At 49.8% G+C, this 60948-nt stretch overlaps 3 non-coding genes across 3 annotated transcripts; 1 reads left to right on the forward strand and 2 right to left on the reverse strand.

Annotated features, from left to right (window-relative positions):
- Positions 1 to 30806: 30806 nt before the first annotated feature.
- On the reverse strand, positions 30807 to 30878 carry TRNAA-UGC. The gene has a single exon. It is a non-coding gene; the product is annotated as a tRNA-Ala (tRNA).
- Positions 30879 to 58672: 27794 nt separating this feature from the next.
- TRNAE-UUC lies at positions 58673 to 58744 on the forward strand. The gene has a single exon. It is a non-coding gene; the product is annotated as a tRNA-Glu (tRNA).
- Positions 58745 to 60152: 1408 nt separating this feature from the next.
- Positions 60153 to 60225, reverse strand: TRNAV-AAC. The gene has a single exon. It is a non-coding gene; the product is annotated as a tRNA-Val (tRNA).
- Between the last annotated feature and the right edge of the window lie 723 nt (positions 60226 to 60948).

Below are 60948 nucleotides of genomic sequence, written 5' to 3' on the forward strand. Positions count from 1 at the left end.
TGCCCTGTCACTAGCAAATAATGGTCACCATGGAGCCACCCCAGAGGTGGCTACATCACAGAGACCATTTGTCATGGGGTTAGGATACTTCTGGACCACACTGCACTCAGAGTGACCTCCTCATCCCATGCCAGCTGGAGAAAAGAAAAGGGTCCAGCCAACTATCCCATTACCAGCTGGGAACCACTGATCCCCAAACAGGGGGAGGCCTCTGGCTTTGATGGGTATTAAATATCTGGCTGGTCTCTTTCTTCAGCAAACATTTTAACAGAGGTAAAGGAGGGAATAAATGATTCTCAAAGGAGACGGGAAAGATGATCTCTGGGCAATTTAACTCCCTACAACATCCAGGATGGAGAAGAACTCAGGGCAACAGGTTCCCTCGAAGGAAGAAGTTGGTGGGATTTAGAAACACGGGGAACAGCCCCAAACCCGAGAGGATTTTTAACTAACATTTGATAATGACATAGAAAGAGGCAAAACCTGAGCTTTGAGAGCAACGTTCAGAAATGAAAGAGAAAGGGTGGAACTCTGAGAGATTTTGGATCCATTTTGCAAATTATAGAGAGGAAAGTGGAAAATCAGAGGGATTTTATATCAGTTGTTGATAGGAGGCAAAATCTGAGTGTTTCACATCAATATTTGATAAATGAATAAAGAGGAAGTGGGCAACATTTGCAAACATTTTATATCCATGTTCAAGAATCTGAGGAAAGGTGTCAATCTGAGATTTTCTTTGTATTTTATCATGAGAGAGACAAGGAAAAAAATCTCAGGGGATATTCACTTAGAATTAGACAACTAAAGAAAAGTGGGGCAAATGTTTAGAGTATTTTATATCAGTCTTTGAGATTTGCAGAGAAAAGAAGCCACAAGCTAAGCAATTGATAACATGAGAGAAAAATACTAAGATCTGAGGGGGATTTTATGTTGCTATTAAATAACTAGAGGGAAAAGGGAGACTGTTTGACTGCATTTTATGAGACTGTCCAATACATAAACACAAAGTGATGGTTCCCCCCCACTGCCACCATTCACATGAGCAGCAGGGAGCCCTGTGAGGAGCTGATTTAAGGGGGGAGGGGAGGGCTGGAAGGCTCCCTGGATAAAGAAAGGGGGCGGAAGTGGGGGACGGGCAGGTGACTGGCAACTGAGGGCTCGGGGAAACTGTGTTGGTAGTTTGGGGTCAGTGGGTGGGATTGGGAAACTCGGGTCTGGGCAGTCTCCATGGGGGACACGTGCTCTTCCCGTCCCCGCCCTGGCAGAGAACAGGGCATCTCCTCCCACCCCCACTCCAGGGCAGCCATGTGCTGGGGAATGACTCAGGGCAACAATTTCCCAACGAAATGAGAACAAATCGCTGCAGATAAAATGGGTGGGAAAAGCTGCCCCATGGGAGAGATTTTAAATTGACACTTGAGAAGTAGAGAGAGACCAGGGGGAAATCATGGGTGGTTAGAGAGCTGATCGGGTGGGGGGCGGGGGGGGATCTCCCTAGATTTTATAGCCACGTGTGATAATGGGAGAAAAGGGGAAAAGCTGGAGAGACTTTGTAGGTGGGAGGACGGGGCACAAACAGGGCAGGATTCAGTGAACTCACCTCCCCCCCCCGCGGGAATTTCCTGGCTACTCAAAACAGTTCAAATGTCCCGCCCCAATGACCTTCCCCCCCCCCGCAACCCCGGCTCCCCCCTGCGCCCCCCCGCTCAACTCCTGCTCCCCCCCCGCCCGGATCTTCCCTTTAGCCCCCCCAGCCCCGCCCCCACCTGCCTGACCCCCCCCCCCATCAATTCCCTGCTCAGCCCCCGGCCCCGCCCCCTCCCAGCGGAACGTTCCGGCTGATACGGGCGGGGGGAAGGGCAGTGGCTTCAGCCGCTGCTACTGAGCATGCGCAGTGCCCGGGAGCAGCACAGGGCTATCGGGAGCGATTTAATGCACCGCCCCCCGCCGGGGCCCGGGCTCCCCCCATCCCAGCGGGGGGGGCGGATCCTGCTGCGGCTCCGCTGGGGCCGAGGCGGCTCCGAGGCTTCTCCCGGGTTCCCCGGGGCAGAGTCACGTGCCCGCCCCCCCAGCGCCCCCCCCCGGGGTCTCTCACTCCCCGGGGGCTCCGGGCGGGGCTGGGGCGGGCAGAGCCCGGGGCTGCCCGGGGGGCGGGGCCCAGCTGGAGAAACCCCCCGGCCGGGCCCCCCCGCACAGACCCCCCCCCCGGGGAGCAGCAGCGGCTCAGCCCGGGCCCGGCTCACGCGGAGGCGGCAGCAGCAGCTTTGTTCAAGCGGGGCTCATAAGGAGCATGCGCAGTAACAGCTACTGAAACCCTCCCTTCTCTGGGCTACGGAAGCGCCTACGGTGCAGGCTGGGAGATGTAGTTCCTGACTCTCCCGGAAGCGGAAGCGACGTCGGCAGAGGGGCCGGAGGCGGAGCCGGGCTGTGCAAGAGCGTTGGGCGCTGCGGCTCTGCCTGGCTCGCGCGGGGCCGTTGGAGCCTCTCCCGGGCCGGAGAAGGGTTGGTGCCGTTGGGGCTCTGGGCATGCGCAGATCGCGGCGGGAGAGCCCTTCATTAACCCCCCCCCCCCCCCCGTGCCCGGCCCGGGCCCTGCCCCGCTGGAGCCGCCCTGGGGCCGCCCCGGGCTCCGCCCGCCCCGCTGCGGAGCTGCAGCCTCCAGGCCCCGGAGCGAGCCCCGGGGGCGGGGCGGGGCGGGGCCGGGCGGTGACTCTGCCCCAGTGCCCGGGGGGGGGGGACCCGGCATCTCGCAGCGCCGGGATCTGCTCCCTGGGGGGGGGGCAGCGCCCGCGGGGGGCTCGGAGCTGCTGCCCCCGCAGGAGCCCAGCGCCCCCCGGGCCCGGCCAGGCTCTGCCCTGGGGCCCCGCGGGGGGTGCTGGGGGGAGGGGCCCGGCCCCACTGGGGTCCCTGCGTGGGGCTGGGGGGGGGAGAGACCGGGCTGGGGGGGGAGGGGCGGGCGGGAAATGTCGGTGCAGCCCGGACATGGCCGGGGGGGGGCAGGTGACCCCCGAGGAGCGGGGAGAGAAAGGGGGGGGCTGAGATCCCCTCGGATTTACCGCTGCCCCCTCCCGTGGGGACCCCCCTCCTCCCCCGTCCTGCCCCCTTTCTCCCTAGAGAGCCACGAGCAGCGCCCAGGGTGACCCCCCCTCCCCCAACCCCTGAGAAGTTCCCTGCCCCCCCCCGACTGTGCCCCATTTTCTCTCCCCTTCGCCAGTGGCCAGTTCAGAGCTCGGGTTTGGGGGGTTTCCCCCATTTCCACCTGCAGGGATTTGTCCTTGTGCGGGTGGGAAATGGTTCCCCCCAGTGATTCCTGAGCTGGGCAGAGGGTGAATGGGCAGAGGCTGGGGGGGCCCTGAGACAGGGACACCTCTGGGCTGGGCTGGGGGGGCCACTCTCTGCTGGCAACGGGGCCTGGGAAGGGCCAGGAAGGGGAGGGAGGAACAAGTGTCCCCATGGAGACGGCCCAGCCCCAGGTTTCCCAGTCCCAGCTACTTCCCCTCCCCCACCTGCCCAACCCAGCAGCCCCCCCCCCCCCCAACTGCTAGTCCAGGGGTAGCCAACCTATGGCACATGAGCTGATTTTCAGTGGCACTCACACTGCCTGGTCCTGGCCACCGGTCCGAGGGAGGCTCTGCATTTTAATTTAATTTTAAATGAAGTTTCTTAAACATTTAAAAAACCTTATTTACTTTACATGCAACAGTAATTTAGTTCTATATTATAGACTTACAGAAAGAGACAGTCTAAAAACATTAAAATGTGTTACTGGTACGCAAAACCTTAAATTAGAGTGAATAAATGAAGACTTGGCACAGCACTTCTGAAAGGTTGCTGACCCCTGTACTAGTCACATTCCCAGACCCCACTGCCAGCCCCTCCCCATAGCCAGTGACCTCACTCCAGCCCCACTCCTCTTCCTTGTGAAAGCCACATCACCCAGGGATCCCTGTCGGCCATGTGAATGTGAGGCAAGAAGAATCCATCCCCTTCTGTTGTTGATTTAATATCGCTGTATAATCCCCTCAAATTTCCCCTCTTTCCTCTTGAGTGGTTGAATGGTGACATAAAATCTCCCCACATGATGCTTGTCCCTTATATTGGCAAATATTTAGTTTGTGCCCCATTTTCTCCTCAGTTCTGAAATACTGATATCTAATGCTCAAAAATCTTCCCTCTTTTCTCTCCTGGTGTGTGACTGAGATCAGGGCTCTTATCGTACTGAGCGTGGCCCTGTTCTGACAGCTGCTGCAGAGATCCCAGGTGAGATCTGGGCCCTGTTCTGCCAGGCACTGAAGAGACCCCAGGTGAGATCAGACCTCACTGTTGTGCCAGGTAAAACTGAGACCTGGACCGAGATCACGGCCCCCCTTGTGCCAGGCAGCGCATGACTGTGACCCAAACTGCTGCGTCCATTGTGCTGGGCACTTCAGAGACCTCGACTGAGATCTGTGTCCCTGTTGGGTCTGGCACTGCACTGACCCCGACCCAGATCACGCCCCACCACTGTACTGGGCACTGCACAGACCCTGACAGAGATCCTGCCCCCACAATTTGCCAGATGCTGCAGGGAACCCGAACAAAATCAGAGATCCTGCAATGCTGGGAGTTGCAGAGCCCCCGACTGAGGTCAGGCCCCTGTTGTGCAGGGCTCTGCACAGACACTGACCAAGATCAGGGTCCCCATTGTGACAGGTGCTGAACAGACACCAAGGGTATCTCTACCCTGCCACTAAAACCCCCCAGCTGGCCCATGCCAGGTGACTGAGGCTCACGGGCTCAGGCGAAGGGGCTGTTTAATTGCAGTGTAGATGTCTGGGCTTGGGCTGGAGCCAGGCTGTAGGACCCTGCGAGGTGGGAGGGGGCCAGACCTTGGGCTGCAGCCCCAGCCGGAACATGGACACCACAATTAAACAGCCCCACAGCCTGAGCCGTGTGAGCCCAAGTCAGCGGGCACGGGCCAGCCGCCGGTGTCTGACTGCAGTGTGGACATGCCCACAGGGACAGAGGCCTTGCCACAAAAAGCTCAAAGGCTAAATAGGCCAATGGTGGGAGGCGATGGGGAAACTGAAGCTCAAAGAGCTGAAGTAATTTGCTCAAGTTTGCATGGAGAATTTGGGGCAAAACTGGGAACTGAACCCAGATTGTTTGAATTCTTGCCTCTCCCCTTAACCCCAGGCCCAGCTTGTGTGTGTACAGCGTTGTTTTGGTCAGTGTTTGCCTTGCATTGGCTTCCAAGGTAGGCTGTGGAATTTCCTTCATTGGAGGTCTTTAAGACCAGGTTAGAGAGACACCAGTCTGGGAATGTCTAGGGATACTTGGTCCTGACTCGTCACAGGAGGCTTGAGGAGACAACGTCTCAAGATCCCTTCCAGGCCTACAATGAAATAATTCTCTTTTGTGCTGTGTCCTGTTCTATGCTGAGCTGTTTTGCATGGTGCCATTTGGAACTGTGATCGCACCATGTTGTGTAGCAGTTTTATGGTTCATTGTTTTGCCTCAGCATGTTTGGTGCCTGTGTTGTGCTGGTTTGAGATGAGCTCTTTTTTTTTTCTTTCATTGTGTAATATTGTCCTAGGTGTGTTAGTTTGCATCGTGTTTTCTTTTCCTCTGTATTGTCATTTTATGCTGTGGCTTTTGTTGTTTCTTTTTTCCTTTTTTTTTCTGAGTTTCCTGACATTATGTTGTGGTGGGTTTTACTCTGGATGTTGTGTTTTATACGTATATATTTCATGGCATCCTAGACATGTAGGGCTAGATAGGACCTCAAGATGTCATCAAGTCCAGCTCTCTGCTGAGGCAGGACCAAGTATCTGTAGATTGTCTCTGACAGAGCTTTGTCCTACTTGTTCTTAAAAACTTCAAGGGAAAGAGACTCCCCAGCCCCCCTTGTAAGACTATTCCCGAGCTGACCTGCCTTAGCTCTGGGGACACCCACACAGAGTTTAGTGGTGAGCAGCTCTGGAGAGAGAGGAGACCCCAGTGAGTGGCAGCAGAGTAAAGAGACTGAAGTTGGGAGGAGAAACATTGACGTGTCCAAGGTCACCCAGGCTGTCTGTGACCGAGCTAGAAATAGGTTCTAGTGCCACCGTACTGCTGTTTCTGAAGGTCTCTGCCACCCTGGTGTTTTAGGCACTGGTGCAAACCCTTAGTGTAGACAGAATTTACACTAGTGCACTCTGATTGGCACTGGTGCGCCATGTCCCAGTTTGAAGGCTTGCAGGAGATGGGGGATGGGGGGCAGTGACCTCACAGAGGCCTGGGGCTGGCTGACCAGTGCAGCTGGTAAGGGAGGGGCAGCAGTGAGTGCTGGAGGTATGAGCCAGGAGCACAGCCCCACAGGGCTGGACACTGACTTCTCCTGACCCAGGGGACACACCCAGAGGCGTTGCCAGCAAAATGCCACTGAATTTCGGTTCACCGGCCAGTATGCTGGCGCACTTAGACGCCCTGGTGGGCGCTGTGGCATCCGCAGGCACCACGTTGGGGACCCCTGTTCTAAGCTGTCAACCCTCTCTGCCTGAGGCCGCGGGGCCCTTTCTTCCTCTCTCGGGGCACCAGGTGAAACAGCACAAGAGTCGACTGTCAGCAAACAAGGGTAAATAAAGGAATGAAAGAAAAGAAGTGGGGGGGACTTTGGACAGATCCCAACAGGATATGGGGCCCTGGGAGACTCTCAGTCCCCTTCAGAGTTTACTGGGTCTCCAGCATTGCCTTTGAGGGTGCTGCTCCCACGCCCTCCCCTCCCCCTTTCCTGCCACCACAGGGCCTGTCACTGTCACTTCCTGAGGGGTGACCCCAGAGGGTGTGTTTTGTTATCCCTCTCCCTCCCCGAACCGGACCCCTTGTGCACCCTCCGTCACTCACCTCTGAGGAGACAAGGCGGGTGATGGGGCGCGGGCGCTGCTGTGCTGGAGATGGGTGGCAGCCTGGACCCTCCTAGAAGGTTGCTGGGATGCTGACGTGCAGTGGAGGAGAACGGGGGCTTGGTGGAGACCACAGACCCTTTGGCCCACACTGTGTCCCTGTGAAGCCTGCTCTGCAGTGCTGCCAATTGCTGCTGGTGGCGTTGTGCCCGTTAGTCTCTGTAGCGCTGTCCCCAGTGACTGGAGAGCACGAGCACCGGCCTCAGGCAGACTGGTGAGAAGCAGGGAACAAACCCCAAATTGGGTGTGAGGTCTGTATGGAGATTTCACCAACCAAGTATCCAGTGTAAACGCTTCAGGCTCTGTAACAGCATTAACATGGAATCACAGCCAGTCCCCGTGGGTGATCCCATATATCTCACCACGCAGGTGAGCTCACCTCTGTGACAGATGGTCCCTTACTCCAGGGGTTCTCAACCTTTTTCTTTCGGGGCCCCCTCCACCCCCCAACATGCTATAAAAGCTCCACGGCCCACGTGGGCCACAGTAACCAGAGCTGGCGTTAGGGGGGATGCCACAGGGGCCCCCACAAAGCTGCATCGCTCAGGCCAGGGGTCTCAAACACCCGGGCTGCATGCGGCCTGCGGGGTTCTTGGGTGTGGCTGCCAAGCTCCCCTCTGCCTACCCGCGGGATTCCCCCGTGGCGCTGCGAGCCCCGTGGTGCTGTCTGGAGCAGCTGGCAGCTCGCCCCTCCCGTCCGGGGGAGGGGGAAAGAGGCAGAGGGCTCCTGCATTGCCTCCTTCCAGGCACCGCCCCCCACAGCTCCCATTGGCCGGGAACAGGGAACCGCGGCCAATGGGAGCATCGCGGGAGGTACCTAGAGGAGCGGCAAGAGAGCGCACGCCCGGAGCCCTGACCCCCCCCGCCCCCGAGGCTGCAGGGACATGGAGCAGCGCGGGGCCGGGGGCCAGGGCAGGCAGGCAGGGAGCCTTCCTTGGCCCCGGTGCCCACTGCTGCCACCCCGGAGCTGCTCTAGGTAACTGGCGCCAGGCTGGAGCCTGCACCCCAACCCCCTGCCCTGAGCCCCCTGCCATATCCCACACCCCTCTTGCACCCCAGCTCCCTTCCCTGAGCTCCCTGCCACATCCCACACCCCTCCTGCACCCCAGCTCCCTTCCCTGAGCCCCCTGCCTCATCCCACACCCCTCCTGCACCCCAGCTCCCTGCCCTGAGCCCCCTGCCACATCCCACACCCCTCCTGCACCCCAGCTCCCTTCCCTGAGCCCCCTGCCTCATCCCACACCCCTCCTGCACCCCAGCTCCCTGCCCTGAGCCCCCTGCCACATCCCACACCCCTCCTGCACCCCAGCTCCCTGCCCTGAGCCTCCTGCCGCATCCCACACCCCTCCTTCACCCGAGCTCCCTTCCCTGAGCACCCTGCCGCATCCCACACCCCTCCTGTACCCCAGCTCCCTTCCCTGAGCCCCCTGCCACATCCCACACCCCAGCTCCCTTCCCTGAGCCCCCTGCCGCATCCCACACCCCTCCTGCACTCCCTGCCCTGAGCCACCTGCCGCACCCCTCACCCTCTTGCATCCCACCCACCAATGCCCTGCCCTGAACTCCCTGCCTCACCCTGCACAGCACCTGCACCTCAACTCCCTGCCCTGAGCCCCCGCCGCACCCTGCACCATTTCTGCACCCCCTGGGGGCAGCGTTGGGGTGGGGACTTCGGCTTAGGGGTTGGATTGGGGCAGGGAAGGGGTGGAGTGGTGGCGGGGCCGGAGGCAGCAAAGGGGGGGTGTCAGTGATGCGGCCCTCGGTCAATGCACTAGTCCTCATGTGGCCCTCGTGCTCATTTGAGTTTGAGACCCCTTTGCTTAGGCTTTGGCTTCAGCCCCGGGTGGTGGGGCTCAGGGCCCTGACTTCAGCCCCATGCGCTGGGAGTTCAGCTTTCTGCCCTGGGCCTCAGCGAGTCTAATGCCGGCCTTGCTTGGCAGCCCCTGAAAGCTGCTCACGGCCCCCCAGGGGGCCCCAGTCCCCTGGTTGAGAACCCCTGCCTTACCCCACTGCCTTACCCCCTGGTTCGCAGCTGACTGCCTTTTTATAACAGTCAGGCCCAGCTGGAACAAAGCACTCCCAAATCACACTGTTCAAACAAGCAATCAAACAATCAAGCACACGGTCAAACTGCCAAACTGTCCCCTCAACAGACACTCAGATACTCACCAGTGCGGTCCCCCTAATGCAGCACTTAGCGTACCTCTCTGCTCAGTCAGCTCCCAGGCAAACTCCTTCTGTTTGCCTCTCTGCTGTTTGCTGCTCAGCTGGTTCGCAGCTGACTGCCTTTTTTCTCTGTGGAGAAAGAAGTAGTTCGGGACTATTTAGAAAAGCTGGACGAGCACAAGTCCATGGGGCCGGATGCACTGCATCCGAGGGTGCTAAAGGAGTTGGCCAATGAGATTGCAGAGCCATTGGCCATTATCTTTGAAAAATCATGGCGATCAGGGGAGGTCCCGGATGACTGGAAAAAAGCTAATGTAGTGCCCATCTTTAAAAAAGGGAAGAAGGAAGATCCAGGGAACTACAGGCCAGTCAGTCTCACCTCAGTCCCTGGAAAAATCATGGAACAGGTCCTCAAGGAATCAATTCTGAACCACTTAAAGGAGGGGAAAGTGATCAGGAACAGTCAGCATGGATTCACCAAGGGCAAGTCATGCCTGACTAACCTAATTGCCTTCTATGATGAGATAAGCGGCTCTGTGGATGAGGGGAAAGCAGTGGATGTGCTATTTCTGGACTTTAGCAAAGCTTTTGATACAGTCTCCCACAGTATTCTTGCCAGCAAGTTAAAGAAGTGTGGGCTGGATGAATGGATAGAAAACTGGAGTAAGGTGGATAGAAAACTGGCTAGATGGTCAGGCTCAAAGGGTAGTGATCAATGGTTCCATGTCTTGTTGGCAGCCGGTATCAAGTGGAGTGCCCCAAGGGTCGGTGCTGGGGCCGGTTTTATTCAATATCTTCATTAACGATCTGGAGGATGGTGTGGACTGCACCCTTAGCAAGTTTGCAGATGACACTAAACTGGGAGGAGTGGTTGATACGCTGGAGGGTAGGACTAGGATACAGAGGGACCTAGACAAATTAGAGGATTGGGCCAAAAGAAATCTGATGAGGTTCAACAAGGACAAGTGCAGAGTCCTGCACTTAGGACGGAAGAATCCCATGCACTGCTACAGACTAGGGACCGAATGGCTGGGCAGCAGTTCTGCAGAAAAGGACCTAGGGGTTACGGTGGACGAAAAGCTGAATATGAGTCAGCAGTGTGCCCTACAAGAAGGATGTGGATAAACTGGAGAGAGTCCAGCGGAGGGCAACAAAAACTGATTAGGGGGCTGGAGCACATGACTTATGAGGAGAGGCTGAGGGAACTGGGATTGTTTAGCCTGCAGAAGAGAAGAATGAGGGGGGATTTGATAGCTGCTTTCAACTACCTGAAAGGGGGTTCCAAAGAGGATGGATCTAGACTGTTCTCAGTGGTAGAAGATGACAGAACAAGGAGTAATGGTCTCAAATTGCAGAGGGGGAGGTTTAGGTTGGACATTAGGAAAAACTTTTTCACTAGTAGGGTGGTGAAGAACTGGAATGGGTTACCTAGGGAGGTGGTGGAATCTCCTTCTTTAGAGGTTTTTAAGGTCAGGCTTGACAAAGCCCTGGCTCGGATGATTTAGTTGGCTTTGGTCCTGCTTTGAGCAGGGGGTTGGACTAGATGATCTCCTGAGGTCCCTTCCAACCCTGAGATTCTATGATTCTATGAATCACAGCAATGTTCAGGTTACTGCCAGTGCCAAAGGACCAGTCACTTCCTTAGGTCAAATGACTCTTAGATCTTCCAACAAAGACAACACTTGTAGCCAGTCCTGTCATAACCTGTATTAATATTTATTTAAAAGGAAATGAGAGTTGTTTACAAAGTTAAAGCAGGTAATCCTATAGATGCAGATGAGTTACAGTCTGAAATTTCAAATGGTAATAGAAGCTTCTATAATAAGCAAGCTCTGCATATTCTTTAGGACTAACCCCGGCTAGGCAGCTGGGGGTCTCTTGCTGATGCGTAAAAACTTTGCCCCCCAGAGTCCAAGCAGCTACAGATCATCAGTTCCTTCTGTGTGGGGTTTTTCATCCCCTTCCTGCCATGTGCTCTGTCCTGGAAACTCAGCTAATGGAAAGTCAAGAGCACAACAACAGTCTTGTGTCTTCTTTAACGTCCCATAATAGTCTCTCTGGTGTGGATGGACCTTTCCTTCCAGGCAGGGTGTAATGCATTCGGTTGCCAATCAGCACTTCACCTAGGTAAAGTCTCCCTCCTGTGTGGTGATTTACAGAGCCACAGAGGCTCACAGTGCAACTAGTTAGATATTAATCCAGGCAGCAACTCACAAGCATTTAATGAAGTCTAAAAATGTTCTTATAATCCTCAATACTAACACAGGTGAGTCAGACTGATTCCACTGTGCGTTTGTCCATGTTCAATTAAGACATAGAGGCTTGTGTAAGAGCTAACACCTCATCTGGCAGTGTCACAGGCAGGCTGGGCAGGAATGGTGTCTCTAGCCTCTGTTTGCCAGAAGCTGGGAATGGTTGACTGGGGATGGATCACTTGATGATTCCCTGTTCTGTTCTTTCCCTCTGATGCACCTGGCACTGGTCACTGAGCTAGATGGACCATTGCTCTGATGCAGTGGGCAGCTCTTATGTTCACAGTCTGTATGAGGAGTATTTACTCATTTGGACTCACTGGGGAGCCACAGAAAGGAACAAGATGTGCTGCGGCAAGAAGGCCCCGTCTCAGCGCCCCCAGGGTCACGCTTCCCAAAGGCTAAAACTAGGCCCAGCCCATGAAAGGGGCACTCCCAGGAGAGACTGGATAAAAGCTAAAGCATCAAACAACTTAGTTAACCTGAGAGAGCTGCCTTGGGGACAGTGACAGGGGCAATCCCTCAGAGTGACTCCTTTGATTCTGCTCTTCTCTGGCCTTTTTTCATAGAATCATAGAACTGGAAGGGACTTTGGGAGGTCATCTAGGCCAGTCCCCTGCACTCAAGGCAGGACTAAGTATTATCTAGACCATCCCTGAGGTGTTTGTCCAGCCTGCTCTTAAAAATCCCCCACGATGGAGATTCCACAACTTCCCTACGCTATTTGTTCTGGAGTTTAACCACTCTGACAGTTAGGAAGTTTTTTCCTAATCTCCATCCTAAATTGCCCTTGCTGCAATTTAAGGCCATTACTTCTTGTCCTATCCTCAGAGGTTAAGAACAATTTTTTCTTCCACATCCCTGTAACAACCTTTTATGTACTTGAAAACTATTATCATGTCCTCTCTACTCCAGACTAAACAAACCCAATTTTTTCAATCTTCCCTCATAGGTCATGCTTTCTAGACCTTTAATCATTTTTGTTGCTCTTCTCTGGACTTTCTCCAATTTGTCCACATCTTTCCTCATATGTGGCACCCACAGATGGACACAGTACTCCAGTTGTGGCCTAATCCGCACAGAGTGGAGTGGAAGAATTACTACTTGTGTCTTGCTTACAGTACTCCCTCAAATACATCCCAGAATGATGTTTGCCCTTTTGCACTGTTGACTTATACTTAGCTTGTGATTCACTATGGCCCCCAGCTCCCTTTCCGCAGTGCTCCTTCCTGGGCAGGAATTTCCCATTTTGTACGTGTGCACCTGATTGTTCCTTCCTAAATGAAGCACTTTGCATTTGTCCTAATTGAATTTCATCGTATTTACTTCAGGCCTTTTCTCCAGATTATTTTGAATTTTAATCATAGAATATGAGGGTTGGAAGGGACCACAGGAGGTATCTAGTCCAATCCCCTGCTCCAACCAGGACAAATCCCCAGACATATTTTTGCCCCAAATCCCTAAATGGCCCCCTCAAGGATTGAACTCACAGCCTTGGGTTTAGCAGGCTGATGCTCAAACCACTGAGCTCTCCCTCCCTGGCCTAGCCTCTAAAGCACTTGCAACCCCTCCCAGCTTGGTATTGTCTGCAAACTTGGTAAGTGTAACAGAGGATGTTACTGGGAGGGTTTCACCGTGTCTTAGAGGGTTACACTCTGGTGGGAGGGCGCTAGGCCTGTACTGGGATAAGGTCACTCTGTGCTTCACAGTGTGGCAGAACCTAGAGTGTCCATTAACAGGGAAAAATCGGGGGAATCAGCATGTGGAATGGACAAAAGTCCCCTCTGCATTCTCTCACATTGCCCTTCTCGTCCTGGCAGGCTACAGATTAACATCCACGTTTTGCTCCAGATCATTTCATCCTCCCAGAGGGAAGGAAATGGCTGCAATGGAGCTGGCTCAGGTAAGGGATTCTCAGGGAGCTGGTGGTGGGTTCTGCTTGGAGGGAGAGGAGCAGTACGTGCATAGGAGGGTGGGAGCTGCTGGAGGTGGTGGGAGGCAGGAAATATCTCGGGTGGAGAAAGGGAGGGGACAGGATGTGACAAACCTGCTGAGACTTGTGTACTCTAGGGTGTGATGGGTTGTCACCCCGGGGTGCAGTCTGGGGGGCTTCTGGGAACCGCTGTGCCCTCTAACCCTCAAGCTGGGCTGGCCCTTCTCACGCTGCTTTGCTGGAGATTCAGCCAGCCTCTCCAGGCCCTGTTATCACCCAACACGACAGCAGATGGCGCCATGCATCCCACTAAGCCAGCAGTCCCCAACCTTTTTGGCACCAGGGACCGGTTCCGTAGAAAAAAAAATTTCTGCGGACCTGTGGGATGGTTTTGGGACGATTCAAGCGCATTATATTTATTTTTGTACTTTTATTTCTATTATTATTGTAATATATAATGAAATAATTATTATACAACTGACCATAATGCAGAATTAGTGGGAGCCCTGAGCTTGTTTTCCTGCAACTATTCGGTCCCATCTGGGGGTGATGGGAGACAGTGACACCCGAAGTGTGTTGCTTTTGTCCCGTCTACTCTGTAATCTCGTTTTGGTTGCTGTCACTGCAGAAAACCCTATGTTGTCAAAACTGAAATGCTCAAAATAGCACATGCATGTGAATGGACACAGGGTGCTAAAATTAAATTAAATTAATCCAGGGGTTCTCAAACTGGAGGTCAGGACCCTTCAGGGGGTCACGAGGTTATTACTGGGGGTCGTGAGCTGTCAGCCTCCACCTCAAACCCTGCTTTGCCTCCAGCATTTATAATAGTGTTAAATATATAAAAAAGAGTTTTCAATTTATAAAAGGGGGGGTCGCATCAGAGGTTTGCTATGTGAAAGGGTCACCAGGACAAAAGTTTGAGAACCACTGAATTAACCCCTCTGAAGCCTCAGGGAATGCAGTGGAGGGGGGTCTCCCTTGGTAGGGTTGGGAAGGATATTGCTCTTCTCATGTGATCCCTCCCCCTAGTGGCTAATTTTAAATGAAGCTACCCTCCCCTGACATGAATCTCCCTATGGCACTGAAATTACATATACACTATAATTTGGCATTTGAGAAGTGAAAGGGATGGGAGCCCTAATGGAAAAGCGAACAGCTTGGCTCTCCTGCAAGCCTCAAACTGCTGAATGAGCTTTAGGGTAGGGCAGGCTGTGCCTCCCAAACAGCCTGGCCCTGCCCCCTATCTGACCCCCACCCACTTCCTGCCCCCCCCGACTGCCCGCCCCCCTCAGAATCCCCGACCCATCCTGCTCCTTGTCCCCTCACCATCCCCCAGAGACCCCCACCACCACCAGCCTGGGACCCCACCCCTGCTCCCTGTCTGCCCCAACCCCTATCCACCCCCCCAGAACGCCCACAATCCACCCCCCCCATTCCCTGTCCACCCCCCCAACCTCTGCCCCCTCCCTGTGCCCTGACTGTCCCCAGGACTCCCTGCCCCTTAGCCAACCCCCCCCGGCCCCAGCCTCTTACCCCCGGCTCCCTCCTCACCTGGAGCCTCAGCGCCTCGCAGAACAGTTGCAGCGTGTGGCCGGCGGGACCTGAGCTCCGTCCCGCTCAGAGCCGCGTGGTGAGGGGGCGGGACTGGGAGCTTCAGCAGGGCCTGAGCTCCGTCCCGCTCAGAGCCGCGTGGTGAGGGGGCGGGGCTGGGAGCTCCAGCAGGGCCAGAGCCCCGCCCCGCTCAGCCGTGTGCTGAGGGGGCGGGGCTGGGAGCTCCAGGCCGAGCGGAGGCAGCTGAGCTCAGTCCGGAGCTTGCAGCCCCGCCCCCTCACCACGCGGCTCTGAGCGGGGCGGGGCTCAGGGGCCCCGCCGGAGACACGCCGCTTGATATGCTGCGGCCCGGTTCCTAAGAGGCCTCGGCCCGGTACCGGTCCGGGGGTTGGGGACCCCTGCACTAAGCTACCTGAGTGCTTTACCTAAGCCACTCAAGGACAGATAGACGACAACAGCCAATTTCCCAGCTCCCGAACCTTGCACACCTGCTGTAGTATAAATTCAGAATTATACCATCTTATAGTGCACAGGGATCTCTATAATGTAAGCTCATTACTATAGTTTGCCTTCCCCTCGATCTGGGACAGATGTGCACAACAAGCCTGTGCTAACCAAGCTCAGCTTTTCCCCAAACACTTCACTCAAAATGCACTGATTAAGATAAAGCATAAAACAAGTTTATTAATGGCAGAAAGGTAGATTTGAAGTAATTATTGTTAGAACAAAAAAGGAGCCGGTTGATCCAGAGGCGGATATGAATACAGGCTTCTTTATTGCGTTAATTGTTCCCCTTGACCCAACTATCGAGTAAGCACTGGATTAGTTACATCACATGCCTTTTATCTAAGTTTGTATGTAAACACCTACATCCGTTACAACACCCCAAAACCCCTTATTAAGTAGTAGAAACGCTCATACAATTAGTATACCCACCCCTGTCCACTGTCACAGTATCATAGAGGCGTTTTTACTTTGAAAATACCGTTCTTTGCAATAACGTGTTGCCACAAATTTCCCTAAACAGCAGTTCTCAGGGTATGGAGGAAGGGTCAATGAGCAGTTCTCGGGGAGGGAGGAAGGGGCCATAAGCCAGGGCTTGTTTATGTAGCTGGGAAAGGAAGGGAGGGGGAGGTAACATTTCTTTTACTTTCTTTCACACAAAGGACATTCATTCCAGCAACTACATTTCTCATGCAGCTGCATCAATGTCAATTCTTACAAGCAACAGAGAGAGGAAAAATATGGCAACTTATTTGTTAAGCAAAGAATTACTGCCTGCTTATGCCTTTGTCCCCAATGCATGTCAGCACATTAGCAGCTTCCCAGCTGTTTTACTGAACCCAAACGTATCCCAACAATTCTAAGTGATAGCAAACAGATCAAACTCGATTACTTAGCAGATAACCAAAAACTCAAACTAAGCCTAACATACTAGATGGATAGAATTTGAATTAGCAATTTCTCACCCTGACTGATGATACAAGCAGTCCCCCAAGTTTCCATACACAAGCTAGAAATCCCTTTACCCTGGGACCAGCAGTTCCCCCAGTTCAGTCTTTGTTCCTCAGGTGTTTCCAGGAGTTCTCGTGCGGGGAATGAGGCCAAGAGATGATGTCACACCCCACCTTATGTAGCTTTTCCATATGGCGGGAACCATTTGTTCCAAACTAAGTTCCCAGTCCAGTTTGTGGAAAAATACAAGTACCAAAATGGAGTTTGTTGTCATGTGGTCTAGTCACATGTCCTAGCATGTCCTGCTGAGTCATAAGAACATAAGAACAGCCGTACCGGGTCAGACCAAAGGTCCATCTAGCCCAGTATCTGTCTACCGACAGTGGCCAATGCCAGGTGCCCCAGAGGGAGTGAACCTAACAGGCAATGATTAAGTGATCTTCCTCCTGCCATCCATCTCCATCCTCTGACGAACAGAGGCTAGGGACACCATTCTTACCCATCCTGGCTAATAGCCATTTATGGACTTAGCCACCATGAATTTGTCCAGTTCCCTTTTAAACATTGTTATAGTCCTCACCTTCACAACCTCCTCAGGTAAGGAGTTCCACAAGTTGATTGTGCGCTGCGTGAAGAAGAACTTCCTTTTATTTGTTTTAAACCTGCTGCCTATTAATTTCATTTGGTGACCCCTAGTTCTCGTATTATGGGAATAAGTAAATAACTTCTCCTTATCCACTTTCTCAACATCACTCATGATTTTATATACCTCTATCATATCCCGGCTTAGTCTCCTCTTTTCCAAGCTGAAGAGTCCTAGCCTCTTTAATCTCTCCTCATATGGGACCCTCTCCAAACCCCTTATCATTTTAGTTGCCCTTTTCTGAACCTTTTCTAGTGCTAGAATATCTTTTTTGAGGTGAGGAGACCACATCTGTACACAGTATTCGAGATGTGGGCGTACCATGGATTTATATAAGGGCAATACTATATTCTCCGTCTTGTTCTCTATCCCCTTTTTAATGATTCCTAACATCCTGTTTGCTTTCTTGATCGCCTCTGCACACTGCGTGGACATCTTCAGAGAACTATCCACAATGACTCCAAGATCTTTTTCCTGACTTATTGTAGCTAAATTAGCCCCCATCATATTGTATGTATAGTTGGGGTTATTTTTTCCAATGTGCATTACTTTACATTTATCCACATTAAATTTCATTTGCCATTTTGTTGCCCAATCACTTAGTTTTGTGAGATCTTTTTGAAGTTCTTCACAATCTGCTTTGGTCTTAACTATCTTGAGCAGTTTAGTATCATCTGCAAACTTTGCCACCTCACTGTTTACCCCTTTCTCCAGATCATTTCTGAATAAATTGAATAGGATTGGTCCTAGGACTGACCCTTGGGGAACACCACTAGTTACCCCTCTCCATTCTGAGAATTTACCATTAATTCCTACCCTTTGTTCCCTGTCTTTTAACCAGTTCTCAGTCCATGAAAGGACCTTCCCCTTTATCCCATGACAACTTAATTTACATAGTAGCCATGACTCATAGGCTGGCTGAAACAATCACAGGAAGGCTAAGCTCTTCCGCAGTCCATTGTCTTTGTTGATAAGCCATCAGCTCTGTCTGGCTTCTTCATTGTTGTACCTGAAAGGCTCGATGTGGTTGTTACCCAGAGTAAGCACATTTGAAATACACATACAGAGTCAATATCCATAACTTCAAATACAAACATGATCCATGCACACAAATAGGATAATCATATTCAGCACATGACGCATCTTGCACAAAATGCATCATAATTATGTCCTAATCATATTATAACCATACCACTATGCTGAATATGGGGTGTAGTGTCAGATAGGGCCTAATTTCAAGGCACGGGATTTGGGAATGGAACTTCCCCTCTTTGTGGAACAGGAAATAACCCTCCACCCAGGGCTGGGACAACTTCCCAGACTCCCAGTGCTGGAGCCTGAATCTACTGGCACTTCATTAGTTACCACCACCCCCAATCTTTGTGGTAACTGCAAACTTTATCCATGATGATTTTATATTCTGTTCTAGGTCATTGATAAGAATGTTAAATAGCACACTGGCAAAAAGCAATCCTTGTGGGAACCCGCTAGAAAGAAATCCACTCGACCATGGTTCCTCATTTACAATCCCAGTTTTTAATCTATTTAATGTATGCCGTGTTTATTTTGTATCATTCTAGTTTTTAGTCAAAATATTGTGCTGAATCAAGTCATATGCCTTACAGAAGTCTAGATATATTACATCAATAATATTAGCTGCAACCAAACTTTTGATCTCATCTAATAAGGATATCCAGTTAGTTTGATAGGATCTATTTTCTCTAAATCTTTGTTAATAGGTACTAATTATGTTACCTTCCTTTAATTCTGTATTAACGAAATCCAGTATCGACTGCTCCATTATTTTGCTCAGTATTGATATCAGACTGACACTCTTGTAATTAGCTGGGTCATTTCTTTTACACTTTTTAGTATTGGCACAGCATTAGCTTAATTCCAGTCTTCTGGAATTTCCCCAGTGTTCCAAGTCCTAATTACAATCAACATTAATAGTCCACCACGCTCCTCCACCGGGTCTTTAAAAACTCTTGGATACAAGTTATCTGGACCTGCTTATTTAAACATGTCTAACTGTAATAGCTGCTGTTTAATGTCCTTGTGAGTTCTTGTTGGAATGGAAGGAGTGTCGTCGTCAACATCTTATGATACGAGTACAGCATCTGTTTTTCTCCAAATCCAGGAGAGAACACTTATTGAACACTTTTACCTCTTCTGCATTATTTTTGATAATTCTGCCATTTCCGTCTAGTAATTTATCGCTACCATTGTTAGGATTAATATACTTTTCAAAACTTCCTTCTTATTTTCATTGATTGGTCATTGATTTCTGATAGCTTCCCTTACCAATTTTCTACAATTCTGACCTTCTAACTCAGGGGTGAGCAACCTTTCAGAAGTCTTCATTTATTCACTCTAATTTAAGGTTTTGAGTGGGCCAGTAATACATTTTAACATTTTTAGAAGATCTATAATATATAACTAAACTATTGTTGTATGTAAAGTAAATAAGGATTTTAAAATGTTTAAGAAACTTCATTTAAAATTAAATTAAAATGCAGAGCCCCCCGGACTGGTGTCCAGGACCCGGGCATTGTGAGTGCCACTGAAAATCAGCTTGCGTGCTGCCTTCAGCCCCCCTGCCATAGGTTGCCTACCCCTGTTCTAACTAATATTCTTTACTACTGACTTCCCTTTTCTTCCTTATATTTTATTTGGAGAGTGTTTCCTACCAGGGAGCCATTAGTAGGGTCCAGAGCCAGCCCCATCTCCTATATCAAACTCTGGCTAGTAGGTATGTGATAAATGTGACGACTCTGCCTGCGTCTGTCAGCTGGGAGACACAAAGGTTCTCTCTTTCTACCCTCTGATGCCGCCTGGCTGCTCTAAGCTAGGTGAGGTGGGACTCTGTTAACATGTGCCTCCCGGAGCTTCCATTTACCTGGTGCTGCTGTTCTGTGAATAGTGGGATTGTGAGTGGGGCAGCAGGTACTGAGTGTTGGACTCTTGCTGTTTCAGGGGCTGGTGATCTTCGAGGAGGTGGCTGTGTATTTCACCAGGGGAGAGGGGGCTTTGCTGGACCCCACTCAGAGAGCCCTCTACAGGGATGTCATGCAGGAGAACTATGAGACGGTGACCTCGCTGGGTAAGGAGTCCTGTCCCCTGGGTTATTAGAAGCTGTGGGGTCTCTGAAGAACCTGAGTAGTAATAACTTTATACCTTTATTCGTCATACAAGTTTTGACAAGTTTCCTTGCCCCCCCTTTTTTTGCCTTATCTCCCACCCACTAGTATCATTTTTGGTCATGTGCCTTTTTGGTGCTGTCACACACTTTAAAATTGCATTGAATGTATCCTTATTGGCTACATTAGTAACTACATGAATCACTGTAGCTTTCATGCCTTTTCCTCATTTTAAGAGGAAAATATGCTGCCTGTAGAATTCTAAATTGAGTAAATAGGTGTGTGACTCATGCCTGGCTTGTGTGACAGTCAGATGAGCTCTTTTAGGACAGCGTGTAATGTTGCCGTTCAGGATCCCATGGGTGAAGGGATAAGCGAGCCGTGGGAGGGGCGGAGAACGGGGGTAGTAGATATGCTAGGACATGGGGCGGGTGTGTACAGGGTTAGAGCTAAGAAGCAGCAGGGAGGGAGGAGGCTGTGAGAGATGAGGAGAAAATACAAGAAGCTCCCAAGGTGCCGGGAGGTGGTGCCGGCTGAGAGTAATGGGAAGAAGCAGAGGAGAGTGTGGGGGAAGGGCACCCAGGAAGTGGGGTGGGTGGGTCAGTGGGAGGGAGGAGAGGTTTGGGGATCTGGAGCTGTGGGGGATCCCAGACCTTTAACCCCAAATCCCTACCCAAGCCTTGTTGCTGTAGAGCCTCCACTCCAGTTTTATTTCTGTTCAGTTTCACTTTATTATACATTTTTTTCCCCAAATATTATTATTTTAACACTTGACCTCCCTCTCCCGCTCATTACCCCCCTCCCCACATAACCTCCCCATCTCTGTGCACAGAGACCCCGGCCACCGACCCTGAGTCCTTGCTGCATCCTCCCTCCCAGAGCAGGGCCCCTACCCAGGCACAGATGGGCACTTGGTTGATGTCACAGGCTGGTACAGTCTGTGCAGTGTTTACACCGATAAGATGACACATTCCAAAGCCCTTCACACCAGTCGGGCTGATCTCTATGCGCCGATACCCTCTGTTCCCTTCCCAGCTCTCACGCCGCAGAGCCTGGCCTGTGTCCCTGTTCCCCTTCCCGCCCACCAACATTCGACATTCATGGGGTCTCATCTGGAGCACTGGGTCCAGTTTTGGGCCCAACACTCTTAAGAAGGATGTGGAAAAATTGGAAAGCGTCCAGCGGGGGGCAACAAAAATGGTTAGGGGGCTGGAGCACATGACTTCTGAGGAGAGGCTGAGGGGACTGGGATTGTTTAGTCTGCAGAAGAGAAGAACGAGGGGGGATTTGATAGCTGCTTTCAACTACCTGAAGGGGGGTTCCAAAGAGGATGGATCTAGACTGTTCTCAGTGGTAGCAGATGACAGAACAAAGAGTAATGATTTCAAGTTGCAATGGGGGAGGTTTAGGTTGGATATTAGGAAACACTATTTCACTAGGAGGGTGGTGAAGCCCTGGGATGGGTTCCCTAGGGAGGTGGTGGAATCTCCTTCCTTAGAGGTTTTTAAGGTCAGGCTTGACAAAGCCTTGGCTGGGATGATTTAGTTGGGGATTGGCCCTGCTTTGAGCAGGGGTGGGACTAGATGACCTCCTGAGGTCCCTTCCAACCCTGAGATTCTATAATTCCAATTTCCTTCCCCCCTCCAGTTTGACCCCATTTATAGAGTAATAGTCTCAGCTATACCTGAACCAATCATTGTGCTGAAATTTAACTAACCAATTCTAACATATTGTGACATAATTCTCTAACCCAGGCGTCGGCCACCTTTCAGAAGTGGTGTGCTGAGTCTTCATTTATTCACTCTAATTTAAGATTTCATGTGCCAATAATACATTTTAACGTTTTTAGAAAGTCTCTTTCTATAAGTCTATAATACATAATTGAACTATTGTATGTAAAGTCAGTAAGGTTTTTAAAATGTTTAAGAAGCTTCATTTAAAATTAAATTAAAATGCAGAGCCTTCTGGACCGGTGGCCAGGACCTGGGCAGTGTGAGTGCCACTGAAAATCAACTCGTGTGCCGCCATAGGTTGCCTACTCCTGCTCTAACCAATTATAAACTACTACCCTAATTAACTTACACCTGGCAACATTAATTATACAGGAGAGAGAAACAATTAGAGAACCAGACTGATTAACAATGTAAAAGTGGTGGCCATAAAGATAAAGCAATACAGAAATGAGGGTTTCACAACCACAGCCATTGATAAGTGATTTCTTGCCAGACAGAATGCTATCAAATTAAGGTTTCTTTAACCATCTTAAGATCTGGACAGGATCGACTTCCTAACAGCCCAGTAGCACCTTATTTCAGTGTGACTGGTTTGGGATGTGAGGATGTGACCCTTCGCTTCCCAGCTTATGGCTGCCCCTGCTGTTTAGCCAAAGGCCTTAGCCTAAGAACAAGGCCTCAGACTATCCTAGTGAGAGAAGGCCCAGACACAGGCAGACTGTGATTTTGATTCTTTGTTTTCATACTCCTGTAACTAGCTAAGTGATAAAAATACACCTAAGTTCTTAAAATATAGGCTTTGCAGGCAGGCCTGAATATCGCCATTCTAACAGAGGGTTCTACCCCTTCCCCCGTGCTGTGTCTGTCTTGTCTATTTAGACTGTAAATTCTTCAGAGCATGGGCCATCTACTATTCTGCATTTGTACTGTGCCTAGCACAACGGAGACACACTGTTAGTTGGTCCTTAGGCACTAAGGTAATGCATATGATTAATAATAATAATAACTCTCCTGCCACTTGGAGCCAAGGAAGCTGGTCTTGGGATGTTACTGCTTAAAAATGATCTGAGCTTAAAACCATGACAAGTATCCCACAAATTCCACTGACTTTCCTGGTTTTCTTTGCCTGGCGTAGGGTTTCTAAATTCCAAACCTGATGTGGTCTCACAGCTGGAACGAGGGGAAGAGCCGTGGGTTCCGGACCTCCAGGGTTCTGAGAAAGAAGTGCTCCCGAGAGCTGCCTGCAGAGGTGAGGACTTGGTTAAAGCAAGTCAAAAACTGTCCATGAATACAGGAAACATTTGGGATGCCCTACAAAGACCCTGTGAGCTCTCCAAGTTCAGGATTGTTCCCTGCAGATGTGGAATCATTAGGCAGATGTCACTCATGGCTTCCCACCTATCTTGACTAACAACTGTCAGCAGATCCCTACCTGATCCCACTTTCCCTGCATGTTCTGGTGAAATGTAGACCAAAACTGATCCCTTCCTCTCGCCTCTGGGGTAAATCAGCTCCTGATAGGTTTGATCTCTCCTGCACGTATTTTGGTTTGTTCATCCCTTTTAAAATTCCTGTCTCTGAGATTTCCTTTCTCTCAGGCACAGGGAGTGACCTATACCTGGATTCTTTCTGTCTCCCATCAGGTGATAGGATGGTGCGTGAGAATGAGGAGCAGAAACCCCAGCAGGAAGATGCTGAGCAAGGAGCACCACGTGGGACGTTATCAGGAAGACCCAAAGGGAATGTTTCCAGGAGTTGTGCACTCCGAGAAACAGTAAAAGCCTCTGAGACTCAGCAGAGGCCAGAGGAGAACTTCAGTAGCCACTCAGACCTTATTACACATGAGAGAATCAACTTGGAAGAGACACACTACACATGCCACGAGTGCGGGGAAAGCTTCAGTCAGCGCTCAGTCCTTATCACACATCAGAGAATCCACACAGAGGAGACGCCCTACACATGCTCTGAGTGTGGGAAAAGCTTCAATCGGCGCTCAAACCTTAGCTCACATCAGAGAATCCACACAGGGGAGACGCCCTACACATGCGCTGAGTGCGGGAAAACCTTCAGTTGGCGCGCACACCTTATCACACATCAGAGAATCCACACAGGGGAGACGCGCTACACATGCGCTGAGTGCGGGAAAAGCTTCAGTCGGCGCTCAAGCCTTATCACACATGAGAGAATCCACACAGGAGAGATGCCCTATACGTGCTCTGAGTGCGGGAAAAGCTTCAGGCTGCACTCAAACCTTATCACACATCAGAGAATCCACACAGGAGAGACGCCGTACACGTGCTCTGAGTGCGGGAAAAGCTTCAGCCAGCGCTCAAACCTTATCACACATCAGAGAATCCACGCAGGGGAGAAGCCCTACACGTGCGCTGAGTGTGGGAAAAGCTTCAGTCAGCGCTCACACCTTATCACACATCAGAGAATCCACACATGAGAGAGCCCCTCCACATGCTCTGAGTGCGGGAAAAGTTTCATTGAGCACTCAGACTTTGTCAGACATTGTAGAATCCACAGTGGAGAGAGACCCTACACATGCTCTGCATTTGGGAAAAGCTTCAATCAGATGTCATTCCCTATTAGATATCAGAAAATCCAAATGGGAGAGAACTGTAAGAAATGCCTTTATTAGGGCTTCCCAAAGATTTGTTTTAAAAAAAATCACATTTGCTAATTCCAATTTAGTGATCTTTGCACCATCTTCACTGTGGTCTCTCAGCTCTGCCGGATGAGTTGCCTGCTTCTGACTTTTGCAGTTCACCCTTCTTTGGGGTCAGTCCTATGATCTTTTCTATCAGCTCCTTTCCTTTTGACTTGTAGGAGCATGTGTCCTTCCAGCCAGGAATTTCATCACCTCCAGGTGGGGGAGAGAGGGTTACCTGTGCCTTACATCCACTAGGACTGTACATGGAATTGGCTGCTCAAGTTAGTGATTTTGGTGTAAAAAGACAATTATAGTTGTAGAGCAGAAGCAGCCCAGGCAGTGAACCGAACAGACAATGATCAAGTGATCTCTCTCCTGCCATCCATCTCCATCATCTGACAAACAGAGGCTAGGGACACCATTCCTTACCCATCCTGGCTAATAGCCAGTAATGGACTTAACCTGCATGAATTTATCCAGTTTTCTTTTAAACCCTGTTATAGTCCTAGGCTTCACACCCTCCTCAGGTAAGGAGTTCCACAGGTTAACGGTGCGCTGTGTGAAGAAGAACTTCCTTTTATTTGTTTTAAACCTGCTGCCTATTAATTTCATTTGGTGGCCCCTAGTTCTTGTATTATGGGAATAAATAAATAACTTTTTCCTTATCTACTTTCTCCACATCACTCATGATTTTATATACCTCTATCATATTCCCTCTTAGTCTCCTCTTTTCCAAGCTGAAAAGCCCTAGCCTCTTTAATCTCTCCTCATATGGGACCCGTTCCAAACCCCTAATCATTTTAATTGCCCTTCTCTGAACCTTTTCTAATGCCAGTATATCTTTTTTGAGATGAGACGACCACATCTGTACATAGTATTCAAGATGTGGGCATACCATGGAGTTATATAAGGGTAATAATAGTCTTATTTGAGTATCAGAGGGGTAGCCGTGTTAGTCTGGTTCTGTAGAAGCAGCAAAGAATCCTGTGGCACCTTATAGACTAACAGACGTTTTGCAGCATGAGCTTTCGTGGGTGAATACCCACTTCTTCAGATGCAAGTACTTCTCTTGCATCTGAAGAAGTGGGTATTCACCCACGAAAGCTCATGCTGCAAAATGTCTGTTAGTCTATAAGGTGCCACAGGATTCTTTGCTGCTTCAATAGTCTTATTCTCTATCCTCTTTTTAATGATTCCTAATATCCTGTTTGCTTTTTTGACCGCCTCTGCACACTGCGTGAGCATCTTCAGAGAACTATCCACAATGACTCCAAGATCTTTTTCCTGAGTTGTTGTAACTAAATTAGTCCCCATCATATTTTATGTATAATTGGAGTTATTTCTTCCAATATGCATTACTTTACATTTATCCACATTAAATTTCATTTGCCATTTTGTTGCCCAATCACTTGGTTTTGTGAGCTCTTTTTTAAGTTCTTCACAGTCTGCTTTGGTCTTAACTATCTTGAGCAGTTTAGTATCATCTGCAAACTTTGCCACCTCACTTTTTACCCCTTTCTCCAGATCGTTTATAAATAAGGTGAATAGGATTGGTCCTAGGACTGACCCTTGGGGAACACCACTAGTTACCCCTCTCCATTCTGAGAATTTACCATTAATTCCTACCCTTTGTTCCCTATCTTTTAACCAGTTCTCAATCCATGAAAGGACCTTCCCTTTTATCCCATGACAACTTAATTTATGTAAGAGCCTTTGGTGAGGCTTTCTGGAAATCTAAGTACACTATGTCCACTGGATCCCCCTTGTCCACATGTTTGTTGACCCCCTCAAAGAACTGTAATAGATTAGTAAGACACGATTTCCCTTTACGGAAACCGTGTTGACTTTTGCCCAACAATTTATGTTCTTCTATGTGTCTGACAATTTTATTCTTTACTATTGTTTCAACTAATTTGCCCGGTACCGATGTTAGACTTACTGGTCTGTAATTGCCGGGATCACCTCTAGAGCCCTTTTTAAATATTGGCGTTACATTAGCTAACTTCCAGTCATTGGGTTCCGAAGCCGATTCAAAGGACAGGTTACAAACCATAGTTAATAGTTCCGCAACTTCACATTTGAGTTCTTTCAGAACTCTTGGGTGAATGCCATCTGGTCCCGGTGACTTGTTAATGTTGAGTTTATCAATTAATTCCAAAACCCGCTCTAGTGACACTTCAGTCTGTGACAATTCCTCAGATTTGTCACCTACAATTTGGCAATGTTTATGCTCCTTTCTAGGATTTGACTTCCACTTTTTAAAGGAAGACTTTTTGTCTCTCACTGCTTCTTTTACATGGTTGTTAAGCCCCGGTGGCTCTTTTTTAGTTCTTTTACTGTGCTTCTTAAATTGGGGTATACATTTAAGTTGGGCCTCTATTATGGTGTCATTAAAGTGTCCATGCAGCTTACAGGAATTTCAGTCACTGTACCTTTTAATTTCTGTTTAACTAACCCCCTCATTTTTGTATAGTTCCCCTTTTTGAAATTAAATGCCACAGCGTTGGGCTGTTGAGATGTTCTTCCCACCACAGGGATGTTAAATGTTATTATATTATGCCGTTTATTTCGAGCAACTGCAGTTATTCGGGAGAGTACAGACAGGCAGAGTTTCCCCTCCCGAGGTAGGTCTCAGTTAGATAAGCAATTAAGGCAAGCATTTATACCTTTTGCGACATAGACTGAGGAGCAACAACTGCATTTTGTTTGTACATATTTCTTTCTGATAGCTTACTTCTCTCAGCAATTTCTGCTACAATCTGCATTCTATTCTTATCTAACACAAGGTTGAAAACCAGCATCTCTTACAGTTCTTTTCCGCTCGCCCACGCCCTGCTTGGAAGTCTCCCGTTATTAGCTGTTAGTTAGCCTGGTAAATATCAAGTCCCTGAGAAAACACAGTTATACAAAGCAAAACGAAATCACAAACAGAAATGTCATTGGAAATTCAAAAATTAAAAAGGAAAATGCAATTCCCATCACTTCATTGTATCTGGGCCATTCCTGTATCGAGAGTACCCGCTAAGGGCCCTGTGTGCTCATGGGAAACCTGGAGGAACTCATAGCAGAGCCTGGACATGAAACTCAACTGCTCCCAGGTGCCACAGTAAAACCCTTTCCCTGCTTTGATGTTGATGATTTTATGAAAATATGCTAATGAGTGTGAATATAATGTAACTGGAACATGCTTCATGCAAAAGGTCTCTTGTGCAGTATCATTACAAAGCTTATTATCTACTGTGTGTGTTCAGCCTATTTGTATGAACCGATCATTCCTGTATCTGAAGCTAGAAATATGAACTATAACTCTGAGGTCCTGTTGTAATGATGCAAAGTGTGGGCCATTAATAGTGGTTTGGACTCTTGATGGCTCCCATTAACCAGGACAATTGACTGGAGATGGCTCTGTCCTGCACCATCTGTGAGTCAGGCCAGGAACAATGAAGGCTTGGGGGGGGTCTCACAGGGCATGTGACCATGTCACCTGGTACAGGAATCCATCTTAAACCTGGGGCTTTTCCCCAGGAGAGAGACAAAAGATTCCTGCCTTGTACCAAAGCTGTATAAGGGGATGGAACAGAAGAAAGGTGGCTGCACTCATGAGACATCCCCTAGCTACCACCTGAGCTGGAACAAGGACTATACCAGGTGAAAAGATTGGGCCCAGACAAGAAATAAGTCTAGTCTGCAAAAGAAGCTTGTTGGAAGATCTCTGAGGGTGAGATTTTATCTGTATTGAGTTTCATACTGTATTAGTCTTAGACTTGCATGTTTGTATTCTCCATAGAGCAAAATAAAACTCCACAGAGAAGGAAAAGTTAATGCCTTAGAAAAATTTGTGTGTGTTAGAGTGTCTAGGAACCACTCTCCTATAGCTTCTTTTCTCTGATTTCCTTTAGAAAATCTGAAGCAGGGAGCAGAAAACCATTGTCTTTTCTGAGGTGTGAGCTCAGGACCTACTGAGTATGAGACTGACGTGCTGCCAACTATGCTAAGAAGGCCCAGGAAAATGTTTAGGCTCAGTGCATATAGGACCCTCCTACAGCAGTGACTGGGGCAGGGAAGGAGCTGGAAGAAGCAGGGAGATCTGGTGCCCACAGACCTGTCCTGGCATCTTTCTCAGCAGCAAAGAAATCAATTTGCCCTTCCAGTGAACAATCTGCTGGAACTAATGGCAGCACAGGGGCGATGTTTCTAAAGTATGCACCCACCTCTACATTTTAGAACTTACTCTCCTTTTTCTACTATAGCACTTTGTGTATGAATTAGGCAAAACAAACTACACAGGTAAGAGAAACAAGGTCTTGAGAGAAAGCTTGAACTCATAACCCCAACCGATGGCCCCTCTGCACTAACCAGTTGCACCCCTGAAGATGTTTTTTAAACACATTTGGGAAGCAGGCAGTTATCAGTCTCTGTGGTTCACACCTTTGCCTGGTAATTGAAAGGCTGCTGGTTCAAACTTAACTCAAGATGCAGCTTTTCAGCGATGAGACTCCAGTACATTTTAACAGGAAGAAAATCTCTATTCTGGCTTTGCCCCATTTGACGACTCCTCATCTTCTCCCCCTCCCCCAGTCTCTTTCCTTCCCCACTGGGGCCATGCAGAGAGGAGCCCCAGTCAGTCTCTGTCACAGAGAGTCTGTATCCCATAAAGGGAGGGAGGGGTCTCTCTAAAACACTGATAATGGGGAGGGGAGTGGTGTGCGTGGTTAGGGGGAGACAGGATGGAGAACTAACAGTGGGGCACAGAGAGATTCCCCCAGATTGGGGAGATCCCCTGCTGCCCCCCATCAGCCAGCTGTGAGAAGAACAACTGTGGTGGTGGGAAGGTCTCCACATGCTGCCCCCGCCCCAACTGCCAACTCTGCCAACTGTGGCAATGGGAGCTGCAGGGGTGGAGTCTGCGGGCAGCGGTGCGCAGAGACGCCCCTGGCCCTCCAGCTTAGGGGCTGCGGGTTGCTTTCGGGAGATGCCCGAGGTAAATGCTGCACCCCTCACCCTCTCCTGCGACCCCAACCCCCTGCACCAGCCCAGACCCCACACCTGCACCCAAACTCCCTCCAAGAGCCTGCCCCCCACACTGCCTCCTTCACCACAACCCCCTGACTGAGCCCAGACCCTGCACCCAAACTCTCCCAGCGCCCAACCCCTCTCCCTCCCACAACCAAACTCCTTCCCAGAGCCTTTGGCAGGTGTGTGTGTAGCAGGTGGGGCAGGACTTGGTCCCATTCTGGGCACCACCAAAAATTATACAAACCTGCCACCCCTGTCCAGCCCAACCTTCTGCTGATGCACCTCAGCCCACACCCGTGCAGGGTTTGAAGCTTTCATTGCTTAAATTCCAGGACACAGAGGGATTTCAGCTCCCCTTTGCCCAGAGGGAACCTTCACCCCACTCCTAACCAGATTCTTGTCCATGGGATCACTGTAGGGGGGGCTGGGTCCCTCGGTGTCTTTTCTCTCTCTAGGACAGGCCAGGGTGCAATAACTGGGGGCATCTGAGCACCGAGGACCTTCTGTGGGGCTGCCATTCCCCTTCCCCTTCTGTGGTCCCATCTGTCACTGACTCCAGCCTTTTTTCTATCCATCGTCAGCACCATCCCAAGCCAGCAGCACTCGCCTCAAAAAGACAGAGTCCAGTGGCACCTTACAGACTAACAGACGTATTGGAGCATAAGCTTCCGTGAGTGAATCCCACTTCGTCAGATGAATGTAGTGGAAATTTGCAGGGGCAGGTATAAGTATGCAGGCAAGAACCAGTCTAGAGATAACAAGGTTAGTTCAATCAGGGAGGATGAGACCCTCTTCTAGCAGTTGAGGTGTGATCACCAAGGGAGGAGAAACTGCTTTTGTAGTTGGCTAGCCAGGCACAGAATTCCCACTCCATTCATCTGAGGAAGTGGGGATTCACCCACGAAAGCTCATGCGCCAATACGTCTGTTAGTCTAGAAGGTGCCACAGGACTCTGTCGCCTTTTACAGATCCAGACTAACACGGCTACCCCTCTGATACTCAAAAAGACAGTGTCCCCTGCTGGGAGTAAATCATTGACCCCTCTCCTCCCTGAGCACTGACTGCCCCTCTGTTTCCTTGCCTCGCAGTCTGTGCAGATGGGACCTTTCCCTCCAGTGCTGGAGGATTCGCCCTTCTCATCTACCATTGTCCCAAGCAGCACAGCGGGTGGGAATCTTAAACGTACCAAGGTGACTTAGGAGCAGAACCACCCCCCCGACCTTCCATGCAATTGTCACTTGCCCCTCACTGAGCAGGACTGAAACTGGTGCAGGGAGACTGGTGGGCCATATCCCCTCTGGGCATGAGCAAAGCAGCAGGGTGAAAAAATGATCATGAAGATGCTGAGGATTGAACCCAGGGCCTTATACATGCAAAGCATGTGCTCAACCACTGAGCTACATCTCCTAGCAGGTTGTGTGTGCTATGGGTTACACTCAGAGCCCTCCTGTTTCCAGAGCATCCAGTGACCTATAAGCTTCACGAGAAGCCCGTTCCCCTCTCTGAGGACCAATCCTGCTCTCCTGGAGGTGACTTGTTCATAGGGGTCACTTTTCAGCAGGGCCAGATTCTATGTGTGGGGCAGAGAGAGTGGTTGCCCTGGTCTCAGGGTGCAGAGATACACTCAGCCATCTCCCCTGCATTGGGTTGGCGGGGTGGCAATCCCCTGCTGCAAGGTCATGGTGGGGGATGCTGTGAGCAGCGCAACACCTCACCCTGGTGGCAGAAGTGGTGTGCGGAGCTCCAGGTGTTTCTAGGATCTGCTATTTCCACCTGCCTGTAAACTCTAGCTTTCCCCAGCACATTCACTGCGGTGCAATTGGGTCACTGTTTCCATGGCTGAACAGCAAAGAATGGCGCCCAGTTTCCCTTCTATCGGCAGCAGGATTAGCCTGTGTCGGTGGTTAATGAGGTGGATCTAGTTGTAGATTGTTATTCATTCCCCACCTTGACAATTCACACAGTCCCTTTCCCAGGCAGATTCCCAGCACCTCAGTGATCCCGGTAGCAGGGTTGGGTCCTGAGATTTTCAGGGTTCTTTTCCCCTCCACCTGGAGTGATCTCAGCTTTTTCCCCATCCCAGACAATCCATGAAATAACAACAGGGGCATAAAGAAAGAGGGGAGGGAACATCTCACGGACAGGGCTGGATGTGCCCATAGCCCCCTGCTTGTCCATTGTTTCCATGGAATTTGCCCCCCTGCTTTGCACAAGGGACAGAGAAAGATCTTGCTGTTCCTGTGTCTGTGCAAAGAAAATTGTGCTTCTGTATGAAAGAGAGGCGGGAAATGGCCCCATGATGGGGCAATAGCCTCAGGATTAAGAGCAAAGGACAATGATGGGAAGGTTCACAATTGACTCAGTAGTTGCATACAAAGGTGCACGTTTGGCAGTTACACTGGGAAATTCTGGCTCCTTCTCAGGCTCAGGTTGGCCACCCCGGTCTAGATGTAGAAGTGACAACATTTAAACTTGAAAGAGGGGCCAATTTCCCCATCATTTCACACCTTTACACCCAAACACGATGACTTTCTGAATGAACCCTCCTCGTTCAGCCAGAAGATCTTGGGGTGGATGTAGGAGTCACTGGATAAAATTCTCTGGACTCTGTTCTGAATCAGGTCAGAGCAGAGGTACCTAGTGATCTAGTCTGGCTGTAAAATCTATAGATCAACACCATTAATATGAAATTAATCCTCAGAAACGGCTGTTCCCCACCCAGACCCCAGCAAAGGGCTCTCCAGGGAAGGGGGCTGTTGAGGAAGGAAAGAAGAAAGATGTCCTTCTCCCCCTGGAGGAACTGGGCTCTGCGCTTTGGATAGAAAGGAGGGGAAGGAAATGGCCACACGATGTCAGCAGAACCTAAGAAATGAAACACAATAGGCTTATGTCCACACTGCAATGTAACACCCAGGGCTGCCCCATACCAGCTCAGGCTCCCGGGGCTTGGGCTGTGGGGTGGTAAATTTGCAGTGTAGACATCTCGGCTCAGGCTCAGTACCGGGATCTGAGACCCCACAAGGCTGGGAGGGAGTAAAAAAGGTAGTAAGTAAAAAAGGTAGAACGGCAGTGGAGTATTACCCTGGTCTCAATGGCATTTCTCCATCGGTCTGTCTGCTTTGGGGCAGGGACAATAACACGTCCTGCTGCTTTTGTTATTTCAAAGGGCGGTTTAGGATTTTCATTCTCACACATGGTGCACGAAGCAGGACTCAACCCTCAGTGTAAACTAAATGAGCCACCCATAGATTCTGGCAGCCACAATGAGGCATTTGGTGTGAGAGCTCAGACCTGCCCCTGTCCCAGAGGGTCGGGGTCATCTGTGAGGGGACTGGACCACTGACCTATCAGCTCCTAACTCCCAAACTTTCAGTAACTCTATCATCAGTGCCTGTGAGTGTAATTTAAACCATCAAAAGAGTCATAGTGGGCTAGACCATAGTCTGGACTTCGGGTCTGGAAAAGAGCTGGCACAATCCATAGACCAGGTTGTTATATAAAATGCACATGGATTTTAACCCTTCACATACAGTAATGGGAAAGTTCTTGGTTCAGGCTTGTAGCAATGATGGAATAAACTGCAGGTTCAAATCAAGTCTTTGGAGTCAATCCGCAGCTGGGACGGTTCATTCAGTCCTTTGTCTAGAGCTTCAGTTTGTAGCAAAGTTCCTCCAGAGGTATGAAGCAGGATTGAAGACAAGATGGAGACGAGGCATCAGCCTTTTATAGCCTCTTGCCATGTGGTCTTTGCTTTCTTTGTCCCAAGGACACTCTGTCCAGCACGTGGCACAGAAAAACCTTAGTGTTCTCTCCATAGGCAGGTCCCTGCATACCTTGCTGAGTCACAAGGCGTATCTGCCTTCTCTCAGTGGGTCGATTGTGTAGCTGATGGTCCTTAATGGGCCATCAAGCAGGCTAGGCAGAACTGACACCAACTTGTCTGGGGTGTTCCCCGGAAGCAGAGCACAAGTTTGAAATATGGACAGAACAGAGCCAATACTTATAACATCAACTACAAAAATGATACACATCTAGAGATGGCATCATTATAATCAGCCAATCAGAACCTCTCCATAGACCCCTTACACGATGTGGAGGCCAAGAATTAATTAATAAAGGTTTGAAGGGATCTTAATGTATGTTAGCTAATTAGCAGAGGTTAAGATGTTACCCTGTATCTGGTGCAGAGTGAATTGTGTGAAAAGTCGTTACGACCTTGTGAATTGCAGTCTTGTTTTCTGTTCTAGTATTGCAGACAAATAAGATAACGAATAGGCTTATGTATAAACAAATGCAAATGTTTACTTTTACTGTCTCCAGGTTTGCTAGCCACTGTCTGTTAAGAAGGTATAAAAATTATTATGATTGTTTACTAATTGAGAGAGATCCGTCCAGGACAAGGGGCAACCCAGTTCCTGACACTCTCTCCCTCTTGTGTTCACTAGAGTATTATAATAAAGTATTTGTTTTTGCTGAACCCAAACATAAAAGCGAGAACTGAGTTTTTCTTCGACAATTTGGGGGCTCGTCCGGGATGGCAACGCCCACGGACACACAGACGGCTGCTACGGATCGTTCCCCTTCGAACCCCATGGCGCCACAATAGAGGTAAGAGACCTTTTGAAATCTCTATTGGGGTATCGGAGGAGGACTGTCTGTGGGGGACGTCTGTTTCTGCTGGGCTCACGCCATCTGAACTTTTTGACTGTGCAGCAGGATCAAATGCAGAGTGGTATTGGGGAGAGGCCCCAATAAGGTTAGTTTATAGCAGTACTGGGAACTGCTGAGTTGGCCAACAGGTAATGCATAAGGTAATGCATTAGAATGCACCGGTGCTGAGGGGTTTTTACCGCCTCAAGAGGGGTTGTCATACCGCCTCATGGTATTGGTCCGGACCAGGTAACGATGCATCTTGGTTAAAAGATAAAAAAAAAAAAATTTTTTTTAAAGGTTAAAAAAGGGTTAAATAGAGGAAAAGAGGCCTTGGTGTGTGTGTGTGTGTATACCTGTGTGAGTGTTTGTTACTGGAAGACGCCCAGATTGCCCTGTGAAGCGATTGCTAATGATCAGGAGTAGTCTAACGCAAGCCCAGTAACTAGTGGATCTTTAGGAGATCCGACCCACGGTGGGCTGACTCAGCTTGGCATAGTCCGGCGAGGAAGCTGCCTGGGTCTAGGAGTGTGTGAACCCATCTTCCCTCCCTTTCCCTTCTGTGTGGGCTACTGACAATCTGATCGTCTCCCTGGAAGCAATTAGAGTATGCGGCTTTATCTCCCAGAGATTAGCCGACGCTCTTTGCTGAAAGGGGGTGTAAGAGGGTCGTAGTCTTTCTTGTGAGTCTCTCCTGTACGTGAGTGCCCTGTAGGGAGGGATTCTTAGATTCTGGTCCGCTAGCGCGGACAGGGACCCCCTCAGTTGGTGTGATTGGAAAATGGGGGGGGAACAGTCTAAACTTTCCACTTTACCCCCTAAGGGTACCCCAGCATATTACATGTACGTACATTATGGTCCTAAAACCTGCAGGTATTTAAATGATTGGAATCTGTACACGCGTGAAAATTCATTTAAACAATGCCCATTAGAAGGTACCTTTGAGTTAGATAAACTTACATACCTCAGAGAAACCCTTAAATCACACGCCTCTGCTGCACAGTGCGAGCAGTTTCTGTCTTGGTGGGAGGAAGCAACAAAGAGACTCCATGAGTCTCGGGTGCGGAGTCTGAAGGACTCCCAGGAGAAATTAAAAACTGAAGTACAGGATTTAAAACTTAAATGTCAGACATCCAAATGTCTTCCTGCTTCAGTGCAGCCCTCTGCTTCTCTTTATCCTCAATTAGTTAAACCTGAAAGTGAGGAGGAGACTACAGAAGATATAGTGGATTTTTTTAGCAGCATTCCACAGCCGCAGCCCGTTCCCCCCACGGCCCCCCCTTCTCGGGCTGTGCAGGCAGTGGTTGTCTCGCCTCCGCAATTATCAACTGCACAAGTTGTTCATTCTCCTTCTTCGGAAGAATTATCTTCTTCCCTACTGACTGACACCAGTAGTCCGGTTAACCCTGCTTCTGCTGATAACCATGCCGGCTACTTTCTTAGAAGCACGACACAGGCACTCCAGGCTCCTTTAAGAGACTTGCCTGGAGCTGGAGCTATAGGGGGGTTAGTTAAGGTACATGCCCCTTGGACACCTGGAGATCTTAGAAACTTGGTGAAAGAATTTCCTAAAATCAGGGAGGAGCCAGTAAAGTTTAGAGAAGAGCTCCAGACAGTGATTCAGTGCTATAATCCATCTTGGGCAGATATTAATCAACTTTTACGAGCTGTACTGCCCGCTGAAGTTCAGCAACGACTTAACAGACAGGCAGCTTGGCCTGATGCCGACCCTGGTATTGGGGATGCTTTGACAGAGGCTAGGAATCGTCTCTTGACCTCTATTTCAGAAGTTTGTCCTAAGAAAACAGATTGGACCAAGATTGCAAATTGTAAACAAAATAAGGGAGAATCCCCTGCTGATTATCTTGATCGACTGACAAAGGTCTTTGAACAGCATTCGGGAATTACTGATCCAGCTGATAATGCCAGGGAAGCGGTAGGAGCTGCTTTTGTTCAGGGACTCTTGCCAAAAGTTCAGCAACCATTGAGAACTATTTGTATTGGCTGGCAAACTAAACCCCTTTCAGAATTGGTGACAGTTGCAAATCATTGTACGGCTTGCATAGACCAGAAGAAAGAAACCAGTGAAACAAAACTTATGGCTTTACAGTTACAAACTTATCAGAACAGGGGTCGTGGGGGAATGAGAAGAGGACGGGGACGAGGTCGTGGGAGAGGTATGGGACGGGGTTCCTCATATCCTGCCCAGAATCCTGCCCCGACTGGGAGCACTGCATGCCACTTGTGTGGTCAGGAGGGACACTGGAGAAATGAGTGTCCAAATCGATTTGCTCAAAATCCTACTCAGTTCCCCAATCCTGAAGCGCCTGTATTCTCCCCACAAGGAACCCCTTACTAGGACAGCCTGAGGGAACGTAACTGCATCATGAATCCTTTAATTTCTATTAATCAAGAAGGCCCATTTGTTGATTGTAATATTGCTGGTAAATCTGTTACTTGTCTTGTAGACACTGGGGCTAGTAGATCTGCTCTGAGATCCTCAGAGTTTCCCTCTGTTCCTTTGTCCACTTTGTCTGTTAATGCTGTGGGCATTTCAAACTGTCCTGTTTCGCATCCTGTCTCAGTACCCCTCGAAATTTGTCTTGGCCCTCTAGAAGATAAACATTCCTTTCTACTCAGTTCTACTTCTCCTGTGAATTTGCTGGGAAGAGATCTGTTGTGTAAATTAGGTTGTACCATTTACTGTACACCAGATGGCGTATTCTTACAGGTTCCTGATGAGAATACAAACCTGGTGTTGGCCACACTCCATATATCCGAGCCAGCTGCGTCGAAGTCTCCACTCAGCCCTGACCTTGTGCATTTGTTGTCACAAGTGCCCCCCCATCTCTGGTCTCGTCATGCAAATGAAGTGGGACAGATTAGAACAGCCGAGCTGGTTAAGATTCTTGTGGACCCTGCTAAGCTTTTGCCAAGGATTCCACAATACCCACTGCGTCCTGAAGCAGTGGCAGGCATAGCTCCGGTTATAGAATCTTTATTGCAACAGGGTATTATTGTTCCCACTATTAGTTCTTGTAATACTCCTATCTTTCCTGTAAAGAAGCCAGGAAGGAATACCTATCGGTTTGTTCAAGACCTTCGCGCTATTAATGCTGTGGTTTTGCCTTCTTTTCCAGTGGTTCCAAATCCAGCTACAATTCTTTCTTGTATTCCACCGTCAGCCACTTATTTTTCTGTTGTAGATTTGTGTTCAGCTTTTTTTTCTATTCCAATTCACCCAGATAGTCAGTATTTGTTTGCCTTTACTTATAAAGGATGTCAGTATACCTGGACCAGGTTACCCCAAGGGTATACTGAATCTCCCTCCCTGTTTTCTCAGATCCTGAAGAAGGATCTGGATGATGTGGTTTTCCCTGGAAAATCAGTACTTATACAATATGTGGATGACCTTTTACTGGCGTCTTTCTCTTTTGACTCTTCTAAAACTGATACTCTGACTCTTTTAACTGCTTTAGCTGCCAAAGGTCACAAAGCATCCCAGCATCTTCGACAACGACAACCTTTCTACAATATTGGCTTCAAATATAGAACAGCGGTCGCAACGGTGATCTATACAGTTACAGATTATGTCAATAATGTCACAGGAGGTGACACGGCATCAGTGAGACTGATACTGGAATACTGCCTCCAGTTTTGGTGTCCTCATTTGAAAAAGATGTTGTGAAACTGGAGCTGGGGCAGCAAAGAGCCACCAAATGTCCTGAGGGCTGGAGAAAAATGCCTTCTAGGGAGCTATTGAAAGAGCTCAACCTGTTTAGCTTATCAAAAGAAGGTTGAAAGGTGACTTCATTGAAGTGTTGAAGTGCCTTCAGGGAGAGAAAATATTGGCTATTAAGGGGCTCTTTAATCTAGCAGAGAAAGGCATAACAAGACCCCGTGGCTGGAAGGTGAAAAGAGACAAATTCATATTTCAACTAAGGCAAAAATATTCAACAGCGAGGATGATTCACCACAGGAACAAGCTACCAAGGAAAGTGGTGGATTCTCCATCTCTTGATGTCATTTAATGAAGACTAGATGCCTTTCTGGAATGTGTTTGCCCCCAAAGTAGCTATTGTGTCCTACAGGAGGCCTGTGATACGCAGGGGGTCAAATGAGATGCTCTAATGGTCTCTTCTGGCCATAAAGTCGAGTAATTTCTGAAAAACTGAGTGTAGCATTGGGAGCAGCGTCTGATGTTTCCCTGTCTAGCCGGCTTGCTGCCTAGAACGAACGCTCCTTGAGTGGGGTGATCCACAGGGAGTAGCTCAAACCTGCAAAGTGCCTGGCCAGGGGCAGGACATTGGCACAGCAAGGGAGGGGTGTGGCAGTGGCATCACAAAGGCCTTTGGCAGGACCTCAGACTATTGGTCAAAGGCAGTGGGGAGGTGGTGACCTCACAGAGAGATGCTGACATCAGCCAGGCAGGACAGGGGCGAGGGGCCAGGGAAAAGCTCAGAGACCCCTGTGGCTTTGCTTCAGCAAGTCTCCTTCTCCAGGTCTCTCTTTGAGGACTGAGGGAGTATTCGGGTTCACGGACGTGAGCGCCAGGAGGAACCTCTTTCGAGTTTTCTCCTTCCCTTTCAGTGATTTTACTAGAAAACAGCCGTCCCTGCTTAGAAGGTAAGAGCCTCCTGGAGGTTTGAAACCTGTTCAATCTGATCCATCTGGTGAGAGTTGAATTCTAGGCATGGAAAACACGAACTTAAGGAAGCAGAATTTTATTGTGCACCTGAGATTTTGTCCCTCAGAATCACTGGAGACATTGGGGTTTGTGCTTTTTGTTTCACCTTTTCATCCCTCCCTCCCTCCTTTCTCTTTGTCTCTTGCTTCTTTTGTCCTTTCTCCTGTTCCCCTCCCAACACCAGGGGGTGGATGGGTGGGTGGGTGGGTGTGGCGGGGGGAGTGCTCTGCAGCTCCCACTGTGGGAGATCCATCCAAAAATGTGGGGCTGAAATAGTGCTCAGACAGTCAGGGCCAGATTAACCTTTTGTGGGCCTCAGCACCAAACATATTTGTAGGCCCCTATGTAGTCACTGTGGGCTCTGAGTGTGTACCTGGTGGGGCAGTGCCATTGGTGCCTTAGCATACCCGGTACTGAACCTCAGAGACATTTTTCATTTTGATCAAACACCTCTCCGTGACTATATGCATTGCCATACACAGCTCCCTCAGCCCCCGGGTTTTCTCATTGAGCTGTGCACCCATGTGGGTTTACCAGTGTCCACAGTGAGCAGAACTTTCATAGTGATCAAGGAAACTCCCCACAAATTTATCTCCTTCCTCATTCAGACCTTCTCTAGCCATGTCTCCAGTACCCCCCATGTCACCAGTCACAGCATGTGGTCCTAGTCTCAGCTCAGAGTTTTAAAGCCAGCAGACACCTGATCAGTTCTGACAGATCCCCCCCTCAGCCCCCATCCTGCCATGTGAGCCAGCCACCTGCAAACACCATCTCCCCAAAGTCAGGACTTAGCCCTTGGGAATCTGAAGCCACCAGCCTCTCGCCCTCTGCTCCCATCTACATGCTAGTCTGCTACCTGGTCACCACCACCTCTCCCCACGCTTGTTTCCTTTCCACTTTGGACATGCTCCCACCCAGCTGGAAGCTCCCTCTGCCAGCCTGACCTGCTCCCTCTTTCCCTGCTCCCCCTGACATTCCTGTCCTACTGGTGACCTCTGTTCCTTGAGGTGAACTCCAGTGTCTTTAGCTGCTCTAGCTTAATGGCCCCAGGAGTCACAGAGCCACCTGCAGCTTCTCTGGCTACAGCCATGGGGCCAGTTCCCAGAGGCCAGCCTTAGCCAGCTGCAGCTACTAGCTGCAGGAGGGGTGGCAATGCCAGGGCTGAGCCTGCTTGAACCTTGCAACGGCTGCACTAGGGACTCTAAATCCTCAGCCCTGGCCCTAGGCAGCTGCAGACTCTGGAGTTAGGCACTTCCCTCCTCTAGGCCATGGCTTTAAATACCTGCGATTCCCATCACCTGCAGCAGAGGCCACCAATTCCCACGCCCCCCTCAGCCAGCACCTAGTCGTGCAGAAAGTGCAGTCTGAGTGATTTTGGAGGCTGGGGTGCCAGGAGGCTCCCATCCCTGAGCAGCAGCTCCACAGCAAGCTCACGTGCTTCCCAGTTGGGACATTAGCTGTTACTGACAAGGCTTGTCTGTGTTCTTTTTTTTATCTCATTGTTAGGTGTGAGAAGTATGAACAGTTCAATAGGTTCAATTATTTGGTTAATAAGATGTTTATGAAGTAAATCACTGGCTTTAAAATAAGATCCAATTTGGAGCATATGAACTATTGACCCCTGGACTCCATCTCTGAGAGGGGACTTGTTTACCATCAGGACACAGGCTCAAACCAGCCCAAACCGGTTTTTCTCGCCAAAACCAGCCCTCAGTGTTCCATCTCCTCAGCACTTTTCCCACCAGCAGCATATTCCTACCCCGGCCGGGGGGGCTTTCTCCAGCTGGGACCGGCCCCCTGGGCAGCCCCGGGCTCTGCTCGCACCAGCCCCCTGGGCCGGAGCCCCCCAGTGAGTGAGAGACCCCGGGGGGGGGGCACTGGGGCTGGGCAGGAAAGTGACTCTGCCCCGGGGAACCTGGGAGAAGCCTCAGAGCTGCCTCAGCCCCAGTGGAGCTGCAGCAGGATCTGCCCCCGGCACCGCTGGGATTTGGGGGGCAGAGACTGGGGCCTGGCGGGGGGGATCCCCTGTGGTGTGGGGGGAGATGGGGGGTGTCAGGCAGGGAGGGGAGAAGCTGGAGTTGTAGGGGGGGGGAAGGTCAGTGGGACGCAGGGGTCGGGGGGTTGAACTGTCTCTGTGCAGCCAGGAAATTCCCGGGGGGGGGGAGTGGTGGGCGGGGGAAGGGGGGAGGTGAGTTAATTGGATCCTTCCCCTGTTTGTGCCATTTGCCTCTCGCCCCCGATACAAATTGTCACCAGTTCTGCCCCTTTTCTCGCTCAGCGTCTCACCCGGGCTATAAAATCCGGGGAGATTCGCCCCCATCCCCTCCAATGATCAGCTCTCCCATCTCCCCCGATTTCCCCCCTTCTCCCCATGAGTCTCAAACGTCAGTTTAAAATCTTCTCTAGTGAGGGGCATTTTCCCACCCATTTTATCTGCAGCGATTTGTCCTTGTGTAGGTGGGAAATTGTTGCCCTGAGTCATTCCCCAGCACATGGCTGCCCCTGGAGTGGGGGTGGGATGGCTCAGTGGTTGGAGCACTGGCCTGCTAAACCCAGGGCTGGGAGCTGACTCCTTGCGGGGGCCATTTGGGGATTTAGTTGGGGATTGGTCCTGCTTTGAGCAGGGGGTTGGGCTAGACACCTCCTGAGGTCCCTTCCAGCCCTGATCTTCTAGGAGGTGCCGGGTCTCTGCCAGGGCAGGGAAGGGGGCAGGGGGAGCTGGAGCCGGGTCGCTTGGATGGGCTCTGGCTGGGAAGGTGCAATTCCTCCTCCTGGCCGCCGGGGGGCGTGGCGCTGCGGGAGCCATGTGAGCTGCCTCCTGGCCCTGCTGCTGCTCCTGCTCTTTGGAGCTCTGGCCCTGGGGCTCCTGCTGCTGCACCCCCCCGCCGCAGCCAGCCCCTGTTACCCGCCCCCAGCCCCTGTCTGCACCCCCTGCCCTGCCCCCAGCCCCCAGCCCCTGTCTGCACCCCCTGCCCTGCCACCCCCATTGCACCCCCTGCCCTGCCACCCCCATTGCACCCCCTGCCCCCAGCCCCTGTCTGCACCCCCTGCCCTGCCACCCCCATTGCACCCCCTGCCCTGCCCCCAGCCCCTGTCTGCAACCCCTGCCCTGCCACCCCCCATTGCACCCCCTGCCCTGCCACCCTCTGTCTGCTCACCCTGCCCTTGCTCCCCTCATTGCCCCCCCGGCCTGCCCCCAGCCAGCCCCTGTCTGCACCCCCTGCCCCCAGCCAGCCCCTGTCTGCACCCCGTGCCCTGCCACCCCCATTGCACCGCCTGCCCTGCCCCCAGCCCCTGTCTGCACCCCCTGCCCTGCCACCCCCCTTCCCCCAGCCAGCCCGTCTGCACCCCCTGCCCCCAGCCAGCCCCGGTATGCACCCCGTGCCCTGCCCCCCATTGCACCCCCTGCCCTGCCCCCAGGACCATCTGCATCCCCTGCCCTGCCACCCTCCCCTGCCCGCAGCCAGCCCCTGTCTGCACCCCCTGCCCTGCCCGCAGCCCCGTCTGCACCCCCTGCCCTGCCACACTCCCCTGCCCCCAGCCAGCCCCTGTCTGCACCCCCTGCCCTGCCACCCCCCATTGCACCCCCCACCCGCAGCCCCTGCCTACAGCCACGTCCTGCTCTCAGCTGCTCCCCCTGTGTGAGTGTCTGCACCCCCCCGCTCCTCCCTGCCCACAGTTGCCCCCTGCCACCCTCCCCCACCCGCAGCCTCTGCTGCCCCCGCCTCCAGCCAGCCCCTGTCTGCACCCCCTGGCCAGAGCCAGCCCCTGCCATCCGTCCTGCCACAGCCCCTGCCACAGCCCCTGCCACCCCCCTTGCCTCCTGCCACAGTCCCTGCCCCCTGCCACCCCCGACCCCTGCCACAGCCCCTTGCCCCGCCATAGCCTGTCTGCACCACCTGCCCACAGCCAGTCCCTGTTGCAGCCAGCCCGTGTCACACTCCCTGCCTCCAGCGAGCCCTGCCCCACGCCCCTGTCTGCAGCCAGCCCCATGTCCACTGGTGCCCTGCAATTCCCTGGGCAGTAACCCTGCACACCTGCTTCAATGAGGGGGGCATGGAGCAGCTGGGACCCACACCTGTGCACACCCTAGGGTGACCAGACAGCGAGTGTGAAAAATCGAGATGGGGTGGAGGTTAATAGGATCCTATATAAGAAAAAGACCCCAAAATTGAGACTATCCCAATAAAATTGGGACATCTGGTCACCCTAGCACACCCCAGGGAGTGGCGGGGACCCACACATGGGAAATGGAGCTCAGTTCTAGTTCAGGCCCAGCTTTGTAAAAAAGAACTGTAGGTCGGGTTAACATACATCTGTATTTTCCCAGAGATGTCAGGCTTTTAGGTTCTTAAATCGCTGTCTGGGTGGTAAATTTTAAAAATTCCTCCCGGGAAAATACGGACGTATGGTAACACTATTGGTACAAAAAATCCATACTGTGGCACATCTCTTAAATCAGAACTTTTTATAGGGAACCGGTTGTTAAGATTTTAGCAGCTCATCACTGGAAGGGAGGCGCATGTGTCCCCCGTGGGGACTGCCCAGACCCCCGTTTCCCAATCCCAGTTGTTGCCCCCTAACTACCAACGCAGTTGCCCCCAACCATCAGTTGCCAGTGACCTGTCCATCCCCCACAGCTGCCCCCTTCCTTTATCCAGGGACCTTTGAGCTCCTCGTCCCCCTCCCTTTTAATCAGCTCCTCACAGGGCTCCCTGCTGCCCATGGGAATGGTGGGGGTGGGGGGAACCATCACTTTGTATTTATGTATTGGACAGTCGTATAAAATCCAGTCCAACAGTCCCCCTTTTCCACTAGTTCGTTAACAGCAATATAAAATCCCCTCAGATCTTGGTGTTTTTCTCTCATGTTATCAAATACGCAGTTTGTGACACATTTTCTGTGCAAATCTCAAAGGTTCATATAAAATACCCTAAAAATTTGCCCCACTGCTCTCTAGTTGTCTATTTCTAATTGAATATGCCCTGAGATTTCCCCCTGTCTCTCTAATTATAAAATACCAAGAAAATCTCAGATTTACACCTTTTCTCAGATTCTTGAACCTGGATATAAAATGTTTGCAAATGTTGCCCATTTCCTCTTTATTCATTTATCAAATATTGATGTGAAACACTCAGATTTTACCTCCTATCAACAACTGATATAAAATCCCTCTGATTTTCCACTTTCCTCTCTATAATTTGCAAAATGGATCCAAAATCTCTCAGATTGGGAACTCTTTCATTTCTGAACGTTGCTCTCAAAGCTCAGGTTTTGCCTCTTTCTATCTCTTTATCAAATGTCAGTTAAAAATCCTCTCAGGTTTGGGGTTGTTCCCCGTGTTTCTAAATCCCAGCAACTTCTTCCTTCGAGGGAACCTGTTGCCCTGAGTTCTTCTCCATCCTGGATGTTGTAGGGGGTTAAATTGCCCAGAGATCATCTTTCCCGACTCCTTTGTGAATCATTTGTTCCCTCCTTTACCTCTGTTAAAATGTTTGCCAAAGAAAGAGACCAGCCAGATTCCCAACCTGACAATGAAGATCTGGTGGGGGTTGTCTGGCCGGTGGGGCTCTGAGGGGTATCTGAGGTCCCTGGCCAGGGACTCTGGGGGCTGGGTCCCAGGGAATATCTGGGGGGGGGCTGGCTGGGGCTCTGGGAGCTGCTCCTGACCTCACTTCTTCTCCCTGATTAGCTTATGCCAGAATCCTGGCTCCAAGCTCTGCCCGACATTCTCCGGCTAGGCCCAGTCACTGTGATAACTTTCTAGCCACTTATCAGACACTGTGAGGTGAAATCACAGATTTTTGCTTTTCTCCCCTCTTCAAAACTGCAGGAACTTCCAGTTCCATTGTCCTAGATTGTCCAGTCCTTGTCCTGGATCTGGGGGTGAGGGAGGTGGGAAGGGGGTCAGCACTGCCGCACAATGGTCCCTTCCCCAGCGTTCTGGACTCATTCTTTCTGAACTCTGTTTTCATTGAGACCATTGTTAATCCAGAGTCACTGTATGGAAAGACAAGGAGTGACTCCGGATCGACAGTGGGGCAAATGAGATCAGCAATTCTCCCTGTGAGGAGGGGCTCTCATTAGCTGCTCTCCCCAGAGAGCTAAAGGAGGGAAGCTGCTCAAACGCTCTGTCCCTCTCTGCTCAGGATACTGGGGTTCAGCTTCCTGGGTCAGACGCTGCAGCCTCCATTGTGATCTGGGAGACCAGGCTTAGCAGCTGCTGCTCCCCCAGCGGGGTTCTGTGCTGCGAAGTGACCTGAATTAAAGCTGCTTCTCTGCCCAGCCCAGGGGATGACTTTCTCCAGCTGGTCCTAGCCCCCTAGGGCAGCCCTGGGCCCTGTTAATACTAAATTCTGCGCCAAGTCTCCAGGTAACTGAAAGACCTCAGGGAAAGTGCTGGGGACTGGCAAGAAAGTGACTCTGCACAAACAGCCCCTCCTCATTTCTCCTCCCATTAGCAATTGCCAGGAGAAAATCCAGCCCTGGGAGAGCAAAGCCCCCAGGAATGGGACTTTCCCAGCCAGAGGGGCAGGGAGAGAGGACGGGAAGGAGAGACTGAAAGGGGCAGTGGGAGAAATGAGTTGGGGGAGAGATTTCCAGCTCTCTAGTCCACCCAGACACATGTATTGCTGCAACCCTGGGCAGAACCACTTTCCAGTGAACAAAACAAGGATCAGAGAGAGGAAAAGCCAGTTCCTGACTCCATATCCCCCCTGCTGGGGTGTGGCTGCCGTGGGGTCAGTGTCCGAGGGAATCCCCCACAGTGACTCCTTTGGTTCTGCTCTTTTCTAGCCTTGTGTTCAGAGACTTTGTTAGGGGGTGAGGAGAGGGAGAAGGGAGGTTAAAAATGTCTCTGTGGGCTTAGCCTGGCAGGAGGGGCCAGATCTACATTGTAATAAACAGACTGAGCATTTCCCAGCATGGCAGAATCTAGGGTTTCTGTCTGCAGGGAAAGGGCCTGGGGGAATTCTGATGTGAAATTAACTAAAACCGGTTCTGAAACACCCACAACTGCCCTTCTCCCCAGACAGGCTGCAGAATGACGTCCATGTTTTGCTCCAGCTCATCCCAGCCTGGCGTGGGACAGGGAAGAGAAATGGCTGCAGTGAAGCCAACTCAGGTAGAGATTATTGGGGGGTTGCTGGTGGGTTCCTGCTGGAGGAGAGGGATAGCAAATACACCGGAGATTGGAAGGTTTGCACAGTCTGGTTTGGAGGTTGGAGCGGGGCAGGAAATTCACAGCGTGGGGAAAGGAGGAGGCCAGGGTGTGGCAAACTTGCTGGGAGTTATTTAATAAGTGCCCTAGATTCTAGGAACAGACCCAGGAGGTTGGGAGGTGGAAATGCCCTAATTTGTGAAGAAAGAAAATAGCCCACCTACATGGAGCTAGTCAAACTGACCAGACTCCCAGTGCTGGAGCCTGAGCTCACTAGCCAGCGGCTGCTGTGAGATATGAAGGGGGCACCCATGAGTCAGGCTTATTGGAGCTGCCTCTCCCTTCATATCCCGCTCCTCACAAGGAGGAGGCTATTGGGCTTCCTACCAGGGAGCTCTCCCTGGACCCTGCTAGGGGCTCCATCTCCTGAATCAGTCGGTGGCTAGTAGGTGTGTGATGGATCTGCTGGGAGAGACAAGGGGCTATCTCTTCGTCCCCTCACCCTGGTATTTGCTGGATACGCTGAGCGGGGTGGGGGTGGGACTCTGCTGAGTGGGATCCACCCAGAGCTTCCATTTGATTCGCTCCTCTCTGCCACAAATAGTTGGGTTGTGAGTGGGGAAAGAGGTCCTGAGTGTTGGGCTCTTGCTCTTTCAGGGGCCGGTGACCTTCGAGGAGGTGGCTGTGTATTTCACCAGGGAAGAGTGGGCTCTGCTGGACCCCGCTCAGAGAGCCCTCTACTGGGATGTCATGCAGCAGAACTATGAGACTGTGACCTCGCTGGGTAAGGGTTCCTGTCCCCTCGGATCTTGGAAGGGGAAATGAAGAGAAAAGGTTTATGCCAGCCCCATGATGCCACCTCTACTCTGTCCTGTTTCAGCATCACCCCAATATGCCAGTGACACACACACACTACCAGAGACCCTCCCCTGCTGCAGAACACTTTGGGAACAGAGCACAGGAACTGTATCGCACAGGGTCAAATAGCTCCTGTTTGCTCAAGTGAAACTGGGGGTTAGGTCTGGCATAACTGTTCCATACCTCTAATCATTTTTGTTGCCCTTTTCTGAACCTTTTCCAATTCCAATATATCTTTTTTTGAGATGGGGCGACAACATCTTCATGCAGTATTCAAGATGTGGGTCTATCATGGATTTATTTGCTGTTTTTACAAATATGATATATGATATATTCTGTCTTATCTGTCCCTTTCTTAATTATTTCCAACATTGCTTGCATCATATTTTGCAATATATTCCAAATAAGGTAATTAACGTGCAACATATGTGTCGTTGTTTGGGGTTTTAAGCTTTAAAAGGCTTGTGTGATTTTTAGCTCAGGGGGACAGTATTCCAATAGCTGTCGCCCCCTGCGCACTTTTAACCAAGAAAAGAGCCTCAGGCTGAGCTGATTCAAAATCAATCGTGTGGTCATTTTCCACAACAACTTCAAGTGGTCCCTGTGATGGAATGTAAATGTCTTCTTCCCACCTTCCCCCTGCAGGAGACTGGCTGTTTGACCAGCTGTTTGCCTTGCTGTCTCTGAGGAACTGGTCTGTGGGTGTTCCCCAGAACTTTTTCAGTAATATCATACAGTAAAATCTCATAACTTTACATACAGTGTTACTACACATTTTAACAGGAGGATAATATTCAGTAGGTTATGTGTTTTCAAACGATACCTCACAAGCCATACTGTGTACAAAATTGATCATAATTTTCTAGAAGAGTGAACACAGGGTATAGACTGACACAGTGTCTGTGTGTGTGTTCCCAGCAGATATGTGGGTATTTCAATCCCTCATAAACACAGTGTTCGGCATCTTCAAGGACCTGGGGAACTGGTCCTGGGAATTCACTGGTTTACCAAGTGTGACGCTCTATGGAATTGTGAGACACTTTGGTATTAATAATAAAATAATAATATAATCTGATAAAATTGCAATGAATCGTGCTAGATATGCCATGCCAGGTGTCAGTGAAAATGTTATGATTTGCCAAGTATGATAATTTTGTTTCTATATTTGTATCACCTTTGTATTGTGAGTTATAGATATGCAGGGTATATCTGTATTTCCAGACTTGTGCAGTGTTTCTGGGTGACACCCCCAGACATATTAGCATCAACACTGCCTCGCCTGTTTGATGGCCCATTGAGGGTCATCAGCTGTACAATGAGCCCATGGAAAGGACCAAGGGGATACACCTATTGAGTCAGCAAGACATGCCGGGGTATGCCTGTGTAATGAGAACTTCAAGGCTTTTCCATGCCACGTGCTGTGAAGCTTGTGTTTAGGACACAGGAAGTACAGGCCACATAGCAAAAGGAATGTAAATGGCAGCTGCATCATCTCCATTTTGTCTTCAATCCCCCTTCCTACCTCTGGAGCAACTTCTCTACAAACTGAACCCTGGAACAAAGGACTGAATGACCCATCCAAGCTGTGGATGTGTTCCAGATGGACTTTCAAGCCAGCAACTCACCAATACTGCTATAAACCTGATATATCCATTTTGGAATTTATCTGACTGCTTTTCCATTTAACTTCTTTCTGTCTTTCTTTCATTTAAACCTTTAGTTTAGATGCTAAAGGGTTGGCTGGAAGAATGGAATTTTGGGTAATATCCAAACCTATAGAGACATGGTGATGTGGCTGACCCTTTGGGGTCAGAAGAACACTTTGTTTATGTGAGCAGATTTTTTAAATAACCTCTTACTGTACTGGACCTCGCTGCTGATTAGGAGCCAGAGAACTGGGATGGAATAAAGGGGGCTGTGTGATTTCTTTTTTCAGCTTCTCGATAACCCATGTGGGGGATCAGAAGCACAGTTGGTGACTGGTCAGTGAGTTTAACTTCAGTGTTAACCAGCAGTTTTGGGAGCATCTGCTCTCCCTTTTTCAGCCTGCCCTGACTTTGGCATTTTCAGTGAGAACTGCCCCTGGCCCACCAGGTCACACTAAACACTGAAGTTAAATTAATAGAATTTTTTTTATGACCAAGTCTTATGAAATCAACTGAACTCCTTTGTTTTCTTTCATCTGAGCAGGGTTTCTAGTTTTCCAACGTGATGTGATCTCCCAGCTGGAACAAGGGGAAGAGCCATGGGTCCCAGACCTCCAGGGTTCAGAGGAAAGAGAGATCCTGAGATCTCCCTGCACAGGTGAGGAAACATTAAACCACCTCAGAATCTGTAAGTGCCTGAAGGAAACATCTGGGATGCCCAACAAAGCCCTTGGGGAGGTCTCTCAGTTCATTATTGTCCCTAGCAGGGGTTATATCCTCAGGGTAAATATAGTTCATGGATTCCTATAGATCCCAGCAGACACCAGGCAGTAGCTTCCTCCCTTCCCCCTGCGTATTTGGATGGGATGTGAAGGCTGAATTCATCCCCCTCCTCTCTCCTACTTGGGGGAAGAGTTTGGGGGAGTTCAGCTCCTGATTTTTATTTGACCTGTTTTCAGCACTTGTTTTGGTTTGGTCTTCCCCTTTCCATCCCTGTTTGATGTTTCTGTCTCTATCACAGCAGGTGATGCAATGGCATGTGAGAAAGAGGAGCAGAATTCTCAGCCTGAAAATGTTGAGCCAGTGGGTAAAAACAGAGCATTATCGCAAAGATCGAAAAGCAATGTGTCCAGGAGTCATGAGCAGGGAAAATCCTGGGAGATTCAGCACAGACCAGAAACAGATCAAGGAAACCAGCCAGGGGAGAAAGTGGATAAATTTATTTCCTCTTGGGGAACTCAGAAGGTCCTCATGGAAACCACAATACAGCAGGAAATCCTCAGGCGAAAGAGAAAACATACATGCAGTGAGTGTGGAAAAACCTTCTCTTGCAGCTCAGCCCTTTCTGTACATCAGCGAATCCACACACGGGAGAGACCCTACAAATGCAATGAGTGTGGGAAAACCTTCAATCGCAGTTCGCACCTTATTAGGCATCAAACAATCCACAGAGGAGAGAGGCCCTATGAATGCAGTGAGTGTGGGAAAAACTTCACTCACAGATCAGACCTTTCTAGACATCAGAGGATCCACACAGGGGAGAGGCCCTATGAATGCAGTGAGTGTGGGAAAAACTTCATTCACAGATCAGCCCTTTCTAGACATCAGAGAATCCACAAAGGGGAGAGGCCCTACAAATGCAGTGACTGTGGGAAAACCTTCAATCGCAGCTCCCACCTTATTAGTCATCAAACAATCCACAGAGGAGAGAGGCCCTATGAATGCAGCCAGTGCGGGAAAACCTTCAATCGCAGCTCAAACCTTATTACCCATCAGAGAATCCACACAGGGGAGAGGCCCTATGTATGCCGTGAGTGTGGGAAAAGATTCTCTTGGCATTCAGCCCATGTTCGGCATCAGAAAATCTGCAAGAGAGATGAACACTGTAAAAATCTCTAGGGCTATGAATACTTTACTTTTCCTGCTTCCCACATGGTAACTTTTAAAGCTCTTTGAACTGTTTGCAGCACCAGATGAGTGGCCCATTATTGCCCTTTGCGTCACCCTCTTTTGAGATGGACCCATTTGTTCTTTCTATTGTCCCACAAGTAATTGGAGTGTGCCCTTCCTATGAGGAACCAGGGAGCATCACATTTATGCCATTCCTCCTATTGCGAAGTTATTGTTAGAGTCACCAGTGATACAGATTGAATCCTTGCCAGTTGTTCTCACATTGCTCTGGGTTGTGCTGAAGAGCAGATATATTGGGAATTTTTCAAATTATATGTAAATGAAGAGGAGCAGGGGCAGGAAAAAAGTATAATTTCAGCTTCTGTGACACTGGAAGGAGATGAGGTGACTCAGAGATTCCTTCCTTCCCCTTCACTGCAGAACTGTTACCTTTTGCCTGAGCCAGGCAGAGTTTATCTTCATCACATTCTATCCATCCACTTCTCAAAGTGTGATGTGAAGAAGCATTCTCCGTTGTCTGTGCTTGCAGATGATGTTTTGACTTCAGAGTCGCTATGACTGGAGATGAAAGTGTTAAAGTCCTGGGAGGGGAATTCAAATGGATCCCAAATACAGTGTGATAATTTAGAGTTTAAATCCCAGGTTCCATCTATTGTAAAGCCACTTCTGGCAAGAGGGCTGTTTTCCCCTCATTATGGGACAACTAGGATACTAAAAAAATTGTAAATAACATAACTGACTATTGAGACAGGGATGAGGGAAGCAGATTTGAATGGATCAGAGGACAATGTGGTGGGAGAAGCTCTTGTCCCGATTCTGAATAATCAGATGTACCTGCTCAGGAACGTCACTTGACACTTTCTTTGTCATGTATTCTCTCTCTGTGATGTGGGTTTCTATCTTTCCTGAAGGCTGTTTGGTCACCCAAATGGATATTAGTTCAGTTTGGTAGGATGTAGCTCAGATTTATTGAAGAATTTAAGACAATGACCCTTTGCTAAAGGCCTCATTTATTATTTCAGCTTTGCTTTTTCCCCATCCCTCCATGATGACATGGAGAAAGTTGAAGTGCAGTTCTATCAACAGGAGAGAACTCTCTAATTTACTGGACAGGCTAACAAAGAAACAGCAGCGATTTAAAATCTCCACTCAGAAATGGTGAACAACAGCAGAACCCCAGCTAACTGAAGGAAGTGCATCTGATCACAGTGTATTTCAGTTGTTTAAGGCAATATTGTCTCCGATGATCTGGGAAGAGAATTCCATGGTAAGTGGTTTTGAACTAGGCAAAATGCCCATGTGTTTGGTTCTCAAAGCATTTGTAACCCAGGCCCTACAGAAGATCTCTCCTAGCTAATCCTATGGTATGGGAAATGCAGCCCTTCATGACACAGATGTTGAGGAAATAGAAGTGGAGTTTTTGGTGGAATTTATCCTTTGTAGGTGCTAAAGATGTGTATAAAATGAAACCAGTGTTGAAAATGTAATATCGTCAGAAAAGTAGCCATTTTTAATAGACTCTCCAGCTCTGGTAACTAACGAAGATTCTGATCCAGGCCTGTATCCAGTCCCTTCCCTGGACCTGTGCCACTGAATTAAAGAAAAGCTGGGCATGTTTCAGGAAGCCATTCCTCATTCACACTGCTGAGATTTTAAGTGGTTTTGTAAAGGATTCTACTTCAGAGAAGTGTAAATTTACCCCATCCAAGACCAAGGATTTACCCCATCCAAGAGTCCACACCCAGTTCTTGGTTTCCACCCCAGTAAAGGAAGCAATGGTGACCCAAGGAAATTGTTTGTACAACTCCACTTCCTAGTTCAGTGTCACTGATTACACTTCCAAAGTATGCCAGGGTTAGATTGAGAACAGTCATCCTTCACTGTTTGGATGCAAAGAGAGAGTGCTTCATAGGAGGAGTCCTTCCCTGTGATCCCAAACTGGCTGCCTGGTTGGGTAACAAGGACTTTCAGGCTGTAGAAATGATGGTAACCAATGAGGCAATGAATTTGTCAGGCTCCAATTTTAGACTGCCAGAGACACGCATGTTGAGTCCTGATTCTATGGTTTTGTGTCTGACGCTATGGCTACACAATTAAGCTGATGTTGGCACAACTGCACCAATGTAGCTGTGCTGCTGTAGCACTGCTATAACAGATGCTCTAAGCCAATGGGAGAGATTTCTCCCATCGGACTTGATTAGTCCAGCCCCGCAAGCGGTGGTGGCTATGTTGGCAGGAGAAACTCTCCCACTCATCTAGCACTATATACACAGGGGGTTGGGGCTGTGTAACTACGTTGCTCAGCTGTGTGGATTTTTCAAACCCCTAAGCAATATAGTTATCCCGATAAATGTCTTTAGTCTAAACCAGACCTTAGTTTTCTCTTGTGTTTTATACATTTACATTACTTCTCTACCTCCTCCTACTTTGAAAGATTAAAAAGTGTGAAAAGAGAGGTATTTTTCTCCATGATGCAAACATTCCGACATAGAAGACCCCCTCTACCAACACACAAGGCAGAAGATCCTGAGATATATGCACTCACAGAAGTGGTTGGGACCTATGTTGGGACAAACCACAACAAGAACCAGGGTTCAGTTGTTGGCAATGGGGATTAAAAGCAAACTAACATATATGACAAGAATTTGTGATCTTTGAATATGTTATTGTTACCAATTAAAATGAAATGATAGGTGAAGTTATTGGTTAAAGAGTAAGAGACTGTGTGATAATCTGAATTATTTTGGAAAACTGAAAGTTGTTTTGTTTTTGTGTTTTGTTAGTCGTACAGGAAATGATGGCTAATCTTGAAAAGTTAATTAGATTTAATTTACCCTGGTTCCTCAACTGTTGCTACAGCTCGAGTACCCATCAATCCAAAGACTGAGAGAAATGGAGAGTTCCAATCATTGTCCTTTTAGTATCTTATTGTTCCTCTCTCTGTTTTTTGTGCTGGCCTTTCTATACTATCACTTTCTGCATTTGTTTAGTGGTAACAGTTGGTTTCCATCACTCATGTACATTTGTTTAAATCTCTATCCATTGTTAAATAAATTTTTTGCTTGTTCGATAACTGTAGTCAGGTGCTGTGTGAGATACAGTAGCAATGGTCCACAGTAAAACTAGTAACCTTGGGATACTTGGGGAAGAGAGGATCTGGGATTTCACTGAGTATCTGGTGATCCGGGCTGGACCCCAGAGGGGGACACGTTGAAGGAACTCAAGGGTTAAGGTGGCTGCTGTAGCTCAGAGGAGGGTGCTTGAGTTCCAGCAGGCTGGTGAGTTTGGTCACTAACATCCAAATGGAAAACTCCCTCTTCCTTGTGGCAGGTGGCAACAAGGAGACTCACAGCCCTCAGCACTCTGAGAAGAGTCATAATGTGTCTCTATGTTGATCCACCTGTCAAATTGACACAGGGAAAGCTCCCTATAGCATAAAACTCTGCCCTATGAAATCATGGAACATGTGCTTTTCGCTCTCTGGGTACATCTAGACTACCCGCCGTATCGGCGGGTAATGATCGATTTCTCGGGGATCGATATATCGCATCTCATCTAGATGTGATATATCGATCCCCGAAAGTGCTCCCGTTGACTCCGGAACTCCACCAGTGCGAACAGCGGTAGCGGAGTCGACAGAGGGAGCCGCAGATGTCAATCCCACCCCATGACAGCGAGAGGTAAATCGATCTAAGATACTTCGACTTCAGCTACGCTATTCACGTAGCTCAAGTTGTGCATCTTAGATTGATCCCCCCTAGTGTAGACCAGCCTTGTGAAAGCATGTAAAGAATCCAAGTGCTGGAGGACAGGCTTTGGGTCCAGAGCGACCTAGACAAATTGGAGGATTGGGCCAAAAGAAATCTGAGGAGGTTCAACAAGGAGAAGTGCAGAGTCCTGCACTTAGGATGGAAGAATCCCAGGCACTGCCACAGACTGGGGACTGACGGAGTGAGGGGGGTTTGATAGCAGCCTTCAACTACCTGAAAGAGCAGCAGTGTGGGCTTTCTCCTGGCCACTTTTGCTGGGCTGAGCAGGCAGCCTGGAGGCCTTTCTAGAAGAGCATTGGGAACTGAGTTAGAAAAACCAATGTGAAAACCAGAACCTCAGGTTTAGACTCATTTATTTATAATATTAAATCTTCAATTCTAGTGTAACAATCAATACAATTGCTTCAGCCTGATAAGTCTTCCCTTTGGGAAACTTAACTTCTCTCCAAGGGGAGTGGAGAGAAAGCACTTTTCAGAGTCCAAGAGAGACAAGGCGGGTGAGGGTAAGAGCTTGCAGAGGACCAACCTCTGTTGGTGAAAGAGACAAGCTGTGGAGCTAACCCAGCACCCTTCTTCAGTTCTGTGTAGCCTGGAAGGTCGTCTCTTCCATAACCAGCAGTTAGAACATAAGAACAGCCACACTGAGTCAGACCAGTTCATCTAGCCCACTCTCCCGAAAGTGGCCAATGCCCAGCGCCCCAGAGGGCCCCTGGGACCAACATGGATACAACACCACCACAAACAAGGTTAAAAGTCAATGCACATGGAGAAGGATCTTGTGTTTCATTCCTTATGTCCTAGTCCCATCATGTGGCCATTTCCTTTTCTTCCTTTCTGTTAAAAGCTTTGGTGTTTTGCACAGAAACATTATTTCCCCAGGAGAGACCCAGGAGTGGGGGCTGCATTCCTCTGCCAAACAGTCACTGGAAGGGGGCAGACAAAGGCCTTTAGGACGAGGCGTCCGTCACTGTCAAAAGATCATCTCCCTCCTGCAGGTCACTGGCAGCCTGAATTTGTTCCTTATCCTCCCAGAGTCTGGGGGCTGGAATCAGCACTACCCAGCCCCTCCGTATGTAGCAGGAACAAACACAAACCTGGTCTTTAAAACAAGCTGTCCCCTTCCTTCTCAGGGAAGATTTTTCTGTGATTGAAGTTGAGCTTCAGTTCCCCTCTCCTGGGGGTGGGGCGGGGGTGGGGCCAGCTCCCAATGAGATCTGTTTTCAACATTGCCCCCTTTCAGTCACTCTGGGATGGTAACTCTGCTCCCAGCTGTCAGGCAGCTTCCAGCCCATCCACCCTGCTCACTAACTCCATGGTCATGTTTCACCCCCTTTGCCAGCACACAGAGCCTGCAGGAAAGCTACTCCTGCCAGATGCATTGGTGATCTAGTGGTGTGCGTAGGTGCTTTGCAAGCAATTGATCTGGGTTTGATTCCCAGCCAATGCAATAATGGCTTTTCTCTTCTGTTGTTTCCTCATCTGGAAGTGGTTTAATTTCAGTCACATTGTGTTACAATCACATTATCTAAAGAATGAGACAATAAATGTGTCGAAGTCCAGCAGGTCATACAGGATGGAGGCACACAAGGGGCTGGAATGTGTCATCTGAGGAAGACAGAACACTTGGAAACCTGCATCTCCCATCCCCTGGCCTTGTATGTTATGATTCCAGCTGCGTGAGCTGTTTGTATGATGTTCCGGCATGATGGGGAAATGAAGTTTTGAGTCAGTTTTTGCTCCTGCAGGTTCCTTTGCTGTTACAATTATAATGACATGAACAAAAGGGAAGCACAATAAACATAAACCCCAAATTGCAATACAGGTGGGGAAAGAGATGATCACGGTTAAGCCAAACACGTCAAAATAAAAATTAATACTAAAAAAGGGGAGGGGGGAAGAGATCAGGTATGTGGAGATCCCCTTGATATTTGAACACACATTGTTAGAATCAAAGTTCAGACTTGACACTGGCAAACCCGCAACTACCTGTCTCTCTGAACACCTGTGATGAGCCTGATGGAGTTGGGACACCTGTTCTGCTTCAATCATTTATTGTCTCTCTGTTCTCTCCTTCTTCTCCCCCCAATTCCTCATCTCCAATGTCTCTGCCTTTCTCCTCTTGCTCCCTCTCCCCTGCCCTTTCCAGGAACTCACACTCTACAGCATTTAGGACAAGCCAGAGCTCCCATGTTCTGCACATGAGCCTGTGTCAGAGGACGTGGGACCCAGGTCAGAACCAGTCACCAGATCAATATGACCCTTTATGGGCGACTTCTCTGCCTGCTCTGCAATTTACATCCCCCCTCTCTCCCCGCCCGCAAACAGGGTGGGGTACAGCTCTGACAGAGGCCTAACAGGAGAAATTTCAGCCCAAAGACAAATTTGTGTGAAATGTTGAGAAATGAAGAGCCCCCCAAATCCCCAGAACTCTAGTGTCACCCCCATGGCACCAGCACAGGGAACCCAGTGACATGGGGTTACAGAATACAAGGGGGGAGGCAGCAGGGAGAGAGGTGACAGGGAATCTCTCTTTTTCTTTCTCTCGTCACTTTCTGTTCTCTTTCCTTCCAGGAACTGCAGTCACAGCAGGGAGGGGTTTGTCTCCGTGTCTGTCACGGAGGTGGTGGAAGTGACGGATTCTGTGACTTCCTGCAACCTCCGTGACTTCTGCAGTGGCCACAGTGGCTGACTCCAGGGCCACTCAATCAACTGGCTCCAGGGACCGCCCAAGCAGCGGCCAATGCGGCTGGCCCGGGGACCACTTGACCAGTGGTCCCGAGGGCAGCAGGAGCAGCCACAGCTTGGTGGCCTCTGGCAGCACTTCTGGGGTGGCCAGAGCAGCAGCTGGCCCCCTGGGGCTCCCCCCTGCCCCAGCAGCAGCTGGAGTGGCAGCGACTCTCAGGGCTTCTCCCCTGGTAGCTGGTGCTCATTAGCCATCAAATAAATCAACACGCTTCCCCCTGCAAGTGGATTTAGCCCGGGACCCTCAGAGTCAGCAGCTGTTACGCCCCCACTGAGCTCTCTGGTCAGGTGTCCTAGTGCCGGGAGCCTCCGATGTAGATCCTAAAATAGCGTTTTTGCACCAGGGGGGCTGAAATTTTGGACCAGACATTGTAGCTCCTCTGTTATTTTACTGAATTGCTTCAAAACAGCAAGTGTAGAAAGTCTCCTAAGTGCCAGGCTCTCTGCCATGGAAACAGCTGCCCCTGCTCTGCAGGAGTCTGTGCGTTCCACACAGCAACGTACACACCTGCTCCGCACTGAAGGGGGGTCAGACAGTGACGGTAACGCAAATCTTCAGACTATTAACCCAGGTCCCTTTCTTTAACCCAGGACGTGCCAGTCACCTGTTAGCCATGGTGTTATCTTCACTTTCAAATACCTCCCAGGACATTGAACAGAGGGAGTGAACCCCCCCGAATGGCTCCCTGTTGAGGCGTTGTGCCATACCTGCCCCTGGAGACTGTCTGGTTTTATACTCTTAGAGCTTTTTCTCTTCAAACCCCTTATCCCAATCTCTGGGCCAACCTCCGCATTTCAGAGTTTAGAATTTACTCTCATCACCCTCCTATGGCACTTTCCATGTGAATTGGGCAAAGCAAGTGGGGGAAGCTCCGTGGCTAATGAAAACCAGTGCTCTGGGTGAGGCCTGAACTCACACCCACAGCTGTATTTCCCCCTGCATGAGCCACTATAGGTGCTTCTTAGACAAACTTGGGCTGTCGGTGGTTATGTGTGTCTGTGCTTCACCACTTTGGCTGCTCTGTGAAAAGCTGATGGTTCAAACAGAAGCTGGTGGGTTTTTGTTTTGTTTTAAGCAATTAGAGTCTAGTACATTTTAACAGGCAGAAAATGTCCTATTCTGGTCTAGCCCCATTTGACTCCTTCTGTCCATCTTCTTCCTTCCCCCTCAGTGTCTTTCCTTCCCCATTGGGGACATGCAGAGATGAACCCCAGTCAGTCTGTGTCACAGAGAGTCTGTATCTCCTAAGGAATGTGGGTGAAGGATTCCAGCTGAATTAACGCCGCTCACCTGGGTTAGAAACATTTGTTTCTTTCGAGCACATAGTGGGAAATGGGACATTAATTCAGACCCAGGAGGCAAGGCAGAGGCTTCATGCTCTTGATCTCCAGGAAGGGAGAGAGGATCCCCAGGAAGGAACAGAGCTTCCTTTAGACTCAATCTGGGTCTCCTGGAAGTTGGAAAAGACCCTTGGTCACTGAGGATCTCATGGGATCGTGCTGCTCCAGAGGCTCGAGAGTCCTGGGTGCGGGGAGGGTGTCACTGCACAGTCTGAAATGGAAGGGAGGACCCTGGAAGGGACGGGGAGGAACAGAAAATGGAGAGGAATGAAACAGAATAAACACCTCTTCTCTCTCGCATCCCCGACCCAGCAAGAACTGTTATCAGTGGGGAAACTCCCCACCATGAATGGCAGAGACCACAGAGACATTTGCCTCATGCTGAGAAGTAAGGTGACCAATCACCAAGTGTGAAAAATCAGAGACTTTCACCAGATGCATTGGTGGTATAGTGGTGAGCATAGCTGCCTTTCAAGCAGTTGACCTGGGTTCGATTCCCAGCCAACGCAATGATGTGATGATTCCTCCACTGGGAATTGGTTTAATTTCAGTCACATTGTATCAGTTTATCAATGGAATGAGAGAATCAGTGTCCCAAATCCCAACAGGTCATTAAACACCCAGTGGAGGAAGAAAGGGGTGGGACTATATAATGAGCAGTTGGAGTCATCCTGGTATTACAATGCTTGGTTTATTTTTTTTTTAATTTCCTTTACTTCCCTCTCCCTTTTAGACTCAGAGCCTTTAAGGTCAGAAGGGACCAGTGTGATCATCTAGTCCGACCTGCTGCACCTTGCAGGCCAAAAGACCCCACCCACCCACTCCTGGAATAGACCCGGGAGGGGAGGCAGCTCCGTGCTCTGCCCCTACCCCAGGCAGCACAAGGAGGCCCTCTGCTCCCCTCCCCCAACGGGTGTGCAGAGATGTGCCAGCAGCACTAAGGTGGCTCCATGCCCACTCTACCTCCGTCCCTCCGTGCCGCTCCCAGAAGTGGCTGGCATGTCCCAGCATCCCCTGGGGTGGGGGGAATGTCTCCACGTGCTGCCCCTGCCCCGAGCACCAACTCTGCAGCTCCCATTGGCCAGGAACTGTAGCCAATGGGAGCTCTGGGGGCAGCGCTTGCAGACAGCAGCACATGGAGATCCCCTGGCCCCACTCATCTAGGAGCTGCTGCCAGAGGGTTGTGTGTACCGGTCACTTTGGGAGCTGCATCACCCCTCCTCCACCCCACCTCCACCCCCAGCGCAGCGCCCACACCCAAATTTCCTCCCAGAGCTTTGCTTGTCTTCCTTTCACCAGAACCATCCTTCTTCTCCTGGGCTGCAAGTAGCCATCCCTGGGAAGCCAAGAGGCAGGCACAAGGATTCTGCAAGGTAAGTGTCCCCCAGCGCCGTGATGGACAGTGCGATGAAGGTAAGTCTTCCTGAGGCACAATGAACTGCAATGCAGCGAACCACTGGCCAGGCGGTCGGGGCAAAGGGCATTCACTGGAGGTACAAGCTTGTGAGTGACTCCTGAACACAGGGCCCCTTCCCCTTTTAAGGACCTGCTCCTCATGGCCTGCGACTGGAGATGACTTGGCTGCATCTGGTGGGTCACACTCCACCTTGGGCAGTGTCCATGCTCTGGGTGTGTGAGTGCTGCCTAATGAGAGTCCCAGACACCTTGTCTATCTAGCAGCTCTTCTGATCTTCCAGTTATTCAACCAGTCCCTTCATCCCACAAGCATTGCAGGAGGGAGCGGGAGGGGGAGCGGGAGGGGGAGGGGGAAAGCCACTTCACAGGCATTCAGAGAGGGAGAGGAGACAAAAGCGAGGGGGAGGGGAAGTATAACAGACCTATTGAGCAATAGAAATCACTGCTGCTCCTACAACAGCAGGGACAGGCCACTAGGAGCTGGGAAAAATTAAGCCATCATGTTTCTGCCTGGTTTTGAACCAGGGACCTTTTGCGTGTTAGGCAAACGTGATAACCACTACACTACAGAAACTCTGTTGCAGGGCTCTGCCCCTCCCTTCATAAGAATAGAAGAATGGCCAGACCAAAGGTCCATCCAACCCCATATCCTATCTGCCAACAGTGGCCAATGCCAGGTGCCCCAGCGGGACTGAACCTAACAGGTAATGATCAAGTGATCTCTCTCCTGCCATCCATCTCCACCCTCTGACAAACAGAGGCTAGGGATACCATTCCTTACCCAGGCTGCCTAATAGCCATTAATGGACTTCACCTCCATGAATTTATCTGCAAAAATAATGAGGAGTACTTGTGGCACCTTAGAGACTAACAAACTTATTTGAGCATAAGCTTTCGTGGGCTAAAATCCACTTAATCAGATGCATACAGTGGAAAATACAGCAGGAAGATATATATATACACAGAGAACATGAAAAAATGGGTGTTGCCATCCGCACTATAATGAGAGTGAGCAGTTAAGGTGAGCTATTATCAGCAGGAGAAAAAAACCTGTAGTGACAATCAGGATGGCCCATTTCCCACAGTTGACAAGAAGGTGTGAGTAACAGTAGGGGGACAAATAAACATGGGGAAATAGTTTAATTTGTGTAATGACCCACTCACTCCCAGTCTTTATTCAAGCCTAATTTAATGGTGTCCAGTTTGCAAATTAATTCCAATTCAGCATCTCTCGTGGGAGTCTGTTGTTGAAGGTTTTTTGTTGTAATATTACGACTTTTAGGTCTGTAATCGAGTG

This window comes from Mauremys mutica, unplaced genomic scaffold, assembly GCF_020497125.1.
Source record: "Mauremys mutica isolate MM-2020 ecotype Southern unplaced genomic scaffold, ASM2049712v1 000728F_np12_obj, whole genome shotgun sequence".
In the NCBI taxonomy this organism is placed as follows: domain Eukaryota; kingdom Metazoa; phylum Chordata; order Testudines; family Geoemydidae; genus Mauremys; species Mauremys mutica.